Here is a 72,089-nt window from a genome sequence, read left to right as displayed (position 1 = left end):
TGCTCAGCAGAGACAGTGCAGCCCTGAGGTAGCGTATCCCTGGCTGAGCTGGAGTGTGATAGTGTAACAGCTCTGCTTCACTTCTCTTCTTCAGCATTACAGCTTCAAGGGGGTTATCCCCAGCTGAGCTAAGGAGCTCAGAAGCCTTGGACCTGCTCCAATCCTTTGTTTTCTGGCTTCTTCCAATGAGAGAATCATGACAGTACCCGTATCTAATAAAAGAGTTTTATTGGGAGAGATGAATCAAGTATGTGGAGGGATGAATCTAGGGGTGGCTGCCTCTGCACCTGGGAAATAGCATTAAGGAACTGAACTCTAGGGTAAAATTTACATAGAATTTCTTATGGGTAGAGATTTCTATGGTGAGGATTGGTGAGATTTTAAATCCTGAACTTAAGAGAGCTCAAGGATTGGTAGTTTTGTTGTTATTGTTGTGTGTTATGCCTAGATCTTGAGACCCCACCCCCAAAACACCAGGAATTGAATCCACTGTAAACTACACAGGGTCACTTTATTTAACAAGCTCAGACCTGGAACCATCAGTCCTTCAGAAACTAGAGAAAATGACAGCTAGGTGTTAAGGGTTTTTAAAGGGAAAAGACATGGGGAGGGTAATTTCCAAGCCTTGGAGCTACATGGTTGGTTAAGGGGTACATGGGAATGTTGACCTTTAAGCTGACTGGAGGGAGCCTTTGGGCTAAACCACAAGGGAGAATTTTTGTCTAAACTAAGCATCCTAACCTAATGACCTGCATTCTGATTGTTTTGCAGCTGCAACTAGTGTAAGCTTGTGGTTTTTCTAGGGATCTAAAGGAACAAAAGTCACTAAGGGGAAAAATTCTCAAGAGCATGTGGGCTAAATATAAAATAGCACTGGTTTGGTCCTCTCATTCCCCCCTCTGATTGGAGACTAGAGGAGCCAATTTTGGCTCCTTAGGCTTTAGTTTCTAACTGTGAGTACTGGTGCCTAAGTACCATTAGCTGAATAGTTCCTAACCTTTGTTTAAAGTATTGGATAAACTTGTTTAAGAGGCAGGGGCCGAAAGTGAGTATCAGAAATAGGATCACTACAGGGCCCAGTAAGGTAGAGATGATTCAAAGATAAATTGATACCAACTTTTTGAGTTTTCTCGGTCCTGTCTACATTTCTCTAGCTTTCTCTGACCTTAGCCAAAGACTCTAATATCACTCCCTGAATGATTGACATAAAAGCAGTATTGTTCCTCAGGGCAGCACAAAGACCTCCTTGTTGAATGAAGAGTAAGTCTAATCCTTGCCTATTTTGGAGGATGGCTTCTGCTACAGAATCTACATTATGTTCTAGGTGAGAGATGTACCTTTCTAGATGCTTTATATCCTCATCTGTATCTGCCCTCAAACTATTCTATCTTTGTTCTTGGAGGACTAAGGCTGCTATAACTGAGCCAGCTCCAGCCAGTCTGGCTCCGAGAATCAGAGCAAGGGTAAAGGAAATGGCTCCCTTTTTTCTCTCATGAGTCCTAATTCTTCTCTACCTATGAGGACTTTTAGGATTGTTTGCTTAGAGTAGTGAGAGATCGTAGGGACCAGCTGGACTAGTATGTAAACCCCATTGAGGCTGCTTGTTGAGCAGGCAAAACAAGCTTGCTGAAGGGGATAACCAATTTGTCCTCAGCAGTTGTTACAGTTTCCATATAATTACAAAGGTGTTGGTGGGTATGAGATACAGTTCCTATACATAATCCTTGACTAGTAACTTCTTTGAGGGTAAGGGAGAGAGCCTCATGGGTCCATCTACATGCCCTGGACTGATGAATAAGGTTCAAAATGTCTACCAGTCCAATGGCTTCATAAAATGGAGGTTTGGCATTGTAACATAACCAACAAGACTCAGTCATCTCCAGACAGGAGGAATTCAGTACCTGGAAGGAACTTATGATCATAGACCATAGGGGGTCTGGAGGTGGTTGTGGATGAGTAGCCTCACTTGGGACAGTAAACAAGTTGGGAGTTGTGATTGTGGGTGTTTGGGGGCTCCAGGTGACCTTCGGAGGTGGTGTGGGTTGGGAGCTAGGATCTGGGCTTTTTTTCTCTTACCCCAGAGTTAATGTGTAAACAGAATAGAAGGAGCACAGGGATTAGGATACCCTAGACAGTTTGAGCTTCAAGGGGTCCTTTTTGTGGAGCGAGGTGGTCCATTGTTCCTGGGCCACTGAGATGATGTAATCTGCTGGTGTTTCAAAAGGGCTATCTGGTTTCATGTGTGTGTAGTGGATCCAGGTTCCAATTCTGTCAACTTTGAGAGCTGTTAGGGTGGTCAGGATCACAATGTAGAATCTTTTCCATTGGGGTTCAAGGTTTTCTCAGCAGTGGCATGTCACATACACCCAATCTCCTCTCCAGTAACAATGGGGCTCAGGTGGCAGGCCTGATGTATTAAGGGTGCTTAATTTAGGCCAGACATGGTTGTGGGCCCACCAAGTGGCCTGAAGATTGTCTAACAGATTTTTTATCTTCTGTATCCATCAGGGTAGATGCTTGTAGCCTAGGAACTATGGGGGAGGGTAATCTAAACATAGTCTCAAAGGGTGTCAATCCCAACTGATAGGCCAAATTTCTAACCCTACATAGGACAAAGGGAAGAAGATCCACCCAGTCCGCACCAGTCTTCATTGTCAATTTAGTCAAATGACAGAAATAATTATACATCACATAGCAATAACATTATATGTAAGAGCTATCAGATGGAAGCAAAGCTCTGATGAGCAATAGAAAGAATTGCCACAGTGCAATATATATATATATATATATATATATATATATATATATATATATATATATATATATATATATATATAAAGCCTAGAATGCACATCTCTTTAAATGTTCTTACTGATACATAAATCATACAATTGTATTAACATAATAGAGTGTAATGAATACCATATGTGATATATAGATTAACTGTGTCAGAGTGAAAATGTTTTAAGGAGAAGAGTAGGAGAAGAGGACAGTAGAGATTAACTGAAAAACTGAAAAAGAAATGGAAGCCAAGCCAGATGTGATGGATTATGACTGTGATCCCAGCACTCATGGAGTTTAGGCAGAAGCATCAATGTAAGTGTGAATTCAGCCTGGGCTACAGAGTGAGATCCTGTGAGGTCAGCCCCACTGAGCAGTGAGACCCTCCGGAACAAATGAAACCCCCAAACTTCACTATTGGGCCAGGAAAATATTTCAACTGTTCTATTAAAAAGATTAGTTGACACTTCCTCAAATTTTGAACATAGAGTTACAACTTACCTAAAAAATTGTACACCTCGGCACATAGCTAAAACAGTTGTGGGTTTCAAGACAATGATTTTGCTTTATTATGCATTCAAGTACAATTGACAATGGTCACAAAGTAGAATGATTAATCAAATAATGATCAGATAAATAAAATGTATTATATTCATACAATGAAACGTTATTCAACAATACAAATCAGAGAATTATTGGTGAATGCCACTCTGGAGGTTTTATAAAAACAAAGAAGACAAATATAAACACTAGATATTGCATAACGGAAACTTCAATTAGATGTTTTTAAAAGCCATATGCTTTTTTTACGTTGTGAAACTGACTTCTGAATATTAATGGTTTTATGCATAGATTTGTGTTGCTTTCCACCTTGGGCAGAGAAGCTTCTTTTCAAAGCCAGTATTGGTGAATCAACTGTTCAGTTGCTAAGAATAAATGACTATGAGTATGCAACTGTAGGTGGAATCTTATCTGGATCATCCCTCCCACTAAGGTTCAGGAAATATCATGGAAGAAGAGGTAGAAAGACTGGAAGATGCAGAAAATGGGGAGAAGGAATGTGAGATTCTCACCTCTGGTGATGACATAGCTGTTGCAAACATGAACTTAAAGAAGTGTTTGTGATCTGAACAAAACCTGTACAAGATAAAACCAACCAAAAGTTCCAGCCTGAACAATTCCAACAGCAATTGATATTTCATGCCTAAAGGAAGAGCTATGGGAAATGAAGAGTTGCAGAGAGACAATGCATTCTTCTTCCCCAGTGATGAGCCCCTGAGGGACTTTCAAATACCAGATGGTCTGTACTAGAAGCAAATACATGCAGGCAGTGCTGAATGGACTCACTGGATGGTATTTGTATGTGCATTTGTTTATGTGTATGTGTGACAACAAAGGTTAAAGAGAAAAATCAGTGAATTTTGACCGAGATGTCACTCAAATATAAAAGTAGCAGGAGGGAGGAGAGGGAGAAAGAAGTGATGCAATTATGTTTTAATTTTTTTTAATCAGTATGGAGGTGAGAGGGCATCCTAATGTCCTGCTCCTATCTGAAGAGCTCTTGGCAGTTGATGGCAGCTAGAGAACGGAGAATGACTTTTCTTTCAGGGGTGGTGGCCATTGGCAGGTTGCACACACTCTAGTAGATAACCCCACAGCCGTGTGTGTATGGGCAACACTAATTGGACACTGGGCTGTATATAAAAAAGAACCTGAATTTGTAAAAGTGATGTATACATGAGTGTCGGGTCCCGGCCCGCTGGAAAAATCAAATCAGGGTTCACCTGAAAGAGGGAGTGGGATTGAAACTAAGATACAGAGACGTGAGAAATAATGAATCCAGTCAGGAAATTTCTGATCAAAATTCACTTTAATGCCGGACTAGTAAGAATATATAGAGATCAAGTTCAATAGGATCTGTTCTAATCTCACTCACTCTCGCCCCCAGGCAAGAATACAACAGCCTGGGGGCTACGGTGACTGAGATTAGCCCTGTAAGAACTTCCTTGATCCTCTGAGTGGTTCCAAGCTGAGACTTCCCTACTTCTTTCAAAGGTAAATAGTCGAAGGATAGCCTAGAATACAAGACCTCATGAGGCAAAGGTCAGCAACTCAAAGGTCACAGAATGCAGCCTAAGCACAGGATTTCTGACATGGCAGAATTTGGCATGGCTCCCCACACATGAGGAATGCCAAAGAAGATTGGAGGGAGTTGAGAGAGGTATGATTAAGCTGTACTGAATACATCTAAGAAATTAGAAATTATTAAGAATAAATATTTTAAAACAAGGGAGCATTTACTCTTACTCAGAAGCTATAAAGTTTTAATGATTTACAATTGAATATTTGAATGCATCTGTACACATGCATAGAAAGCATTGAATATATTCTTCTTTAATTTATTTTTTTATTAATTTATTCTTGTTACATCTCAATGGTTATCTCGTCCCTTGTATCCTCCAATTCTTCCCTCCCTCCCATTTTCCTATTATTCCCCTCCCCTATGACTGTTCCTGAGGGGGATTACCTCCCCCTGTATATGCTCCTAAGGTATCAAGTCTCTTCTTGGCAACCTGCTGTCCTTCCTCTGAGTGCCACCAGGTCTCCCCCTCCAGGGGACATGGTCAAATGGGAGGCACCAGAGTACGTGAAAAAGTCATATCCCACTCTCCACTCAACTGTGGAGAATGTTCTGACCATTGGCTAGATCTGGGTAGGGGCTTAAAGTTTACCACTTGTATTGTCCTTGGCTGGTGCCTTAGTTTGAGCGGGACCCCTGGGCCCAAATCTGCCTATCATAATGTTCTACTTGTAGGTTTCTAGGACCCTCTCATACACATATACCAAAACATTGGTTACACTCACTCAAAAAAGGCTTAGGAAGTTGACTAAATTAAAACAAAATTAAATCATGTGCAAGTAGTCAATTGGTTCCATTATCATATTTTATGCACAGGAGATGTTTTAATCATATTTAATCTACTATTTCATATGATCCACTCCTTTCTGGGTGTATCATTTCTTTCCTATTCACTAACAATTGCTCTTCAGTGTCACATATTGTTCTTGTCCCACACACAAGAGGAGACAGATGATGCTCATCTTTCTCTTTCTGTCATACTTGGTATAGCATGTCATTCTTCACTCACTCCATCTCTTGGGCAAAGGCATGGCTTTATTTTTTAATTACACAATATATTCCATGAAGTGTAGGTATAAGACAATCTTTCTTTACTCATTGTCAGTGAGCACTTAGATGCTCTTATGCCAAGGGCCAGCTTCAACATCGCAGAGTAAAGTGATGTGAGACATAGAGTCAGAAACTGATCACTCAGACTTTTCTTTGAGGGAATAAAGCTTGATTCAGTGGGCAGGTACTCCCTATGACCAGCAAGAGACTCTGACCTCTCTGATCTCCTAGGGGGCAAGAGAAGGATTTTTAAAAAGGGAAAAAAGAATCATTCTCTCTCTCTCTCTCTCTCTCTCTCTCTCTCTCTCTCTCTCTCTCTCTCTCTCTCTCTCTCTCTCTCAGTGGATGAAGCAAGACAAGCTCCGGTAAGCAAGCTACAACAGTTTCACACATACATACATACATACATACATACATTATTATAGATAGAGCAAAATTCCAAACAACTACACTTATATCCATATATACACTTTTTATGGATGGAGCAAAATGCCAACAACTTTATTCTTTCTCCCAGAGATTATATATCCAAGCAAAAATCTTTTAAGCAATACAAAAATCACAATGTATTTATATTCTATTTTAAGTGAATTATTACAGTGAGTAAAAAAAAATTTTAAAAAACAGGTTTGCCAATACCCTCACATAATCAAATGTTTTACATATTGTGGATGAAAATAAATCGTTCAGCAAAACCCACATATATTTGTAACTAAGCTACTTGTTATAGATGAACAAAGTGTAAGAAGCAAGGAAATTTTCACAGCCAGTTTCTCTTTGTGGTTACAAAGAAAGAATCACTTATCATAGTATTAAGAAGTGATCTTGTAAAAATATCTAGTTAATCAAAGATCTCAGCTTTTATATAAAAACAGTTATTTTTACTTTAACTCCTCAAGGTGCACACCTACTCATTAAAACTTTTTATTAAATAATATCAGGAAGCTGAAGGCAAAAATGTGTACAGGAAATTAATTACTTTGGTCATCAGCCCAGCTTCAGCCAGAGAGTCATGTCAGCCAGGACCAGTCATTGTTCTTGTCCCCTGACCTCAAAACATCCCCAGCTGAACTATTAAGAGGGTGCCTTAATAAGCTTCAAATTGTTCCCTAAGATTTTATAAATCAGGGTTGCTAACAAAAACATCTTAACGTAACTTTTCTAACATATATGTCTCCAAATATATTCTCCAAACATTTACTAACAATATATTTCTCCTATTTCTTTCTAATATTGGTGATCATTCTTAACAATCTACATCTCCACATTCTTTCTGAGGATGATGGATGAATAATTAATCTGCTCCAGCAGCAATTCCTGAAAAAGATGAAGCACTATTAGTGTAAGTGCCAATGATACTGCCCAGTGAGGAGCTGGAAGCCCCCTTAAAGTTTTCATGCAATTCATAACTTGGAAAATATGTGAATATCACAAGAGCAGCAAGCAGAACAATGCTCCATCATGGCATGAATTCCTCAGAACATGCAGTCCTCGGGGATCTGCCTCACCATGGCACACCACTGTGGTTGTGCCAATTGGTGGGCTGCATTCCATGAGCTCTAAGGCTGTTTGTTGGTCCTCTTGCACAGGCCTTGGCAATCCCAGGAACAAGGAACTACTAGTAGGGCAACAAGAAGCACAGGTGTGTGTTTTTCTACATTATAGGCTGCTTTGCATTCCATGTACCCAGGCATGGAATACGTGGATCATTTTAGTTCATCTATGTTTTAGATTTTTTTAAACTATGTTTTGGCCTGCAAAGCTCATTTGTCAACATAAGTCATCATATCACAGATTATTTGAAAAAAAAACTTGAGATAAAATCTGTATAACGGGCTGGAGAGATGGCTCAGTGGTTAAGAGCACCACCTGTTCTTCCAGAGGTTCTGAGTTCAATTCCCAGCAACCACGTGGTGGCTCACAACCACCTATAATGTGATCTGGTACCCTCTTCTGCAGATAAAGCACTCATATGCAATAAATAAAATAAATCTTAATAAAAAAATCTGTATATCACTATTTTAAACACTGAGCTGTTAGATTTGATTCCAAGGAATATGAAAAAAGACCAAGAGAGCATCTTGAGGATAAGGATAAGTTGATAATATAGTTACCATGCAACTATGAAGTTCTGAATCCAGTCTATAAAAACCAAATACAAAACAAAACAAACAAAAATTGTATGATAGCACACATATGTGATGACAGTGTTAGGAAAATAAAGAAAGAGAATACTGGGTTCACAGCTATGCTAACCTACACGATTTGCTGAGCTCCGCTCCACTGAGAGGTCCTATCTCAGTATAAAAAAATATTGTACAGAAACTGAGGAATTAACCACAGATTCTCCTCTGACCTCCATAGAAAGACACATGCAAGTCTGCCCACATATTCTGAAGTTCACCCACACACACATGCATACACACAGACACACAGACACACACACCCACAAACACACACACAATTACAAGAAAATGAAAGTGCTGTACAAACTCTGAGATTCCATCTTACACCCATCAGAATGGCTAAGATCAAAAATTCAAGTGACACCACATGCTGGCAAGGATGTGGGGAGAGAAGAACACTCCTTCATTGCTGGTGGGAATGCAAACTAGTACAGCCACTTTGGAAATCTATCTGGTGCTATCTCAGAAAAATGGGAATAGGGCTTCCTCAAGACCCAGCTATTCCACACCTTGGAATATACCCAGAAGATGCTCCAGCACACAACAAGAAAATTTGCTCAACCATGTTCATAGCAGCCTTATTCATAATACCCAGAACATGGAAACAGCCTAAATGTCCATCAGTAGAAGAATGGATAACGAAACTATGGTACATTTACACTATGGAATACTACTCAGCTATTAAAAACAAGGAATTCCCGAAATTCATGGATAAATGGATTGAACTAGAAATGATCATAATGAGTGAGTTAACCCAGAAGCAGAAAGAATCAAATGGTATATACTCACTTATATCTGCATATTAGCCCAAAGGGGCATGTCCCACGAAAGCCTTCACTTACCAGGAAACTGGGACAGAGGGGAGGACATCTTATTGGGACTCTAAATGAGAGAAGCATGGGAGAATAGCAAAGTAGAAGGATCCAGAGGGTCCTAGAAACCTACAAGTAGAACATTATGATAGGCAGATTTGGGCCCAGGGGTCCCGCTCAAACTAAGGCACCAGCCAAGGACAGTACAGGCGGTAAAGTTTAAACCCCTACCCAGATCTAGCCAATGGTCAGAACATTCTCCACACTTGAGTGGAGAGTGGGATATGACTTTCTCACGTACTCTGGTGCCTCCCATTTGACCATGTCCCCTGGAGGGGGAGACCTGGTGGCACTCAGAGGAAGGACAGCAGGTTACCAAGAAGAGACTTGATACCCTATGAGAATATACAGGGGGAGATAATCCCCCTCAGGAACAGTCATAGGGGAGGGGAATAATGGGAAAATAGGGGGAGAGGGAAGAATGGGAGGATACAAGGGATGGGATAACCATTGAGATTAACAAGAGTAAATTAATAAAAAATATATAGAAATAAAAAAACAGCAATAAATAAATAAATGTTGACATCATCTACATCAACCCAGTCCAGGCCAATGAAGATCCAAGTTCTCTAGGAATGAAAATGTGCTTGCTATTACTATGCACAGAACCTCATTCAGCTGATGACTGTCAAATACAAGGGACAGATAGAGAAGGCAGGATTATAGCTGTCAACAATGGCCGTGGACACAATGGAGGCATGTACAATACGGCACTAGGATGTACTCATGCAGATAAAGTGGTTGGGGTAATGATGATGGAAGAAATTAAGAATTTTCCCATAAAGATGAGGAGCCAAAAACAACTAATTGGAAGTAGGTATCTAGGCTTCTTCTACCCTGGCCTTAAGAATGATAAACATGATCTTAAGGAATTCATCAAATGTTGTTTTTATTCCTATCCTTAACATACATTGACAGGTATAGGAAGTTGAGACATAAATTCTGATTCCTGTTAGTGTGTTTTTATATCTTGTGGGCTGTTTATACAGACTTATGTTTTACTCAGAAAAAGCTACATGGGACCCTTTCCAAAGTACATGTTTTTCCTGGCGATGTTCTATCTAAGAGCAACTAACAGCTTCTGTTCATTTTCATATTCACAGGATCCTTTAACTTACTAAGTTTAGTCCCCAATTATTCCTCAAAAGACAGGCTCCAGCAACATGGATATGCAGCTCATCCCCTGAACAAGTTATGAATAAGCATCTACCTACGTTTCTCTCTTCTTCTTTGCCTTCCCTCAAAGTGCAGTAGCACATGGTCAATGGTTGTAATTGGTCCTAGAAAGGCCCTGGATAATTACACTAATGAGTACTTCAGGATCTGCAGTCCTCTGGGATACAGAGCCTCTTAAGCACAGAGATGTCTAAAGGACAGATAGGAAAGGGGTGATGCAGATCTAGTTGTTGACTAGAAACTATTATTTACTGTGACCATAATGAGAAAAGGGAAGCCTGATGTTATCCCAGGGACTGTGTGTCACCTTCAAAAATTCTGCATTTGTTGGCAGGTGGGTAAATAGCCTACTGTCTTAGTGTCCTTCCAATCCATGAGTTTCAATGTCCTGCAGTGTATCATCTTCTATACCAAGATTTTCTGGTATAATAGTAACTTTCCTTGTCATAGCTCTCTCATCACCGAATTTGCCTCATGCTGGGTGTATTTGAATTAATGGCTATCATTTAAATTATTTATTCATGGCATCCTTCCTTTTATTAATTTCTGTGGAATTATTCTTCTAAGATTATACCCTACCAATACGGCATCCCTATGACAATAATGACTTCCTTTGACTTTGTATAGTGCATTAATAAACTTTAAGCAGGCCTACCATCAAAAACATCAAGTTCATCTGATGGACTCTCCAGTCTCTATTCTTAGTGATAATGTAAGTACTGCCTATTCCAGCACCCAGGTGTCACTGCTGTTTCATTCATAGTCTAGAATCTGTACTACAGAGCAAGAATCCAATTTTCACAGAATTCCAGGTGGTTTCTATTTAATGCAAAACACACTGTCTTGTAAGGCATATCTATGTGCTGTCCTGGTTGAGAATTACTGGTTTAATGGTTGAAGAAGATACAAAGGGTCAATGGGTCACTGGGAGCAGCACCTGCAAGTGAGGTTTGTGACCTCCATGTATATTTCTAGACTACATGGGTCTTTTTCATTTACAAGGGAAGTAGAAATTTGAGAAACTATTTATAGTCTACTGTTCTAAATGCTACTGACATAAAAAACTAATTTCAGAGCACCATTAGAATTACTATTTCACAAAATCAGTACCATAGCCTAGTCCATTCATGCTAATCACAACATGAAATCTTATGTTACAGTGCATGATTTTCCATGCTATGATGCCAACATGCAATGTCCACACGTACCATCTGTGAACTCAGCTTCATTAAATACTATTTGTGGGGTGAAGATCTCAACAATGAGCTCAGTGAAAAAGCTTCAAGGAACACCTTCCAATGCTCCCTAAGGCTCTTTCTCCACTGTGTGTGTGTGTGTGTGTGTGTGTGTGTGTGTGTGTGTGTGTGTATGTGTGTTGGTCTGGGTAAGTTGTTTCAGGCCCACATAATATTGAGAACTGATAAATGTCTGCAAGACCAATCAGCAGATGAGTCCTTAGGCTGAGTAGAGGCTGTATACCTGAAAACATTTTTTTCATTTACTTTCAACTGACTCCATGAGGCTCATCACATTAAGGGGGTATTTTTTCTTTAAGTCTGCTGTTCTAAAAACCAATGACATTGAAAACTACATTCTTAAAGTTAGAATTAGTATTTCACCAAAATCTGTGCCAGAGCCTAACTCAATTCACAATTAAGTTAGTCATGACATGAATTCTTGTAGAATGAAGCATGAAAAATTCATTTTGAGTTATTAGCATTATTGGACATAGGACATTAGATATATCCCTTTGTTTTTATCAATAGCATTATTCACCTTGACAAATGTCGAAATTAGATCATTAGCTAAATGAGCAAATCTAGTAATTATGAATTTGGGAAAGTACGTTTTGACACATGGTCATGCTATTATCATGGTTGTCTTGGAACTCTATATAGGCCAAACTGGCCTCAAGATCACAATAATCTACCTGCCTCTGTTTCCAGAGCACTGGTAATAAAGGCATGTGCACCACACCCATCCTTGGGAAAGATTTGGTTTGGGTATTGGTTCTAATTTAGTGCTGGTCTGAAACCGTTAATACTTAAGGACTCTGTCTCAGACTGAAGCACAGCCACGGACATTTATGACCATGCTCACACACAAGCTCCAGGCATGTGTTGCCCTGCAGCAAGATGAAGGACAAAATGGTCTCTCCTGTAATGCACAGGCTGTCAGGAAGTCCACATGAATCCTAATCAGGAGCATTGAACCACATGTGAGGAACATAGGCTTCCATGAGAGCATGGTAACAGATCTCAATCTAGTGTGGAAATTTTGGAATAGCAAGCAATTTGTAATATGTGCTAAAGATAAATGGGGATAAGTAAGTGGCATGTAATATGTATGAAATATAAATGGGGATAATGTAGCTGATGGGCTAAAAAAGAGAGGAGAGTAGAGGTAAGTGAGAAAGCAAGTGTGAGCAGGAAGTAAGAAATTGTGATTTTAAAGCTAACATCAGAGGAGCACACAGATCAGGTAATACCTAATTTGCCAACACAGTAAGAGCATCGAAAACTATTGGAAATTGGCTTGAATAAGAGAAATGTTAATAATGTTAAGTTATTTAACTGATTTCCTGAAGCTCATCATATTAATTTACTCAAAATCTAATGATCTAAACTTTAGCAATCTTGTAATTACATTCCTGGCAGCATCTAGTTGCCATCCTACTCTGGGAATGTGGTGTTGAGGCAATGGCTGGATGATGCAGAAGGTTGGAAAGCACCTCCAGGCTTTGCTAGATTGGCAATGCTAAGAAGAAAAATTGACAGATTTCTGATGGGACCAAGGACTTGCAGACATTGAATTTTTCAGTACCTAAATGTCATCTGACAAAACTGGGAGTAGGATGACGTCAAGCTGGGAAAGAGCAAGGTGGAATCATGGGTATCTCTTGGATCTGCTGCACTTGACATGCCTATGATATATCCAAGAGATGATAATTGCTAAGCAACGAGATAAAGTTCTGAAGGTTACATTCTCTTTCACAGCCGAAGTATAGATGGCAATTTAAGCTACCGATATAGTCAAATACATACATATGGAATTATTTGAAACAAATAAAGTCTCAGAATCATGAGGATGATCAATATGCAAGAGACACTAAGAGAAAGGAGCATATTGCAGCTGCCTAGGGTATTCAGACAGGTAAGACAAAAGGTAACATATGTTGTGTCTCAGAAGCAAATAGCTAAATGTGTTTATGAAACAGTAATGTACTAAAACATATAAGAAGGTTTTTAAACTGTCATCAGTGATTACAGAGATTATAGGTTTATCATTACTGTTATGAGATTAATTGCTTTAAAAGGAATAATAGACAAAGATCATAGAAATTGTTCATTTTTATTTGTATTTCTAAGGATCTATGTTATTTTTCTCTGAAAGGTGCAGGAGAAAGAACATGACAGAAGGGAACCAAACTGCAATCTCCCAGTTCCTCCTCCTGGGCCTGCCCATCCCCCCAGAGCACCAGCTCCTGTTCTATGTCCTGTTCCTGGCCATGTACCTCACCACCGTCCTGGGGAACCTCATCATCATCATCCTCATTCACCTGGACTCCCATCTCCACGTGCCCATGTACTTCTTTCTCAGCAACTTGTCCTTCTCTGACCTCTGCTTTTCCTCTGTCACAATGCCCAAGTTGCTGCAGAACATGCAGAGCCAGGACACATCCATCCCCTATGCAGGCTGCCTGGCACAACTGTACTTTTACCTGTATTTTGCAGACCTTGAGAGCTTCCTCCTCGTGGTCATGGCCTATGACCGCTATGTGGCCATCTGTTTCCCCCTGCATTACACCAGCATCATGAGCCCCAAGCTCTGTGTGAGTTTGGTGGTGCTGTCCTGGGTGCTGACCACATTCCATGCCATGCTGCACACTCTGCTCCTGGCCAGATTATCCTTTTGTGAGGACAATGTGATTCGGCATTTTTTCTGTGACATATCTCCTTTGCTGAAGCTGGCCTGTTCTGACACACACGTTAACGAGTTGGTGATATTTATCATGGGAGGTCTTGTCATTGTCATCCCCTTTGTGCTCATCATTGTGTCCTATGCACGAATCGTCTCCTCCATCCTCAAGGTCCCTTCTGCTCGAGGCATCCAAAAGGTCTTCTCCACCTGTGGCTCCCACCTGTCTGTGGTGTCCCTGTTCTATGGGACAATTATTGGTCTGTACTTGTGTCCATCAGCTAATAACTCTACTGTGAAGGAAACTGTCATGGCCATGATGTACACGGTGGTGACTCCCATGCTGAACCCTTTCATCTACAGCCTGAGGAACAGGGAGATGAAAGAAGCCCTCACAAGAGTCCTTTGTAAGAGGAAAATTCCCTTCTGTATGTGATAGCTGGCACTTGGTAATTTTTCGTTCATTAAACAGACTATACCAATGTGGTGATATCATTTCAGATTTTCTCATTACCATCAAGATTCTATTAAAAGCATAAAACAGTAACTGTCCAGCATGTAAAGAGAAGTCTCAGTACACAGCTGAAGGCATCGATTATGTGTGTGAACCTGACTGTTCTTCTATTTTGCCTTTCTTGGGTGATTCTGGAAAAGTATATATTAGAGCTGCTGTTTTAGTGACCCTAGTTCTTACAGCTTAAGTCTCCCCAGAATTTTATCAGTTTATCCTGAGTTCTGCTTTAACTGTGGCTCAAATTGTCCCCCCAAAATCCTAAGTCAATGTTAACATCCCAGTATCTCAGCTTTCCATCTCCTAATGCCTTCTGTGTGCTTTTCCTGAACAAATCTTAGATTTTATTCAGTTTTATTTTTTAATCTTTACTTTTAGTTTGTGTGTATAGCTGTTTTGCTTGCATATATATCTGTGCATTCTGTGTGCAGTGCCAGTGGAGGACAGAAGACAGAATCTGATCTCCTGGCACTGTAGTTACAAATTGTTGTGAGCCATCATGTGAGTGCTGGAAAAAGAACCTGGGTTATCTAGAAAAGCAAATAGTGTTCTTACCTCTGAGCCATTTCTACAGCCCCTTATTCATCGTGTTTAATTACTCCATACCCTTTTTGTTTTAATACATATTTCAGTTTTTTTTACATCTTTTGATCATAATCAAAATTTTGTGATTTTTATACATCATATTATATTTCCTCTCCTAATTTCTCTCAGATCCAACTCACCTTGCTAACAACCCCACCACACAAATTCATGTCCCCCACCCTCAGAGAGAGAGAGAGAGAGAGAGAGAGAGAGAGAGAGAGAGAGAGAGGGAGAGAGAAACAGCACAAAAAAAGCCAAATTCAAAACGAACAAGAAAAAAAACTAAGAAAATCAACAAAATAAAAAATACCAAAACATGCCTCACATTTGACCATGCCCCCTGGAGGGGGAGACCTGGTGGCACTCAGAGGAAGGACAGCAGGTAGCCAAGAAGAGACTTGATACCCTATGAGAATATACAGGGGGAGGTAATCCCCCTCAGTCACAGTCATAGGGGAGGGGAATAAGGGGAAAATGGGGGGGGGGGAGGAATGGGAGGATACAAGGGATGGGATAAACATTGAGATGTAACAAGAATAAATTAATAAAAAGAAAAAAAGGTTGAAAAAAAATACCAAAACAAAGCCAAAAGCACAAGCACACAACAACACGAAACAAAATAAAAAATATGGGGTTTGTTTGTGTTTTAAACTAGGCCTGGGCATGGGGCTTGGTTGCCAGCTGTGTTTGAAATTCCCAGGGACACTCCACTAAAGGAAACTGTTTTCCCTTTCCCAGCAGGGATCAGTTGCAAGTAGCTTCTTGGTTACGGATGGGACTTTGTGTCCACTGCCCCTTCTCAGCACTGGGATTTTTCCGGGTTTGAACCTGTGGGGGTGTCACAATCTCTGTGAGTTCATATGGATGTCAGTCCTGTTGTGTCTGGAAGATGCTGTTTCCTGGGATTCATGCACATCCTATAGCTCTTCCAATCTCCCCACCTCCTCTTCAAAGTAGATCAGTGAATGTTTCTGACATTTTTTGTGTAATGATGTCATTTACAGTTCCATGCCTTTGCATGAAATCAATAGTCAGAGATTGTAGGTTTTATTTTCCTAGGACCATGAAAGTAAGCTATCAGCTAATGCACATTATGTTTTTAACGATAATACTTGCCTGTTTCGTATTTTGTTCTTACATTTAGGTCCTTGATCTATTTTGAATAGAGTTTTTGCAGATTGAGAGGTAAGGATCTTGTTCCAGTCTTCTACATGTAGTTGTCCAGTGTGACCAGCAGCATTAGCTGAAGATGCTGTCTTCTCCGATATTTCTTATTTGCCTCTTCATTTTAAAAAAATCAGATGTCTGTACAGTGCATTCCTCAATTCTATTTCATTAATCAATGTGTGTTTGTATGTAAATGCTAAGCTGTTTTTACAACTATAGCTTTGTAGCATAACTTGAAATTCAGGATGGTAATATTTTCAGTCATTCTTTGACTCTTTTGGATCATCTTGAATTTGTGTTTCTATGTGAATTTTTTTCAGTTTCTGTAGATAATTGCATTATAATTATGCAACTGCTATGCCCAAGTGCACAAATAATGCATTCTTTGGATAATTAGAATTAGTGTTTCATTGAATCTATAAGTTGCTTTTCATGAGATGGCCATGCTCATATTAATCCTACCAATCCATAAGCATTCCAAAAGATGATCTCTCCATCTTCTGCTATCCTCAATTTCTCTTTTTCAGTGTCTTACTTATCATTTTCATTGTACAAGTCTTTCTGAGACTTATTATTCAATTGACCTGTGTCTTCTACATCAAATACTCCCACCATTCACACTTTTCTAAATGTAGTAGCATATCAGTTTTGTCTCATAACCTTTCCTTACTCTAAAGGAATCTCTCTTAAATAGCCACAGAATAAATTCACAGTGTTGAGGCAGAGTATGAGATTTCAGTACAAGCATATACTGTGTGATGATCAAGTCAGCCTAGCTGATGTACCCTTTACCTTAGGTGTTTAGTATCTTTGTATAAGTAACATTCAAATTCCTCTCTCGCAGTTATTTTTAAATAAACAATGAATTTATGCCAACAGTAGTCCTCCAACTGTACTATACAGCACTTGAAAGGCCTTCTCTTACCCAGCTGCACACCTGGACCTATTATTTATCATCCCAGCTCATCCTCCCTTCCCTACATCCTTTCTGACGTCTGGCAACTATTACATCTTGCTAATCTACTTCTATGAGGCCACCATTTGTCTCCTTTCTTATAATACATATTGGGAGTTTTCGCTGTATTCCTTAAAATGAACTTTGGGTTTCTTGATAAAGCATCATGCTTGCATTTATTATTTATTTTCAGTTGTCAGGATAACATTTTATATTGACGTTTCTTACATCAAAAATAAGTGTTTCCACAATTCTTATAACATGACTTTCTAGTATTTGGAGTCTTATTTTTGGTTACCTCATTAGTTGGCTGTATTGCACCAAGTTATTGTTTTTAAAAAGTGTTTAAGTGTAAATGTTATTTTCTAATATACCTGTGGAAAATATCAGGCTCCTGTAATGTCTCTTTCATCAACTCTCATATGTACATCTTCCCACTTGTAAGATTAGTTCTCCAAATTTGAAGATCTATAATTGCAAAATTTTGATATTTGCTTTCACTTCAATGTTTATATAACACAATAATTATTTTCTTCTTGGCTTCACTGAAATACAGTTTTCTCTTATTATATCTTGGACTATTTATTGTCATTGTTTCAATTTACACACAGCAATTGATATGAACAACAATGATAACTTTCTTTTTGCTTTTTTATTTTTATTAAAATAATGTTTAATGAAAGAAGAAAAGTGGGGAAGAGCCTTAAGCTCATTGGCACAGGAGCCAACTTCCTGAACAGAACACCAACAGCTTGGTGGCTCTAAGATCAACAATTAATAAATTGGACCTCATGAAACTGAAAGGCCTCTGTAAGGAAAAGGATACTGTCAACGGAACAAACCTACAGCCTGGGAAAAGATAGTCACCAGCTTTACATCTGACAGAGGGCTAATATCCAAAATATATAAATAATTCAAGAAATTAGACACCACTGAGCCAAATAATTCAATTAAAAATGGGGTACAGAACGAAACAGAGAATTCTCAACAAAGGAATATCAAATGCCCAAGGGACACTTAAAGAAATGTTCAACATCAAGGAAGTGTGAAACAAAATTACTCTGAGACTCCATCTTATACTTATCAGAATGGTTAATATCAAAAACTTAAGTGACAGCACATGCTAGTGAGGATGTGGAGAAAGGAGAACACTCCTCCATTGCTGGTGGGAATGCAAACTTGTACAACTTTGGAAATCTATCTGGGACTTTCTCAGAAATTCAGAAATAGTTCTACCTCAAAACCCAGCTTTACTACTTCTAGGCATATACCTGAAAGATGCTCCACCACACAAGGACATTTGCTCAACTGTGTTTATAGCAGCTTAATTTGTTTGTAATAGCTAGAATCTGGAAGCAACCTAGGTGTCCCTCAACCGAAGAATGGATTTTATTTTTTTAACACATTTTTATTGAAAAATAAAATAATTCATATTACATCTCATTTTCTATCCCATACCATGCATCCTCCCATTCCTCCCTCCCTCCCACTTTCACCCCAATACCCCTTCCCTATGACTGTGACCAAGGGGGACCTCCTCCCCATGAATATGGTGCTAGGGTATCAAGTCTCTTCTTGGTAATCTGCTATCCTTCCTCTGAGTGCCATTGGGCCTCCCCAACAAGGGGACATGGGCAAATATGGGGCACCAGAGATTGTGTGAAAGTCAGTCCTCAGTCTCCACTTAACTATAGAGAATGTTCTGTCCCTTGGCTAGATCTAGGTATGGGTTTTATGATGACTGCACATGTTGTCCTTGGTTGGTGCCTTAGATCAAGCAGAACCCCTGGGCTCAGATACACCCATCATAATGTTCCTCTTGTAGGTTTCTAGAACCCTCTGAATCCATCTATTTCCCTATCCCCTATATTTTTCTCACCTAGAGTCTCAATAGGATGTCCTCCCCTCTGTCCCACTTTCCTGGTAAGTGAAGACTTTCATGGGACCTGCCCCTTGGGCTAGTGTCCAGTTATAAATGAGTATATACCATTTGAGTCTCTCTGCTTCTGGGTTAGCTCACTCATTATGATCATTTCTAGCTCAATCCATTTATCCACAAATTTTGGGAATTCCTTGTTTTTAATAGCTGAATAGTATTCCATAGTGTAAATGTACCACAGTTTCTTTATCCATTCTTCTACTGAGGGACACTTGGGCTGTTTCCATGATCTGGCTATTATGAATAAGGCTGCTATGAACATGGTTGAGCAAATTTTCTTGTTGTGTGCTGGAGCATCTTCTGGGTATATTCCAAGGAGTGCAATAGCTGGGTCTTGAGGAAGCCCTATTCCCAGTTTGAAGAATGGATTTTTTTTTTTTTTTTTAAACTGTGGTGCATCTACACAATGGAATACTACTCGGCTATTAGAAACAAGGAAATCTTGAAATTTTCAGGCAAATGGATGGAACTAGAAGAGATCATACTAACTGAGGAAATCCAGACCCAGAAAAACATGCATGGTATATATTCGTGTATAAGCAGATATTAAACAAATAATACAGAATAACCACAGTACAATACACAGACCTAAAGAGTCTAAATAACAAGGAGGACCCTAGGGAGGATGTTTAATTCTCATTCAAAAGGGCAAATAGAATAGTCACTGGAAGCAGTTGAAGAGAAGGAACAGGACAGAGCCTACCATAGAGATGCTCTGAAAGACTCCACCCAGCAGGGGATCTAAGCAGATGCTGAGACCCACAGCCAAACTTCAAGGTGTAGTACAGAGAGTGTTATGGAAGATTTGAGCGATAAAAAGGTCCTGGAGGAGACAGGACCTCTACAAAGAGACCAATGGAGCCAACTAATTGAGGTCGGGGAAAGGGTGCTCCAAAGATTGACGCACCAACCAAGGACCATGCGTGGTGAGGACCTAGACCAACCAAGGAGCATGTGTGGTGAGGACCTAGACCAACCAAGGACCATGCGTGGTGAGGACCTTGACCAACCAAGGAGCATGCGTGGTGAGGACCTAGACCAACCAAGGAGCATGCGTGGTGAGGACCTAGACCAACCAAGGACCATGCGTGGTGAGGACCTAGACCAACCAAGGACCATGCGTGGTGGGGACCTAGACCAACCAAGGACCATGCGTGGTGGGGACCTAGACCAACCAAGGACCATGCGTGGTGAGGACCTAGACCAACCAAGGACCATGCGTGGTGAGGACCTAGACCAACCAAGGGCCATGCGTGGTGAGGACCTAGACCAACCAAGGACCATGCGTGGTGAGGACCTAGACCAACCAAGGACCATGCGTGGTGAGGACCTAGACCAACCAAGGACCATGCGTGGTGAGGACCTAGACCATCAGCTCAGATCTAGTAGAGAGGCAGCACAGTCTCCTTGTGGGTCCCACAATATGTGGAGTAAGGGCTACTTCTGACATGCACTCTGGTGCCCACTAGTTTATCACTTCCCCCTGGTGAGGTGATCTTGCCAGGCCACAGAGGAAGAGGATACAGGCAGTCCAGATGAGACTTGACAGGCTGAGTTCAAATGATAGAAGAGGAGGGCTCCTCCTTTCTGAGGACTAGGGGAAGGGGCGAGGGGGGATGACGGAGGCAGGGTGGGCCTGGAAGACAATGAGACAGAGGACTACAATCAGGATGCAAAGTGAACAAATTAAAATAATGAATAATTTTATTTAGTTATTCACTTTACATCTCAATTGTAGTAGCCCCTCCTCCCAACCCCTCCTCTCCTCCCAGTCCCTCCTCTCTACCCCTCCCTCATCCCCTTATCTCCAAGATAAGGTACCCACATGGAAGCTAAGCTGACCACTGGGTATATATGTGTGGAAGATCTAGGTCTAGTCCTTGATTGATTCATTGGTCTCCGCAAGCCCCTCTGGACTCCAGTTAATTGGGACAGTTGGTCTTCTGTGGCACGCTCCTGTTCCATCCAGGTTATTCTCTCTCCCACCCCCATGCTCCAACCAATGTTTGGCTGTGAGTCTCGGGTTCTGTTTTTATCTGTTGCTAAGCTGTCCTGTCCTCTGGAACACATCAAACCAGGGTTCCACCTGAAGAAGAGGATGTGAATGGAGAGAGATAGGACAGAGACAGAGGTGAGGCCAAGACAAGTGTCCAATCAAGGCCCCCCTTTAAACTGAGAAAGTGCAGTACATATACAAGTTACAGCAAGTCTCTTGTTACAGGTCCCCTCCCCTAGTTTCTCAAGCAGGCTGAAAAGAAGTCATTCTCTCAGTGGGAGGTAATCCAAACATCACAAAGGATTCTTCCAGCAGGTTCTGGTGACTCAAAGGTTAGCAGAAGGTTGCCTTTACACTCACTGAGTCACAGTGCAGAAATATGGCGCCCGACATCTGCCCCTTCAAAAAATAAATTTATGAAGAGCCTGTCTTAGGTTGAATAAGTTGAATACTTATCTTACCCGTTATTTGTACATGAACCCCATCCTTCATGTCCTGTCTTAGGTTAACCTTACCCGTCTCAGGCTTGCCTTCATATCACACAGGGTGAAGGTGCTTGCCTTTTGAGCTCAATTCAAGCACCTGTGCTCAAATCGGCTTTGAATGCCAAGGCAGGCATTAGTTGTGCCAGGCTAGATTCAAGCCCTGCCAAATCTGCCAAGGGAGATCCAGATAGAAGAGTGCTGTTGAGTCCACAAGGATGGATGTTCAAATGTAAGTTCAAGTAAGTCTAGCTGCAAAATGTTCACAAGCAGCAACATAAGTCCAGGGGAATCTTGACATGACATAGCAGCCTCCTGAGGCTGAGAAGCTTCTGTAAGCCTGGAGACACTGTCAAGAGAACAAAACAACAGCCTACAGACTGGGAAAAAATCTGCACCAACCCTACATCTGACAAAGGTCTAATATCCAAAATATATAAAGAACTCAAGAAATTAAACACCACCAAACCAAATAACCCAATTGAGAAATGGGGCTTGGAACTAAACAGAGAATTCTCAACAGAGGAATATCAAATGGCTGAGAAACACTTAAAGAAATGCTCAACCTCCTTAGTCATCAGGGAAATGCAAGTCAAAACAACTCTGAGATTCCATCTTACACCCATCAGAATGGCTAAGATAAAAAACTCAAGCGACACCACATGCCGGTGAGGATGTGTGGAGAGAAGAACACTCCTTCATTGCTGGTGAAAATGCAAACTAGTACAGCCACTTTGGAAATCTATCTGGTGCTATCTCAGAAAACTGAGACTAGGGCTTCCTCAAGACCCAGCTATTCCACTCCTTGGAATATACCCAGAAGATGCTCCAGCACACAACAAGAAAATTTGCTCAAACATGCTCATAGCAGCCTTATTCATAATAGCCAGAACATGGAAACAGCCTAAGTGTCCATCAGTAGAAGAATGGATAAAGAAACTGTGGTACATATACACTATGGAATACTACTCAGCTATTAAAAACAAGGAATTCCAGAAATTTGTGGATAAATGGATTGAGCTAGAAATGATCATAATGAGTGAGTTAACCCAGAAGCAGAAAGACTCAAATGGTATATACTCACTTATATCTGCATACTAGCCCAAGGGGCATGTCCCACGAAAGCCTTCACTTACCAGGAAACTGGGACAGAGGGGAGGATATCCTATTGGGACTCTAGATGAGAGAAGTATGGGAGAATAGCAAAGTAGAAGGATCCAGAGGGTCCTAGAAACCTACAAGTAGAACATTATGATAGGCAGATTTGGGCCCAGGGGTCCCGCTCAAACTAAGGCACCAGCCAAGGACAATACAGGCGGTAAAGTTTAAACCCCTACCCAGATCTAGCCAATGGTCAGAACAGTCTCCACAGTTGAGTGGAGAGTGGGATATGTCTTTCTCACGTACTCTGGTGCCTCCCATTTGACCATGTCCCCTGGAGGGGGAGACCTGGTGGCACTCAGAGGAAGGACAGCAGGTTGCCAAGAAGAGACTTGATACCCTATGAGCATATACGGGGGGGAGGTAATCCCCCTCAGGAACAGTCATGGGGAGGGGAATAAGGGGAAAATGGGAGGGAGGGAAGAATAGGAGGATACAAGGGATGGGATAACCATTGAGATGTAACAAGAATAAATTAATAAAAACATTTTTTAAAAGTAAATATTTATCCATAAAAAAAAAACTTTGGTCTCTAAAAAGCAAACAATACCAGTGTTTTGTTTAACAACTAAGAAAAAGAGACAATAAAATTATAAACAAGTTGTAGTTAAGGAGTTTGGGATAAACTCTATTTTTTTATAAACAAGTTGTAGTTAAGGAGTTTGGGATAAACTCTATTTTTTAGGCCAAATTAGAAAATTGTTAGCCTTAAATGCTAGGTCTCAGAAGTGACCTTGAGGCCGTGATCTGAGGTCCTTTTATCCTCTCGATGTCCTTCAAGCAGAAAAGGGTGCCAAGACCAACCATGGCTTAACAATTTCTTTTGTTCTCCCCAGAGAGGATGGTTGGGTTGCTAGGTAATGCTATCTCTGGTGGGCAGGAAGGAATATGGCCATAAAACTCTTATCAACTCTTTTCATCTCCGATGGGACCCTTCAGGTCAGTCACTATCTCTAGTGGGGCTGCTCTTTGCAGCTGACCAGAATATCTCCTGTAGGCCTATTTCTTAACCTTTGCCCCAGTTACCCTGAAATCCAATTTTAGTTCTTCTGGTATCTCATTCCCCACTCTAACGGGTTCATTGAAGGCCCGATCATGGGTCTTCTTGAAACATTTCTCTGAGTCAGCCTGTTGTAGGGCCAAGTACTGCACCTTCATGACTATTGGCTGGATGGCACCCAATCTTTGCTTGATAACGGGGCACAAAGCATGACTGGTTTAAACAGAACTAAGAGTCTATTTTCCTGTAGACATTTGTCCCTCGTGCCAGAGAGGTGCCCTTGACTTAGCATTTGAGCTCATAAAATGGGGGAAAAAGTCATTCTTTTCTCCTGTAAGTTCTTCCTGCTGACATTAGGGGCGCTGTTATCAGAGCCAGGAAAGGCTCAAAAGCTAGTCAAAGGCCACTGGGGCACTTATCAAAAGCATCTTTTTAGCTGATCCAGTTGAAGAGACAGGGAGCAGTCATCTCTGCGGGACTGGTTTACATCAGCTTCCTGCAGGTCCGTATTTCAACAGCTCTCGATGGACTCTGTTAGCAAGGTGAAAATCTGCTGACACAAATACAGACTAGGGACAGAAGTTAAAACTGTATTCATAAGACAGCTAGAGTAGCTTATGCCTTTCAAACCCAGTAAAAGCATGAACATAGTTTTCCTCAGTCCAGAAGATTTGATATAGAGATTGGACAGACTCATTTTTAGCATGATGAGAAGCACCCTTAAGTGTATATTCAGAATACAATAAAGGAATATTAAACTCTTGAGCTTGGGATTAATTAATAAGCAGCCAGTATTCTACCACCTTATTATAACCATTGATCTCATTTTAAATCTGCAATTTGTACTTATGTACCTTAAAACTTCTCTTAAGATCTTTTAACTTTTATAACTTGCACTAACCAACATTTAAACACTTTCTTAGACCCTCAAATATTAAACACTTTCTTAGACTTTTAAACATTTGTTCTTATCAACTTGAAACATTTTTTATAGACAACCTTAAAGAACCTTTTTGGAACAGTTTCTTAGACTTTTTAACATTCTTACATTGCATGTATCAACTTTTAAATGCTTTCTCAAACCCTTAAATACTTTATACTCATCTAACTTAAACTTTTAGATTTTCAGACCTTATATAAATCATATTTATTTGTCTAGTTACTTACTAAGAGAGACAGGCAGTTGAGTTACACTTAAAAACTGTTTAACATGAAGCCTGTGAGCAAGGCAAGACTGTTGTCTGTTTGCCTTTTTAAATAAGAGAAGAGACCTAGTACCTAGGAGTTTTAACTAGCTAATGAATTGACTAGTGTACTTACAGTAGATCTAATTGTCCTCTAGCTGTCAAGCTAACATTAGCTCAGCCATCAATGTAAACAGAGACCTGAGAAGGATAAATTGTAACCTCGGCAATATTATATACCTATCAAAATGACAGAAATGACTAGCATATCCTAGTACCTAGACAGTTGTCTCTTGTGATAACATGGCACCATGGGCAGAGACAGTCTGGCCGTCAGGCATGGAGGCACAGGAGATGAGAGGCTGTTTCTGTGACGTGAGAACACAGAGTATATTGACCTCACCTCATATTCAGCAACGTGAGACAATGGCTTTCTGGGGGTGTCCAGTTTGTCCACAGTTACTGGTTGATCCACGATTCAGTGGACTGAACCACAATCCAGACTTGAGTCATCTGCATGCCAAATCTTCTCAGAGACCATGGGAGTTACTGCTAGGATGTAGGATTCTCTGTCATAATTAGTTTAAATATACTTAATGTCATATTCAACAGACCTCTGATAAGCTTGAGGACCAGCATGTCTGTGCTCAGTCTTCTCTGTCTTTAGCTATCTGCTCTAACCTATATCATATAAACATAAAACAGAATGTTATAACAATCTATAATGTGCAGATAAGTGCTAGAGGACCGCATCTGTCTAATTTTAGTATATCTGAATTGCTTGTTCCTAGCTACATATTAGCTGATTATTTTATAAAACACCCGTGATTAACTGAACTAGTACCTAACAAAACCATCCTAATCAGTTTGTGATCGTAGCTCTTAACTTTACATACCAGTTGCAGTTAAAGTACCAGTATGGCTTAAGAATGTTTAATATTAGGCCTATAATTATTATTACAGAAGTAATTTATAACCACCTAGCAATCCATCAAGACACGGATACCTGTTATATTTCAAAAATAGCCTTAGTTAACCTGGGGCAGGGCAGATGATAATCTCCTAAATTACTTCCCATAGTGGGGCAGGTATGGGATCCCTGTCCCAATCCCATGTCATCTGCTTTTAATGTTTTTTATCAAGCTATCTCCAATCCATAATCCCAAATACTTGCTAACATTCTTCATCTGGGCCAAATCTCCATCAGCCATGTGCTTCTCTTCTATCTTTTAACCTTTCCATACAACTCACAGCTCTTTGCCCAGGGTCTGGCAATGATTCCCAGTGTCCCAATCCCCCACTGGGTGGAGTCTCTCTGAGGACATCTATGTTAGGTTAATATCCACTTGTAAGTGAATATGTACCATTGTTTGTGAAACCACAGATTTTCCTGTGCTCCCAAATGCACCCATTCTTTCTACTAGAGCGGCTTTGACCTTAATGTAAGGAAACAGTAACAGCTGAACAGTTCTATCCCTGCATTAATTTGCATCTTCTGCTTTACACACGCCATGATTTTCATTTCCTCCTTACAATCTCCATCTATAACACCAGGATGCACAATAAGACCCTGAGAAGTCACATACCATTTTTAAAAATTACATACAACACCTTAAAAGAGTTGATACATAGTATGCTACAATCAAAGTATAACCTTCCTGACAATCATTCATGACCATAAGTACAGCCAAAGATATTTTAGGAATATAGTCATTCATGAAAGAACAGACAATCTGCCCTTCTCAATTATTTTTAACAGTAAATAATAAAATGACAACCATTAAATTGGAGCTCCTTTACTTCAGAATCAAAATTTCTAAATATAGGGGCTGGAAACTTTCCTGACTCCCATATGGCACCATAGAATATAATCTTAATTTTATATCAATATATAAAGATTCAAAAAACCAAAAACCATCTATCCCACCTAGGGAATGAGGCATCATTTTCTTGGAATTGTTTAACTATCAGGCAACTGATCCATTGATATAGCTGACCATAAACTCCATCAGTTATTAGAACAACTTTAAGTATATTTCTAAACTAATATCAAAGCAAAACTTTTAATCATTGATACAGTTTGTTGCTAGACTGGCAATCTTGTTGATTTTTCCACACTCTGTTATTAAGACTGAACAGTAAAAGCTAGCTTCAAAGACAGGAGTTGCCCTGGGTGCTAAGCAAGGCAACTGAATGCGGTTGGCAGCCTTCAATAGAGAAGCTTGAGTCTCACACCACCAAATTGGCTGCCAGCCTTGTGACTGCCCTTAGCCAAGATGGTGGAGAGGCTATGGCGCTACACTTTTTATCATTGAATGAACATGGAGCCAGCCACATGGTGTTAGAGGCCCTGGCAGGCAATTTCAAAACATGGCCATGTTCAGAAAATAAGGCCAAACGTATTCCTAAGTCAGCGATTTTTACCTCTTTGAGAATGAATGTAGAACATAATTACCACAAATTTAGAAGACGAAGCCCAAATTTTAACAGTGTAAACAATTGGATAGCTCTAAAATTAATATTTGTTAACTTAAAAGTATCTCTTAGTATTACCCATTTCCAAAGTCTGCAAATACAGCTGTCTGTTAATCTGTACTAACCTTCACAACAAGCAGAGAGCTCATTAGGACCAAGAGGCTCCAAAATTATTGCCGTATACTATGTGGCCGTCTCAAGATGATGGAGTCACACAGCATGTTACAGATCATATTGTCCACGTGGTTGCTATTTAAAAATATCTGTGTTACGAACACATATGCACACACATACATGTTCTAAATAAGCATTTCAACTTAAATTTCAAACATTATACCCAACTCTTTAGATAATTACAGTATAATCTTAAGCTATATAGCCTGCATATGCAGCTTTAATACCTTATTAAAGAAACATTATTTTAAATCTGATCTTTTGTAAGTTTAGTTTGAAATACAGGACAATAATTACATGAAAGCCTTAGTTTAAAAGTACCTTTAGAGACCTGTTGGCTTCTGTCACTTGTTTAGAACGGCTCTAACTATAACTTATGAATTTAAGTTAACCTTGTTGTTACAGATGTCAAAGGTCTTTTTACACACAGCCTCTTATACAAACTCCATCATGCCCTGTCCCTCTGGTCAGGCAATAAAGAAAGCATTCTCTTGATAAGCCCTCTGTCTGCAGGATTCCTCTGAGTCTCCCAGTGGTAGGTAATTTACACATTTAAGAGTAGTAGCTTCTGCCAGAGCATAGAGAACTTTTTTAATATTTTATTAATTTATTCATATTACATCTCAATTGTTATCTCATCCCTTCTATCCTCCCATTCCTCCCTCCCGCTTTCCCCTTACTCCCTTCCTCTATGACTGTGACTGAGGGGGACCTCTTCCCCCTGTATATGCTCATAGGGTATCAAGTCTCTCCTTGGTAGCCTGCTATCCTTCCTCTGAGTGCCACCAGGCCTCTCCATCCAGGGGACATGGTCAAATATGGGGCACCAGAGTTCGTGTGAAAGTCATACCCCACTCTCCACTCAACTGTCGAGAATGTCCTGTCCATTGGCTAGATCTGGGTAGGGGTTCGAAGTTTACTGCACTATTGTCCTTGGCTGGTGCCATAGTTTGAGCAGGACCCCTGGGCCCAGATCCGCCCATCATAATGTTCTTCTTGTAGGTTTCTATCAGTCTTATTCCTGTAAGGCCTGGTCACAGTAGGACGATAAATATCGGCATTTTCAAAGGCCAGTTGTTTTACAAAAGGAATTCCAACTGTAGGATTGCCAAACGTTTTTTCTGCCACTTTAAGAAGTCTGTTCATAAACTCTTGGAAGGGCTCATTTGGAGCTTGTTTGGTGTTAGATAAGCTGGCATTAGTTTCTCCTTTATCAGGCAATCTGTTCCAAGCACCTCTTGCAGCAATAGTGATTTGTGCATATGCTTCAGGAGGATAATTAATTTGATTGCCATTGCCTTCAAATGGCCCTTTTCCTGTGAACATGTCAAAATTCCATTGAGGATTCCCTGTTTAAGCATTTATCATAGCAGTTCTTTTTTGCAGCATCTAAAAATTTTGCTTTCTATAACAAGTAATCACCTCCATTTAAACAAGCCTTACTTAGAATATTCCAATCATCAGGGATAGGATTGATTTCCATAAATGCATCCATCAACTATGATAAATGGAGTTGTGGGCCCACACTGAGCACAATCATTCTTTAATTCTTTTATATGTTTCCTTTCCATAGTGGCATATTGTCTAAATCTGTTGCCCTGAGGATTAAACAACTCCACAACCTGAAAAGAAAATGTATCACTTTTCTCTTGAGACATAAAATCTCTTATCATGTCACTATCAAGTTGGAGGTCAAGGATCATCCTAATTAAATCCCATAGCGAAAAAGAAACAAGACAGGCACCTAGAAGACCTAGAGAGCTAGGTCCCTTAGTAATATAGTATTTTTATAATTTCTTACCAACTCTATCCCACATCTTTAAATCAACCACTTCTTTCTCTAGAAACCATGGACATACTTAATGAACAAAATCTAGAAACTTAAGTAATGCTTTAGTATCAATCCTGACTCCCCATATTTCATCATTTCTCCAAATAACTTCTTTGATTTACTCTGTCCTGTGATTATTTCTGTCACTACCTTAACGTCTTTCCAACCAAGTGCTCTTAAAGTGACGGTTCATCACCTTTTCTCTTGTGTTCAAGTCCCTGACCTGTGTTCCGGGGGCCATTTATGTCCCACCCCGCGGAACACATCAAACCAGGGTCCCACTCAAAAGAGAGGGTGTGAATGGAGATAGGACAGACACACATGGAGGTGAGGCCAAGACAAATGTCTGATCAAGGCCCCCCTTTAATCTGAGGGAGTGCAGTACATATATAAGTTATAGCAAGTCTCTTGTTACAGGTCCCCTCCCCTAGTTTCTCAAGCAGGCTGAAAAGAAGTCATTCTCTCAGTGAGAGGTAATCCAAACATCACAAAGGATTCTCCCAGCAGGTATGTGCTAGGGCTGAACCATACCATAGCTAGAAACAGGTTTTTTCCAGTATAAAATCTCAGAGTTCACCTTTTCACATTGAAATTTGGGGAATAGAGTACATTGTTATCCCTGGCATGGCTGCCTTGCCAGGCCACAGGGGAAGAGGACACACTCAATCCTGACATGCCTTGATGAGCTGGGGTTGATGGGAAGGGGTCTCCTTTCTTCTGAAGAATGGGGAAAGGAGAGGAAGGGAGGGTAGGACTGGGAGTTTAGGGATGATGGGGCTACGGTCAGGATGTAAAGTAAATAAATACATAAATTTTTAAAATTCAGTGTTATAAAATAGATTCTGGAGTTTATGGCCCTTTGCCCTCAGGGACAGTAAAAAATGATATTGGAAAGAAATGGATTGAATTTCCAAGGATTCATTGTGTATCCAGAATTTATAGATGAAGATTTCAAAGGAGAAATTAAAATTATGGCCTATGCAAAAAGAGAGATGCAAGTTAATGCAGGTGATAGTATGGTTCAGCTACTATTGTATCCCAACAGTCAAAGACAAAGCTGTTTCAGTAGAAAAACAGGAAGATTTGGAAGTATTGGAAAATTTGGGCTCTGGCAATCAGTAGTTACTGATCAGAGGCCAAAATTAAAATTACAAGTAGATGGTTTTGAAATAGGTTTGAATGATACAAAAGGTAGTGTAATGATCATTTCACAAAAATCTTGAGATTCAGAATGGCCATTTCAAAAGGTATATACAGAGTTTCCAGGAATTAAAAGTTATCTCAGAACAAAGTATGCAATGAATTAAATGTGTAGGACTGGAAGGCCAAATAGGTAAGTTAAAACATTATGTGGCTGACATAGGAATACGTTTATGGAGAAGGAGTCTTTTACAACAGTAGAGTACTCAGGTTAATATTTCTGCAATCCAAGAGGGGCTTGGTGGCATATGCCTTTAATCACAGCACTCGGGAGGCAGAGGCAGTAGGATCATTGTGAGTTCTACAGAATGAGTTCCAGGATAGCCAAGGCTACACAGAGAAACCCTCTCTCAAAAATAAAAGCTATATTATATATATATTTCTGCAATCTAGAGCTAGCCCATGATGAAATTAGGGTGAAATGGTATATGCTCCTGGGGAACTCATTGATGTATGTCATCAAAACCAACCCCAGGCTGTGCCAATTGTCCACACACAGGACATCACAAGAATTGAGTTTCAAAATTTATAAAGGGGGGACCACTGCTGAAATACCAACAGCCCTATCTTTAAAATGGTTTATTTACAAACCTGTATGGGTAGATTAATGGCCCTTGACTAAGAAAAATTACAGGCACTTGAGCAACTGGTACAAGAGCAGCTGGAGGGTCAACATATAGCAGAGCCTACAAGACCACAAAATTCCTTAAATTTTTAATAAAAAAAGAAATCATTAAGATGGAGAATATTAACAGATTTAAGAGTGGTGAATAGTGAAATTCAACCACTGGGTTCACTATAGCCTGGAATTCTTTTTTTTTTTTTTTTTTTTTTAAATTAGTTGTTTGGTTTTATTTTAATTTAAATAATTTATTCAGATTGCACCCCAATTGCTATCCCCTCACTTATATATCTTCCCATTGCCCCCTCCCTCCCTCTTTTACCCTCTTACCCTCCCCTAGGCCTGTGAGAGAAGGGGACCTCCTCCCCAACCAAATGATCACAGCCTATCAGGGTCATCCCAGTAGCCTGCTTCCAGTTCCTCTGAATGACACCATGCCTCCCCACCAAGGGGAAGTGGTCAAATAGGGGGCACCAGAGCTCATGTCAGAGTCAGTCCCTGCTCTCCAGACAACTGTAGAGAATGCACTGTCCATTGGATAGATCTGAATGGGGGTCTAGGTTTACTGCATGCATTGCCCTTGGTTGGTACAACAGTTTGTGCAGGTCCCTCTGGGTCCAGATCCACCAGCCTTGATGGTCTTCTTGTAGGTTTCTAGGACCCTCTGGGTCCTTCTATTTCCCCATTCTCCCATACCTCTCTCACATGGAGTCCCAATAGCAAGTCCTAGCATCTGTCCCAAGCCCCCACTGAGTGGAGACTCTCAGAGGACATTCATGCTGGCTAGTCTCCAATTATAAGTGAATGTATGCCATGTGTATCTTTCTGATTCTGGGTTAACTCACTCAGCATAATCATTTCTAGTTGCAACCACTTGCCTGCAAATTTCAAGATTTCCTAAGTAGCACTCCATAGTGTAAATGTACCATAAATTCCTTGTACATTCTTTGACTGAGGACATGTAGGTTGTTTCCAGGTTCTGGCTGTTATTAACAAGGCTGCTATACTGAGCAAATGTCTTTGTTGTGTGGCAGAGCATCTTTCGGGTATATTCCAAGGAATGGAATAGCTGGGTCTTGAGGTGGCTTTATTCCCAATTTTCTGAGAAAGTGCCATATTGATTTCCAAAGTGATTTTACAAGTTTGTATTCCCACCAGCAATGGAGGACTGTTCCCTTTCTCCACATCCTTGCCAGCATGTGCTGTCACTTGAGTTTTTTGTTTTGTTTTGTTTTGTTATCTTAGCCATTCTGATGGGTGTAAGATGGAATCTCAGAGTCATTTTGATTTGCATTTCTCTGATGACTAAGGACATTGAGCATTTCTTTAAGTGTTCCCTCCATTGAGAATTCTATGTTTAGATCTGAGCCCCATTTCTTAATTGGGTTATTTGGTTTGGTGGTGTTTGATTTTTTTAGTTCTTCATATATTTTGGATATTAGCCCTTTGTCAGATGTAGGGTCGGTGAAGATCTTTTCCCAGTGTAGGCTGTCACTTTGGTCTGTTGACAGTGTCTTCTGCCTTACAGAAGCTTCTCAGCCTCATAAGGTACCATTTATTAATTGTTGACCTTAGAGCCTGGGCTATTGGTGTTCTGTTCGGGAAATTGTCTCCTGTGCCAATGACTTCCAGGCTCTTTATATTCTTTACTTTATCTTCTAACAGATTTAGTGTCTCTGGTTTTATGTTGAAGTCTTTCATCCATTTGGACTTGAGTTTTCTGCGTGGTGATAAATATGGATCTACTTGCACTTTTCTACATGTAGACAGCCTGTTAGATCAGCACTGTTTGTTGAAGATGCTATCCTTTTTCCACTGAATAGATTTGGCTTCTTTGTCAAAAAACAAGTGTCCTTGGGTGTGTTAATTTATTTCTGGGTCTTTAATTCAATTCCATTGATCAACCAGACTATTGCTATGCCAGTACCATGCTATTTTAATTACTGTTGCTCTATAGTACAGCTTGAGATCAGGCATGGAGATTCCTCTAGAGGATATTTTATTATACAGGATTGTTTTAGCCATTTTGAGTTTTTGTTTTGTTTTGTTTTGTTTTTCCATATGAAGTTGAGAATTTATCTTTCAATGTCTTTAAAAATTGTGTAGGTATTTTGATAGGGATTGTATTGAATCTATAAATTGCTTTTGGTAAAATGGCAATTTTTACTATGTTAATTCTCCCTACCCATGAACATGGGAGATCGTTCCATGTTCTGATATCATTTTCAATTTTCTTCTTCAGAAACTTGAAGGTTTTTTATACAAGTCTTTCACTTGTTTGGTTAGTGTTAAATCTAGATGCTTTATATTGCTTGTGGCTATTGTGATGGGTGTAGTTTTCTTTATTTCTTTCTCAGCACAATTGTCATTTGTATACAGAAGGGATGCTGACTTTCTTGAGTTGATTGTGTATCCAACTATTTTGATGAAGCTGTTTATCAGCTGTAAGACTTTTGGAGGGGGTCACAATAGGGATAGTTTAACTTCTTCCTTTCCAATGTGGATCCCCTTGATCTCCTTTTGTTGTCTTATTGCTCTAGCTAGAACTTCAAGTACTATATTGAAGAGATATGGAGAGACTGGGCATCCTTGTCTAGTCCCTGATTTTAGTGGAATTTCCTTGAGTTTCTATCTATTTAATTTGATGTTGGCTATTGCTTGCTATATATAGCCTTTATTATGTTTAGGTATGTGCCATGAATCCATGATCTCTCCAAGACTTTAAACACGAATGGCTGTTGGATTTTGTCAAATGCATTTTCAGCATCTAAGGAGATGATCATGTGGGGTTTTTTTTTCTTTCAGTTTGTTTATATGGAGGATTACATTGATGAATTTCAGTATTTGAACCATCCTTGCATGCCTGGGATGAAGCTTACTTGGTCATGGTGAATGATAACTTTGGTGTTTTCTTGGATTCGGTTTGAGAGTATTTTATTGAGTATTTTAGCATCAATATTCATAAGAGAAATTGGTCTGAAAGTCTCTTTCTTTGTTAGTTCTTTGTGAGGTTTAGGCATCAAGGTGACTGTGGCCTCATAGAATGAGTTTGGAAGTGTTCCATTTATTTCTATTTTGTGGAGTAATTTGAAGAGTATAAGTATTAGCTCTTTTTTGAAGGTCTGGTACAATTCTGTGCTGAGACTATCTGGCCCTGGGCTTTTTTGGTTGGGAGACTTTTGATGACTGCTTCTATTTCTATGGGAAATGGCCTATGATAGTAATTGATTCAAAAGATTGCTTTTTATTATCCTTTTGCATTATCAGGATAGAAAAAGGTTTGTTTTCACAGTACCTACTTATAATAATGTTTGACCTCTAAAAAGATATCAGTGGCACGAAAATTTGTCAACATGGAATGTTAAATAGTTGAAGTTTATGTCAGTGGTTTGTGCAACAACTGCTACAAGTAATTTGTAGCCAGTTTCTTCAATCCATTAGTTACTATTACATTGATAATATTTTGTTGGCTGATTCTGAGGCAGATACATTAGAGAAAATGTTTAAGGAAACACAGAGAATTATACCATGATGGGGGTTTCAGATTGCTCTTGAGAAACTACAGAGAGAAGATTCTAATAACTATTTAAGTTTTAAAACAAGTCAATAAAATATACAACCAAAAAGGTACAGACTAGAAGAGATCAATTGTGAATTCTTAGTGATTTCAAAAGTTATTGGGAAATATTAACTGGCTGTGGCCTGCCATTGGATTAACTATTCGTGAGTTAAGTAATTTGTTTCAAGCATTACAGGGAGATTCTGATTTAAACAGTCCAAGATGTCTAACAGCTGAAGCAGAATAAGAGGTAACTCTGGTGGAACAGAGACTGCAAGCTGCATATGTGGATCGCATAGATCACAAACTTGATTGTATTTTTGGTTATTTTGTCTTCAACTCACCCTCCTGCTGGACTCATTATGCAAAGGGAAGATAGTATTATGGAACGATTTCATGAGCATACAAACAAAGTAAAAAATTTAATGACTTACATAGAAAAGTTTCTGATTTAATTCTAAAAGGTAGAAAAAACTGGCAGAAATCATTGTTCCTTATATTAATGCTGAGATTATGTCATATGGGTAATCAATGACAATTGGCAAAGAATTTGAAGCAACTATTTGGGAGAAATTAACAGCAAATATCTTAAATGTGTCTTCAGTTTATTAAAAGAACAAATTGAACTCTCCCACATATTGTGAAAGGAATGCCAATTCTTGAAAAACCTAGATTCTACACTGATGCAAATAAGTTGGGAATGGCAGCTATATAAGTGAGACCAAAAAAGCAAAGTACGTCAAAGTCCATATACTTTAGTTAAAATAACAGAGTTGAATGCAATTCTTACGGTATTAGATTTTTCTGAATCTCTAATATAAGAACTGACTCTCAATATGCAGAAAGAGTTGTTTTACATATAGAAACTTCTGAATTTATTTCTGATCATTCAGAATTAACCTTGTTATTTATGCAACTGCAACAGGCAATCATAAATATAAACTATCCATTACATATCATACATACATACAGATGATACAGTCTCATGCAGGCTTGCCAGGACCATTAGCATAAGGAAATGAAGAAATTGACCAACTATTAATAGAAAACATGTTAGGAGCCTCAAGTTTTCATGAAAAGCATGTTAACAATAAATCTTTAAAAATAATTTTTTTCAGCCTGGCATGGTGGTGAACACTTTTAATCCCAGCGCTGAGAGGCACAGGCAGGCAGATCTCTGTGATTTTGAGACTAGTCTGGTCTACAAAATGAGTCAAGGACAGGCAGGGCTACACAGAGAAACCCTGTCTCAAAAAAACAAAACAAAATGAAAAGAACTGCAACACTGAAGGAGCAGGACTGAAACTCCTGAGGTCCTCCGCTCAGCTGGGAATACCTCCCCTGGGAGCTGCAATGCCTCTGCTGAGGAAGCTTCCTCTCATAGCTGCATGGTTCCTGGGCTCCCATGTCTCAAGATGCCCTTCTATTGTAATACCTTTTCCCCTCAGAGCTGTGTGGTTCCTGGGTTCCTGAATCTCAGACAGCCTTCCACCTGAGCAGAAATCCAACAGTCACCATTTGTGTGACTCCTCTAGAGAAATGTTTGCTTAATTCCTTTTTCCTTTTTATAATGTGTTGTCTTTCTTTCATAGAATTGTAAATTTACTTTTTACTTTCTGCATACCAGACTCTACCAACTGTTATGCAAGTGGCAGATGTCTTATACAATTTGTGAGTCATTTATAAGCATTCTTGAGTGTCCATTGTTTCACAAATATCATTCATTGATAGAGTCTTCTTTCTGTTCCTTGTGAGGTTTTGTGTTGTTTGTGTCATGTCCTAAGGCAATATCAATAACTATTAGAAAAGATAACAAAAATGAGTGAGCTGTGATCAGAAAATTAGGAAATGATATACATGCAGTTAAGGTTTGAAATGGTCTTTATTTAATCATTAAGTAGCCAATGGTTATGAAAATTTACCCCTTTAATGTATTCAAGAGTTCTATTATTGTCTTAGCTTTTTGACTGTGTATATACTATTGCAAAACTAGCATGAGATTGAAAATATATGTCATGAATCCATTACATTCAAAGAAAATATTTTCTATTCTCAAATTCAATTCCTTTTTTATATCCCATCAGTTTCTCAAATCAAGCCACATTTCAGCTATTCATATGTGCAGCAAATGTCAAACACGTAGTCTTTGACTCATTCAAGAAATATGTTAATTTATGTTAGAAAGTACCAGTCGAAAGTTGATCTTTTCATGTGCCTGTAAATCTTAATCCATTTTATATATATATGCATATTCACACATCACACATATGTACACAGAAGTGTACAGTTTCTAGGGCAACTGCACAGTACACCATGAAAACTGAGAAGTGAAATGTAGAACAAAGAGCAAACATAGGTAGATAATGCAGAGTTCTATTTCTTCCTTGTCATAAAGCATCAGTAAAGGCAGAGTAAATCTGGGAACAGGAAGAAGTCTGGAATGCAGCAGTGTGACCTATTACAGAAGAATGAAGTGATGATTTGGATGCCATCACAGGCAACAATGAAGAGATAAATGGATCAAGGCTGGAGACTTAGACAACGGCATTCATGCAACGAAGACGAAATAACAAGTGGCTGCTCACTCTATTCCTGAGGCTGTGGGGACTTTGAGGAGAATCTCCAGAGTCAAACAATTTGAGCCTTTAAACTGATGCAATTCTAACCCAAAACAGAATGCTGATAATCTCCAATTCCACTTGTTTTGATCCTCTACAAGATTTCTTTCCTCCACACAATCAACGTCAGACTACTACAAGTCATGTCTGAAAAAGTTTGAATAGCAAGGAGGGAAAGAAAGTCTCCCGGGAGCGTAAGTCAACTCCAACTTCCTTCTTCATAATCAGAAAGAAGCTTGTAGGGCTCTGATATGAATCAGCTGCTGAACAAACATAAATCAAACTGTTACCACAAAGCAAAAAGTTCATTCTTAGCACAGATCAGGTGAAAGAAAAAAGACAAATCAGACATGGAAACAAAAGACAATTAATGAAATGTAAGGAAGGGCACTTCCTCAGAAGCAGTAAGTAAAAAATTTTTATCTAACAATGAAAAGTTCTGTTTGGCAGAAAGAGCATATATTGTTATATATGCCCATACATATGAGTCAGTGCATTGCAGATATGAGCTTTTGTGGGCTGCTTCTCTGAGTCATTGGCTCAAATGTTATTTATGCTTCTTCATATGATAGGTTAATTTTCAATATTTTAAGAAGGATGAGAACAAGAAGTCAGTAAAGTCAGCTTGGCATGATAAGATATCATTCATTCCTGAATTATGGTAATCTAAGAACAATTTAATTAAATGATTTTATATTATGCTGACCATGGTCAGGAAAACTATCCTAGGAAGCTACTGAATGCACATCAATCACACAAAACTACTTGGAGTACAGTTTGTGAAGAGATGTAAATTAACAAGTGACCCTACCTGGAATTTGCACTAACAGTCAAAAGAATAACTCGTTCCTTTTTGGTACATCACTTATGGAGCAGTTGATAACTATAAAGAATTGTGTTTACCTAAAGTTGTCAGAATCTAGCTTTGCATGGTCCTGCTTTCTGAGGCTGTACGTCTGTGGCTCATTGCAAACCTTTATTCAGAGCACTATCTGGGAACAAGGCAGTAGTAGTGAGTACAGTCTCAAACAATATGAGTTATGTACACAACCAGACTCTAAGAAAGTCTTATATGTCTGTAATAATAGAGTATATTGATAAGTATACTCTAACCTAATCATAGATTCTTCTGAGCTCTGCAAACACGGTCCAGGTGTGACAGGGATGGCCAGATATGCTGCATCTGGCACACACAACATCTAAATGGCAACTTGTGAGATATAAAGTTACTCTGTACACTAGTGCCATTTCTATAAACACTTCATATACTGAACATTCCTGAAATGTTGCATTCAAGCAGAATGTTTTATGATGGGAAGAAAGTGTGTACAATAACCCTCAAATGTCCATGTGAACATATGTGCTGAATAAATTACTTTTTAAATACCCAATAGCTACAATCATAGGCAGAAAAGAATTTTCCTCTTACAAACAACTCTTCCTAGTGCTCCCTTCATGTCTCTGTTCCTCAGGCTGTAGATGAAAGGGTTCAGCATGGGAGTCACCACTGTGTACATCATGGCCATGACAGTCTCCTTCACAGTAGAGTTATTAGCTGATGGACACAAGTACAAACCAATGACTGTCCCGTAGAACAGGGACACCACAGACAGGTGGGAGCCACAGGTGGAGAAGGCTTTACGGATGCCTTGAGCAGAAGGGACCTTGAGGATGGAGGAGACGATTCGTGCGTAGGACACAATGATGAGCACAAAGGGAATGACAAGAATGATGCCTCCCGTGATAAATATCACCAACTCGTTAACGTGTGTGTCAGAGCAGGACAGCTTCAGCAGAGCAGACATGTCACAGAAAAAGTGAGGGATCACATTGTCCTCACAGAAAGATAGTCTGGCCATGAGCAGGGTGTGCAGCATGGCATGGAACGTGGTCAGCACCCAGGACAGCAGCACCAGACTCACACAGAGCTTGGGGCTCATGATGCTGGTGTAATGCAGGGGGAAACAGATGGCCACATAGCGGTCATAGGCCATGGCCACAAGGAGGAAGCTCTCAAGGTCTGCAAAAAACAGGAAAAAGTACATTTGTGCCAGGCAGCCTGCATAGGGGATGGATGTGTCCTGGCTCTGCATGTTCTGCAGCAACTTGGGCATTGTGACAGAGGAAAAGCAGAAGTCAGAGAAGGACAAGTTGCTGAGAAAGAAGTACATGGGCGTGTGGAGATGGGAGTCCAGCTGAATGAGGATGATGATGAGGAGGTTCCCCAGGATGGTGGTGAGATACATGGCCAGGAAAAGGGAATAGAACAGGAACTGGTGCTCTTGTGGGATAGGCAGGCCCAGGAGGAGGAACTGGGAGATGGCAGTTTGATTCCTTTCTGTGATGCCCTGCATCTAGAATCTTTTAAAGAAAATAAAAGGTTAAAATACAAATAAAAGAAAATATATGCCTATGACATCTTTATACCTGAAAGTTGAATCTGTAATCAGAAGTGCACCATGACTAAATCCCAGCCATGGAGCACACTTTTTTTCATTAGCATTAAAAGCAACAGAATTGATGGTTCTCTCCCATCTGAAACATACTCATGGCTTAGCTCTGTGGTCTCCAGCTCTCCTGTTGAAGCTATAGCCGTCCATTCCCAGTAACTACAATTAGCTGTTTTCTTTTTTTAATTATATTTTTAAGATTTACTTATCATCCTCCACATCCTCGCCAACATGTGGTGTCATTTGACTTTTTGATCTTAGCCATTCTGATGGGTGTAAGATGGAATCTCAGTGTCGTTTTGATTTGCATTTCTCTGATGACTAACGAGGACAAGCATTTCTTTAAGTGTTTCTCGGCCATTTGATATTCCTCTGTTGAGAATTCTCTGTTAAGTTCCAAGCCCCATTTTGCAATTGGGTTGTTTGGTTTTGTGGTGTTTAATTTCTTGAGTTCTTTATATATTTTGGATATTAAACCTTTGTCAGATGAAGGGTTGGTGAAGATTTTTTCCCATTCTGTAGGCTGTCGCTTTGTTCTCTTGACAGTGTCTCCTGCCTTATAGAAGCTTCTCAGCCTCATGAGGTCCCATTTATTAATTGTTGACATTAAGGCCTGGGCTGTTGGTGTACTGTTCAGGAAGTTGTTTCCTGTGCCTATGTGTTCCAGGCTCTTCCCCACTTTTTCCTCTAACTGAATTAATGTCTCTGGTTTTAAGTTGAGGTCTTTAATCCACTTGGACTTGAGTTTTGTGCATGGTGACAAATAAAGGTCTAATTGCATTTTTCTACATGTAGACATCCAGTTAGACCAGCACCATTTGTTGAAGATGCTATCATTTTTTCATTGAATAGATTTGGCTTCTTTGTCAAAAATCAAGTGAGCAAATGTGTGTGGATTCATCTCTGGGTCTTCAATTCTATTCCATTGATCCACCAGCCTATTGCTTTGCCAGTACCGTGCTGTTTTAATTACTGTTGCTCTGTAGTACAGCTTGAGATCAGGTATGTAGATTCCTCCGGAGGATCTTTTATTGTATAGGAACACTCCTTCATTGCTGGTGGGAATGCAAACTAGTACAACCACTTTGGAAAGCTATCTGGCGCTTTCTCAGAAAAAATGGTAATAGGACTTCCTCAAGACCCAGCTATCCCACTTCTTGGAATATACCCAGAAAATGCTCTAACACACAACAGGGACATATGCTCAACCATGTTCATAGCTGCTTTATACATAATAGCCAGAACATGGAAACAGCCTAAGTGTCCCTCAGTAGAAGAATGGACTAAGAAACTGTGGTACATTTACACTATGGAATACTACTCAGCTATTAAAAACAAGGAATTCCCGAAATTTGTGGACAAATGGATTGATCTAGAAATTATCATAATGAGTGAGTTCACCCAGAAGCAAAAAGAGACAAACGGTATATACTCACTTATATCAAAACACTAGTCCAAGGGATATGTACCATGAAAAACTTTACTTACCAGGAAAGTGGGTCAGAGGAGAGGACATCCTCTTGAGACTTTAGGCAAGAGTAGCATGGAAGAAAGAGGAAATAGTAGGACCCACAGGGTCCTGGAAACCTACAAGAATAACTTTATGACAGGCAGATCTGGGCCCTGGTGTCCTCCTAAAACTAAGGCACAAGCCAAGGAGAATATAGGCAGTAAGCTTTGAACCCCTACCAAGACCTAGCCGACAAACATGATATTCTCCACCATTGAGTGGAGAGTGAGATCTGACTCTCACACAAACTCTGGTGCCCCTTTTCTGACCATGTCCCCTGGATGGGGAGGCCTGGCAGCACTCAGAGGAAGGATAGTAAGTTACCAAGAAGAGACTCGATATTCTAAGAGCATATATAGGGGGAGGAGGTCTCCCTCAATCACAGACATAGGGGAGGGGAGAAGGGGGGAAGTGGGAGGGAGGGAAGAATGGGAGGACACAGGGGAAGGGCTAACAATCGAGATGTAATAGGAATAAATTAATAAAAAATGTAAAAAAATAAAAAAATAAAATGTATGTGCAATATATTTAATTATGCATATACAGTAAAAATTGAAAAAAACATGTATAGTGATAAGATAAATAAACTTTAATTCTGAGTGTAAAAAAAAAAAAGATTTATTTATCTTATGTATGTGAGTACTCTGTTTTCATGCACACCAGAAGAGAAAATCAGATTCCACTACAGATGAGCCATCATGTTGTTTCTGGGAATTGAACTCAGGACCTCTGGTAGAACAGCCAGTGCTCTTAACCACCGAGCCATCTCTCCAGACCCCAGTTGGCTGTTTTTCTAACAGTGTATTCCATATCACTATTTCCTGGAGCATCTTCTGGACACTTTTCCCTTGTGATGATTCAGCTCCACCCTTCAGGTCCCTCTCACAGCATCCGTTGCCACCTTAGGTCCATGTGCACACAAACCACCTTCACTACCCTACCATCAAGTGCTTAGTAATTAGCGCCTCCTGGACTTATTGGAGCCATCTTCAGATCACCAGACATTATTTCCTCCTGGCCTTTTCCCAAGCCACCCCTCCATCTTTCCTATCCCAGAATTTTAAAAATCTAGTCTCAAGACAGAATCCTAAGAGTTTTCTTTTTTATATTTATTTCTCTAGCTATCTAGGAAGTCCTTTAGATTCTGTGTTTTTCCATGTATCTTTTTTATCCCTGCTTCATTGTTTCCTCCCCCACTTCTTTTCTTTTCTTTTTATGTCATTTTTGTTCTTTTTATTAATTTAGTTAATTCTTTGACAACTTGATTCATGTACATAATGTATTCATGTTACTTTCTTCCCGACCCCCACTTTCTCTTTTCTGCCTCCCCCCACTGTCAAACATCTATTTTGCTCCTACCTGTCCCTCTCACATGTTCATGACTTTTTGTTTTGTTTTATAAATTATTTAGTTTATCCAGGGTCATCTGTCTGACCACTGGATTAGAAGTATACGTTAGATTCTAGTCATCAGTATGTACACAAGCAAAGGCAATGATGGCTCTTTCCTTGAATCTATCAGCACAATATAGTTCAGGGATGAGGAGTAGAGCCCCACCCATGTCTGGCTGTTGACAGGCCTTTTCTTGTGTAGACACCCAGTGTTGTCATTCATAATTGTTGTGGCTCATGACTGCAATGGCTATGCATTGCACAGAAGATAAATAACTGAATTCAAATGCTAGCATTTTTGTCCTGCTCTTTTGTCTAGCCATGTTGATAGTGCTTGCTTTCTTGATTGCTTCTATGTATTTCGACATAATGTGATATAACTACAATAAGGAAAAGCATCAATAAAGTTTTGTATATGTGGCTTGTCTAAATACTGCGTTTCTGAGAAGTGAGGACAGTCTCAATTTGGCATCCAGCTGTCATAATGAATCACAATCAAGAGGTATCACCTGAAAGACGATGCCACTCACTAGGAACATAAGTTTGAGCCATTCCCGTGGTGGGGCTTCTCATCTCCCTCACCCAGTACGTATTCAGTTCTCAGTTAAGGCTGCACATAAGAATCATAAAGCATCCCTTCAAGCTGGAGATACAGCCCAATGGTAGAGTGCCTGTCTAGCATCCCTAAGGTATTAAGTTCGATCCCCAGCACTGAAAAGTAAAGCATGAAAGTTTCTTTAAAATACTTATTTTACATATGAAATCCAATTGCTTTGCTCAATGCCAATCCTGACATTGTAGGCTTGATGTAGAACCTAATTCTACATGTTAGAAGTTCAGATTATACATTTAGTGATAACTCTGCTGGTCTGTGGACCACACTTAAAATAGAAAGATTGTGTGTGTGTGTGTGTGTGTGTGTGTGTGTGTGTGTGTGTGTGTGTGTGTACAAGCTTCTGAGCTGTTTCCCAATAAATGGGATGATCATAACCTTTGGAGGGAGATTGCCCAAAGTATTCTGAAGTATTCTGAAGAAATTAGCATTTCAGTAATAGAGCCAAAGGCTAAAAACCTGTGTATCCTATGTCTATCTCAGAGAGATGCCATCATGCTAAATATCTCAATTTTTAAGATTACATTGTATATTAATGTTAATAAATGTTTTCATTAGTAAACAACATAAAACCCCCATAGAATGTCACAAAACCAGTAAAATCAAGAACCTCAGGTTGCAAGGATATCAATACACCAGTTCATTCGCCCTCTGCCTCACAAACTTACCCAGAAATATCTCAGGGTGACTACAGGGCTCTAAGATCCTGTTCCCATTTATTCACCAAAGGCAGAGGAAGCAATGGTCTCCACAGCTGTCACCTGTGAGAGCACCATCCTTGCTCATTTTTCTCATTCTGCTTATCCCTGGGCCTAAGGAGCTCTGCATCCCGGAGGAGTCTATGTCCTAGAGGAACTCATTTAAAACAAAGTCATTATCCAAGTTCTAGCTAGAATAATTCTCTCAGAGGCCTGTGTTTCTAATTATAGCCCCTGATCACACATGAACATACTTTGAAAAATGGTAGGAATAGGGAAAAAAATAAGCTGAAAGCTTGGTGCTTATTCATCACCATGGTCCTGTGTCAATGGAGCTTGCATTTGGGTAGGTGATGAAGAATGGTGGAAAGAGTCAAAGAAGGTGTTAAATCCATGAATACTTTACCTACAGTTTTCCTCACAAGGCCATTAGACGTTTTGAAGCAAAGTACCATCATTAAAAACACATGCTTGAGAAAGTGTCCCCTGGTGTGTAATCAGACTGTAAGCCAACTCCCTGTAAACAGAATCCTAGAATATACAAGCATGCAGCTAATGAGAATCTGACTTCTATGGCCCAACAGTGTGCAAATGGCCATGTAAGATGAATTCCCCTAGACCATGCTCAATTCATCCTCAAATCAACACTCAAAAGTACAGACTCTCGCTTCACTCCTTTGTTTTCACCTCCTCGCCTCCATAGGAAAGCACTAACAGCATCCACCACCACCATCCCAACAGTCTCCATATATACCTGGATATCCCAATGCCATGTTCCTCCAGTTCCTCTAAGTAACTACTTAACCATAGGTGGCATTTATAACTCCTTTCCCCACTGCTTCCCCCTTGCACTCGGCAGTCGTCGGCTGGGTGTGATGCTTTCACTACTTGGGAATCTGCGTCCTTGTTGTTTTATCTGGTTGTTATTGCTTAAGTTAACAATTTATTTGGGACCATGTAAACATTAAATGGTGCCCAGAGAATTTCCTAAGATTTCAGACACTGCATTCCCTGCTCTGTTACATACAGAGCGTCCAAGTTTCCTATGGTCATCAGCGTCACGCACCTCAAGCAGAATGGCACCGCGGCTCTCAGTACATTAATTTATACAAGAATCGAAAGCATCTATGTGGCAGCTCCACACTGAATTCAGTGAAACCACTGTTACATTTCCCAGCAGACTAATCCACCTTTTGAGAACTAATATTTTAGGCATACGATTTTCCACCTGCCATTCTAGTTTAATCCATAGCTGCAAGAATCAGCTCTTCGCTGGCCTCAGCTAGCTGTAGTAGATGCAGCGTGACAGTAGTTCACTTCAGTCCTTCTGCACAAGCTGCTTGAATTTTGCTCAAGAAGTTCTCTGGCTGCACAGAGAAAAGCACTGTGGGAGTCCCCTTACCACTCAGAGAACTGCTAAGAGCTGTGGTTCCTTTCATGTTACTTTATAGAATCTGAGAAAGGTGGATTGCAGTGCATTTTTTTTACTTTGCTTTGCTCTGTGGAAATCTTAATTTTGAACATCACAGTAGAGCCTGTTGAACTGTCTTTCCATTTTCCTCAAATGGCCATAGACGGTAGAAGAGTGGACCTATCTATCCCAGTGCTGTAGTTCACATCTGTGATCCCAGCACCCATGAGGTGAGGGTAGAAGGATTGTGAGTTTGAATCCCATCTAGGCTACATAGTAAGACCTATCTCAATAAATCCAAGTCCTGAGGCTACAGCTCAGTGGTAGAATACAGGTCTAATGGGGGTAATGCTGCTCGACCCCCAGGCCCCCAAGAGTGGATGTTGTCTGTGATAAAATAGTCCATAGTCTCACACACACTTTTTGTTCTCTGTTATCATTCGTTCCTTAATCACAAGACTAAAAACCGGAGGCTCTTGGTTCTCCTGCTTTATTCTTTCCCAAAACTGACTTTGGTTTTTACTTCCTTTGCTTTCACAAATAGATTTTATTATCAGTTTTTACTTAATAATTTCTGCTAAGTTATGAATGCAAGTTGTTAACTCTCAAAATAAGTTTACAAATAGTCATATGAACATGAGTTTTCTAGTCCAGAAAATGGTATCTCTATCCTTTATTTAAATCCTAATTTCTTAAATCATTTTATACTTACCAGTCTTAGGCATACAGTAGTACCCCTTGTCCGTGCTTCAATATTTTTCATGGTTTTACTTATTGGCAGTTAATTATGACCCAAAATTATCTTGAAAATTCCATAAATAACTACTGGCTAGGTTCATTGAACACTTTTCAAATATTTATATTTTCTCTTTGAGAGCTGTCTATTAATGTGTTTGCTATTTGTTGGAGAATTTAGACCTGGGGTATTTAATTTTTGGAATTCTAAATATTAATCTCTATCATATGTATAAATGGCAAATGTTTTTTTCCATTACGTTGGCTTTCTCTTGATGGTGATACCATTTCCCTTGCAGTAATGAAACTTCTTGTTTTCATGTAACCCCCCTTGCCAATTTTTTGAGCTATTTTCTGTGGCATTTGGGGTCTTTTCCAGAAAGCCCTTGCCTACACCTATGTCTTGAAGTGCTGGGGTTATGTCCTCCTATGGCTTTTGCAAGGTGCTGAGAGTGACGCTGAGGTCTTTGATTGATTCCCGTGGACTTCTGTACAGGGTGAGCAGAGGTGCTGAGAGTGACGCTGGGGTCTTTGATTGATTCCCGTGGACTTCTGTACAGGGTGAGCAGAGGTGCTGAGAGTGACGCTGGGGTCTTTGATTGATTCCCGTGGACTTCTGTACAGGGTGAGCAGAGGTGCTGAGAGTGACGCTGGGGTCTTTGATTGATTCCCGTGGGCTTCTGTACAGGGTGAGCAGAGGTGCTGAGAATGACGCTGGGGTCTTTGATTGATTCCCGTGGACTTCTGTACAGGGTGAGCAGAGGTGCTGAGAGTGACGCTGGGGTCTTTGATTGATTCCCGTGGACTTCTGTACAGGGTGAGCAGAGGTGCTGAGAGTGACGCTGGGGTCTTTGATTGATTCCCGTGGACTTCTGTACAGGGTGAGCAGAGGTGCTGAGAGTGACGCTGAGGTCTTTGATTGATTCCCGTGGACTTCTGTACAGGGTGAGCAGAGGTGCTGAGAGTGACGCTGAGGTCTTTGATTCCCGTGGACTTCTGTACAGGGTGAGCAGAGGTGCTGAGAGTGACGCTGGGGTCTTTGATTGATTCCCGTGGACTTCTGTACAGGGTGAGCAGTGGGAAGCTAGCTTTATTCTTTTGCGTGTGCATATCCAGTTGTCCCATCAACTGTTTCTAAAACTGGTATGAAAAGACAGATAAATACAGGTCCAAAGTCCAAGGTCATACTAAGCCTCCATGTGGCAGTCTATGAAGAGACCATTCCTCACTGCCTACCTATGCATCTACACTGAACTGTACTGTCTAGCTGGGTTCTGGAACAGGAAACACGAGTGCTGTGCATCACTCACAGAGGCTTGCTCCTCCGTGTTATCCTCTATCTCTATGCTTCTCCAGCTGGATAGCGTATCTGAGGTCACTTTCAGGCTCATGGTCAGTAACATACTCCTTCCTTGTTATGGCTTCAGCTGAATTTTAAAGGGGAAAATTATTGCATAATATCATCAAGATTTGGGAGTTTACCCATGATGGCAACTGGTGTGCTTTAAGCACACCATACACACCTTTTATTGCTGCTGTTAGCAACAATACACACCTAAAACAAGGCATAATTAATACAGATTAAGAGAGTGGGTAATGTGAGCATTTTCTTGGGAGGAGTATAGAATTTTCGTTTATCAATTAAAGGTCCATTTTAGACCAAGAAACAGGAGATGTGAAATGCCAAAGTATCACCAGGAAGGAATAGACCATGATTTAAATGTGTTATAGTTTGGGATTATTTTGATTATTTTGTTTGTTTCTTTGTTTTGTTAATTTTTCGATATTTTGTTTTTTGTAATTGGTGGTGGTGGTGTGGTGATTGTGTGTGTGTGCGTGTGTGTGTGTGTGTGTGTGTGTGTGTGTGTGTGTGTGTGTGTGTGTTCGATACAGAGTTTCTCTGTGTAGCCTTGACTGTCCTGGACTTGCTTTGTAGACCAGACTGGCCTTGAACTCAAAGAGATCCGCCTACCTCTCAGTTACAGTTTTTTTAAATTATGGACAAAAATTAACATTTTAGCCACCACAGATATAGCTGGTTTTTTACTCTTTATTTATCTATTTGCTGCCCACCTGTGTATGCATGGAGGTCAGAAGGCAACTAGCAGAAACAGGTTCTCTCTCTCTCTCTCTCTCTCTCTCTCTCTCTCTCTCTCTCTCTCTCTCTCTCTCTCTCTCTGTCCACCATATGGGTCCTGATCTAATGTCATCACGCTCAGCAGAAAATGTTCTTACCTGCTGAACCATCTTGATGGGCCACAACATGTATTCAAAGATTTTACATATGCCTTCACAGGGTCACCTTGAATTAACAAATAGGAAAACTCTACAAGCAAATCGTGAGAACCCCTTTTTAACCAATTAAACATTTCTACACCCACCATTTTAATTATTGGGAAATTATATATCATTTTAGCAAAACTTTCCCTAGTGAAAAAAAGTGGTCAATAATAATATCCGGATATCAGTTATCTACTAAATAAATAATCTCAACCATTACCATCACAGGTAGAAAAGAATTTTCCTCTTACAAACAACTCTTCCTAGTGCTCCCTTCATGTCTCTGTTCCTCAGGCTGTAGATGAAAGGGTTCAGCATGGGAGTCACCACTGTGTACATCATGGCCATGACAGTCTCCTTCACAGTAGAGTTATTAGCTGATGGACACAAGTACAGACCAATGACTGTCCCGTAGAACAGGGACACCACAGACAGGTGGGAGCCACAGGTGGAGAAGGCTTTACAGATGCCTTGAGCAGAAGGGACCTTGAGGATGGAGGAGACGATTCGCGCATAGGACACAATGATGAGCACAAGGGGAATGACAAGAATGATGCCTCCCGTGATAAATATCACCAACTCGTTAACGTGTGTGTCAGAGCAGGACAGCTTCAGCAGAGCAGACATGTTACAGAAAAAGTGAGGGATCACATTGTCCTCACAGAAAGATAGTCTGGCCATGAGCAGGGTGTGCAGCATGGCATGGAACGTGGTCAGCACCCAGGACAGCAGCACCAGACTCACACAGAGCTTGGGGCTCATGATGCTGGTGTAATGGAGGGGGAAACAGATGGCCACATAGCGGTCATAGGCCATGGCCACAAGGAGGAAGCTCTCAAGGTCTGCAAAAAACAGGAAAAAGTACATTTGCGCCAGGCAGCCTGCATAGGGGATGGATGTGTCCTGGCTCTGCATGTTCTGTAGCAACTTGGGCATTGTGACAGAGGAAAAGCAGAGGCCAGAGAAGGACAAGTTGCTGAGAAAGAAGTACATGGGCGTGTGGAGATGGGAGTCCAGGTGAATGAGGATGATGAGGAGGAGGTTCCCCAGGATGGTGGTGAGGTACATGGCCAGGAACAGGACATAGAACAGGAGCTGGTGCTCTTGTGGGATAGGCAGACCCAGGAGGAGGAACTGGGAGTTGACAGTTTGGTTTCCTTCTGTCATGCTATGTCACAAGAATCTTTAAGAGAAAAAAGTTAAAGTTCTCTTAAATCTAAATAAAAACACATTTCTATGTTATACAATCTGCTAAATGTTTCTTGAGCAATAATATCTATACGATTCATTGATAGTGGAATGAAAACTACTAATTTGATAGGTGATTTGGGGAGAAAGGAATGAATGAAGGTAATTTTGAGACTCATTTCAGTTTGTCTCCATGAACCCATATGTCAGATGCCTCAGAGCTAAAAGGGTAAACTAAAAAGGCTGTTAAGGTACATGAGAAGTTCCTCCCTTGAAGAGGCACACTGAGCCCCGCTGTGGCAATTTTCACCTTAACAGTGTTATTTAATCTATCCATACTAACAGTTTCACATCTAGTCATGCCCTTCCAGTGTTGCAGCTGGAATGTATCAACACAGTTTTACACACCTATCTCAGGACAGAGTCTCCCCGAAGAACGAACAGGACACCCCTCTGATAGCGAGGCTGTTATGAGGAATCACAGTGTACAGGGACACTGCTTGCAGATGGCACCACTGATCAACACCTGAATTCCAGGAACTCTACAATGGTCTCCCTCCTTTTCATATGGTACCTGCTCAGTTCTCAGTCTGAACTGCACATAAGAATGACCAAAAAAGGCTTGGATTTGGCCATGGCACAAATTTTAATTTAGATCTGAAACACCTGGCTGTCCTGATAAATTCTGATTCTGATCAGTAAGTCTTGTGCTGGCTCAAAATTCTACATTTTAAAAGTTCACACTTTACATTTGGTGATGGGAATTCTGCTGGTCTGTGGACCACACTTTGATAGATTAATCATATAGCTCCCTTTTAAAAATACAGATTTTTTTTTACATTGCCCCCCCCAATAATTGTGATTGTAATCTCATCAGGGGAGTTATCTGGGCCTTTTTAAATCCCTTGAATAATCCAATATATAACAAAGCAATCTGTATGAAATGCCTTCCTCAGAGGGATGCTCTTATGTGGAAGTGATACAATCTTGTGATAACATGCTTCATAGTAATAGTGATGAACCCTATACTAAAAATATTGTAGGTGGAAAAGTCTAATCAGAACATTTCTACAATGATGGAAAAGACATGGGAGCACAGAGATGGAAAGTACATCTGGAAAAATTATCTTGCAGAATTTCATGAGCCTGGGATATTAAGACTTTCCAGTTAGGGAACAAAGTCACCTTCCTGCCAACTTACCCAGAATGTCTCAGTGTGACACCAGGGCCCTGGTCCAAGATCTTGTCCCCATTTATTCAGTATAGGCATAGGGAGAAGAGCCTCTGTAGTCATCACCTGTCACACTTCTCTCTCTGTGCATCCCAGAGGGTCTAGCTCCTGAAGGAAGTCATTACATAAGACAAAGTAGTTACTCAAGACGTCCCTAGAACAAATTCTGTTGGAGTCCTGGAGCAGTGACTGATTATTCACTAATCACATGGTTTTGCGCTTTGGGGGCTATGGGGATAGCAAGCAGATCACTGAGAGATATTTTTTCATTGTCTGTCTAGGGAATCAACAGTAATCCTGTATGCTGGAACCTGCATTTGGGGAGAATGGTTGAAAAGGCCTAAAAATAGAACTCTTAATTGTGAAGATTCTGAAATATCTTAGCACTATTAAAGCTTGGGCTTTGTCCTTTAGAAAAAAATCTATTGGTGGTCTTTGACTACCATAGAGAAAAACACATATTTCAGGAATATTTCAAGGGTAGCAAAATCTTTCATTACAACCAAACTCCCCATGAACATATTCCAGTAAGAGAAATGTCAGCTACAAGAACCGGAGTATATGAAGACCCACAGGAAGGAAAGGAATAAGAGAAAAGAGACTCTACCACATTGTGCTCAATTCTTCCTCCAGCCAAAATAAAAAAGGAAATTGGATTTGTATCTTATTCAGTTGTTTTTACCTTCTAACTTCTCTAGGAAAGTCTTAGCAGTGCCCCACCCCCATCATCCTAACCAGTCTCCCTAGATGATTCCTTCCCAGTGCCCGCTTTTCCATTTGATCACAAGATTACAATTGACATTTTTAAGTCCTCTTCTATACTTATCCTATGTTCCCTTTTCATCATTTCAACTAGATTCGGCCTTCATTCCTCAGGAATATGTATCCTCAATGGTATTGCCTTTGTTGGATTGCTAAAATAGCTGCTTTTGATGTGTTGACACAAAAAGATCCTGGGGTTGGCTTCATTCTTAGTAATGTACACTCACATTTGCTTGTCCTTTTAATTGTTAATGATATTCCATTGTCTGTAGTACTATAGTCTATCCATTCACCTGCCAAAGAACATCTTAGTTGTTCACAGTTGGGGAAATTATGAATGATGCTGATATAAATAAAATTCCTAGAAATTAAAGATGGACAGTGGTGGTACACACTCTTAATCCCAGCACTCAGGAGATAGAGGCAGACAAATCATTGTGAGTTCAAGGCCAGCCTGGTCTACAGCATGAGCTCCACAACAGCCAGGACTACACAGAGAAACTGTGTCTTAAAAAAACAAAACAAATCCCTGGAAATTAGACAAAATCTTTTTCCTCATTGTGTAGAGAAAAGAATTTCCCTTGTTATCTATGGCTGAATTACCTCAGGCAGTACAGAAATTCTTTCTTTTCTTTTGGTTCAGCGATATAAAGAGCCCCAACTTGCTCATTAGCCGTCTTAGTACCTACTAGAATACAGCCAATGAGTCATCTGCTCAGAAATTTTTTTTCTCCTTTCTGGACATGGCCCAGCAGGAGGCGCCATCATGGGTATTGACATTTGTCACAACATGGACCAAAAGATTCAATGAAAGGAGCCCAAGAGCCAGGACATCTACTTGTGGCTGCTAGTCAAGCTGTACAGGTTTCTGGCCAGACGAACCAACTCCACCTGCAATCACGTTGTGCTGAAAAGCTTATTCATGAGTAGCACCAACCGGCCACCTCTGTCCCTGTCACGCATAATCTGAAAGATGAAGCTTCCTGGCTGAAAAAAACAAAACTGCTATGGTTGTGGGGACAGCCACAGATGACGTGAGGATCCTGGAAGTGCCCCAGTTGAGGTGTGTGCACTGCGGGTGAACAGCCAGGTGAAGTAGCACCCTCAAGGCTAGGGGTAAGATCCTCATCTTCAACCAGCTGGCCCTGGAGTCTCCCAAAGGCTGAGGCACCATGCTCCTGTCTGGTCTTCAGTAGGGCTGAGAGGTGTACCAGCATTTTGGCAAGGTCCCAGGGACTACACACAGTGACACCAAACCCTATGTCCGCTCCAAGGGCCATTAGTTCGAGCGTGCCAGAGGCCGAAGGACCAGCCGAGGCTACAAAAACTAACCCTGGCCTGGGTCTTACTGTTATTAAAGAAGCTTTGGATGCTGAAAAATGTTCTTTTCTTGTAAATGTTATCACATATTCCTGTGCAGCATCAGGGTCTCTCATCTGTTCTCTCTTAATGCAGACACAGCTATGGCAAGTTTTACAGACTTGAACCGGCTCTATGTAGAGCAGTGTCTCAACCTTCCTAATACTGCGACCCTTTACCACTGTTCCTCATGCTGTAGTGACCCACAAACAAAATTATCTGTGTTGCTACTTCATAGCTGTAATTTTATACTGTTATAAATCATAATATAAATATTTTTGTAGATAGAGGTTTGTCAAAGGGTCGCAACACACAAGGCCAAGAACCACTGATGTAGATAGTCTGATAGGGTTACCTCAGACGTGTTTTCCCTGCTTCTTGTGTTCTAGCATTGGGTTCCTCTGGTTCCACGCACTGAAAGTCACACGTTCAGAATCAGAATTAATGCCTATGGGCCCACCCTTACATGTAAGTGCTAGATGCTAACGTCCAGGTCACTCTTAGTGGTGGTCCAATAAGCTACCCTATACCTTAGTCTCCCTTTTCCCTAAAGAGCATCCTCTCACTTCTCCCTCTTAGGTAGTGTAACTAAAAATAAGACTTTTCTTATTTTTTTGCTTTTAAGCTTCACAGGCAAGAAGAATGAAGCATTTCAAACTGAGAAATATCTCACAAGTTATTACGGCATTAGTGGAGAAAACAAAAATGCTTCCAGTTTGGACATTTTTCTTGTTGTTAAAACATTTTAGGGGGCATTAAAGCACATCAATTTGTCTAACTTCCATCCTGTAAACCAAGAAAAGAGATCAGCTGGAATAAGACGGTAAAAGTCCATCCAAAATTAGCAAGGACAGAAAAGGAAAAGGGAGTGCCATAGCACACAGATGAGAAGAGAGTGGGATGAGCCAGAAGAGAGCAGCCCAGAGAGGCTGAGGCGTCACTGCTGAGTGCTAATTACAACTTAAAACAGTGGCAGGCAGACATCATTTAAATCCTAAATTAGTATTTTCCTCAATTTTAACAGAAGAAAATTAAATGGCACGGAATACGTTTAATTATTTAAATCAGCCAAGAGTACATGAGCAACACAAATTGGAGTCCATGGGTTTTTAAAAGATAAGAACACTAAGTTGGGCGGATATGGAATTAGTGATCTCAGAGGAATTGAGAAATGAAATAAACATGGTTCAAAATGCAATGTATGAAATTCTCAACAAATAAAAATATTTTCTAAATAAAGTAAAGTAACTAAATGACCTGCATAAACTAACAGTTGCAGAATAACACTTAAAGCAATACTCATAGCTGTCTTGCTCCTGATAGTGATGGTTTGGGGGCTGTCCTCACATGTGTTGTCCCATGTTAGAGAAGCACCTACACCCATGATAGACTTTTTCTCAGGCCTTTGGCAAAAAACAAATGGATTAAGTATCTATTTCTGAGCATTTTAACCTGGTTTTTAAACTTTGGCAAATGCAGCATTTAATAAAAAAAAACATTAGTTTTCAAACTTGGGTGCCCACATCTACAACACAGCCCCTACACATTAGGTTCAGCAAACACCACAGGAGGGAAGGAGAGGGCTGTAAGAGGCTGAGGAGCAGGATTCTGCTAGGATAGTGTCTTCTAGATGTGGAAGCGACACTGCACCCATGGAAGCTCAACAGCGTGGTCGCCTACACAGACCCTGAGTTGTGACCACTCCAGCTGACGTGCCAACAGGGATGAGGGAGAGACAAGGCCCCACACCAAGGATGAAACCTCTGCTAACTTATCCAATTCCAAGTGGCCAGCTCTAAATACATGTACATAGAATACTAAATGAACTCAGAAGATTTTATATAATCCAGAAATAAATAAAAAAGATCAGAAATTCAAAATGGAGTGAGGCTGGTAAGAGAAAGGAGGGTGGATGATGTACATATGGTGTATTCATATATAAATTCTCAAGTTATATTAAGAATTGAATTTTTAAAAGTCCATGTTTAATAGAAATTTTATTTAAATTTAAAACTTTAATTCATATGTGGTATAATATGGTTACTAAAGCCTTTCTAGAACTGGGAAGAATTAAGAAGACTAAAAGTTAAAGGAGACTACCAAAACTAATGCTAATCTGTAGGCCTTGCCATTTCCTCCCGCCCTCCTTCCATTTGAACATCTCAGCACCAACTCAGTATATACTCCCTTTAAGTCTTGGAGTAGATCCCAGCAGGGCCTCAATGGCAGGCTCTCACATGCAGAAGGACACATTCTGCTTACGTCACATGGTCCTTTGAGGTCCTGTCTCTACTTAAGGCACCCACACATTTATTTTTATATATATATATATATATATATATATATATATATATATATATATGTATGTATATATATTATTATTAATTTATTCTTGTTACATCTCAATGGTTATCCCATCCCTTGTATCCTCCCATTCTTCCCTCCCCCCCCCCTCATTTTCCCCTTATTCCCCTCCCCTATGACTGTCCCTGAGGGGCATTACCTCCCCCTGTATCTGCTCATATGGTATCAAGTCTCTTCTTGGTAACCTGCTGTCCCTCCTCTGAGTGCCACCAGGTCTCCCCCTCCAGGGGACATGGTCAAATGTGATATGTAGCCTACTCAGCCAAGCACAGTAGTTCTAAAGTAAAGAGTGTGAACAGCAGGTGAAGTGTGAAGTGTGAGTCAGCTTTAGAGATCCTTTCACATGCTAAGCTACTGAAGCATGGAAAGATTCTAATGTGGATTTACAGACATAGTCCAAAAAATAGAACATTAAGAAAACAATTCAGGTAAGATGTGGTACTTACAAAGCAAACCCTGCTAAAAGCACAGAAGCTCTCCCTACATACTGCTGTATGAGAGAACTTTGTGGTCCATCTGCTAAAAGCACAGAAGCTCTCCCTACATACTGCTGTATGAGAGAACTTTGTGGTCCATCTGCTAACCACTACCAGTAAAGTTCACCACTAACCCTACTCAATTTTGACTCCCATTCATACCTCATTCAATATATAATAAACTTGTTTCGGGGAAAAAAACTTATTTCTGTAAAACAGCTTTCTACAAAAAAAAAAAAAAAGTGGACAGAAAGAAAGATACAGCATCAATACAAATTTCTTTAAACACCTTTTATTATCAACTCAAAATTTTTATTTCAAGTAATTTGCCTTCTTAGGAAATTTTAAAATGTCACTTAGCATTTACCAAAACTAGCTCTACTTTGAGATGCACAGAACAGAAAAAATCCATAGCTACACAAAATAAAATAGTGGTCTTGAGAGGCTGAAGAAATGGAGTCACTGTTGATGGGTGTGTGTGTGACTCTAGATAATGGCGACAGTTGCTAACTTTGTGGACATAGTAAAAACAAATTACACAATGTAAATGGGTGATTTATCTGGTATGTAAAGCCTGGCTCAATCAAATTACAAAATTTTTTAAAATCTAGCTATCCTGTTTTGGTAAAATCTATACGAAAAGTTTTATTTTCAGAAAAAGAAGTGAAATAGAGAAAAACAAGAGTGATAAAACCATGCAAGTGGTAAATTATTAACAACAAATGTTTCTGTTTATAACTAGCAAACTACAAGTTATACAGAAGCAACTGTGTAACTCTCTTTGTCACTATTTACAGTTCATTCATTACTTTAGTATGATACTTCATCTCAGCATCCGCAATTGTAACAAATGCTTGGAAAGTCTTTTGTTCAGAAGCAGATGCTGGTCTGACAGAAACACACTTGAAAATGTTCTTGTCTGGGTCATAGTGTCCAACACACCTGTGAACTCGGCCTCTAATCAGTCTCGGAAGTTCACGATCCTGTTTTTCAGAACATAAAAGTCAAAAAGTATTTATTGCTCCATCTAAAGTTTAATGTTTAATTTATAATATGACCAATTAAATATAAAATACCCCCAAATAATAGGATTCTCTGTGTCACTCACAAGATAGCTAGGCCTACAGAAGTAACTTGTCATAGAAGAATGGCCTTAACATGGATAAAGCTTCTAACAAACTATGAACAAGTTGCTTCCTGGAAAAATTAATAATCCCCCCATAATGGTTCATGAATTATGTATTCTTTTTACTAACAGAATTCCTACTTTAATAGGACTATAGCCTGTAGTTTCATGTTTTGTTAGCATAGATACTGAAAATGAACACTTTAAAATACTCACAATTTCATAAAACACACATGGAAGAACATTTTTCCCATCTCTCATTAGAAAAGTCTTTGAATAATGTGGGCCAGGCGTGACAGCTGAATCCAGGACACCTAAGCAACATTGAAGTGGGAAAATTAATATTGTTAAATATAAAAATGTAGAAACAAAAGTTGGTATTTAATTACCATCCCATAACAGGTCTCAGTTCAACTTATACAGTGGTATGTTTATGGAAGAACTGTGTCCTTTCAGTGTGTTCTATAGATGAACTTCAGAGCCATAATAACAATAAAATGCACTATAACAACAAATAAGTATCATAGTTTAATGAAAACAATACTTAATTAGAATTCTAGTGTCAGGCCTTCAGCTTAATACTATTTTATGGCATTGTTCAAACTTGATTTTGTTTTCTAAAATAAAATATTCATGTAGATGTACAAAAATAGAAAGGAGAGCAAATAGGTCACAAATGTTTTCATTACTTTAGGTAATCAAACTGATAAGCATCTCCCCTTCCATAGTTATATTTTGAGGCAGAGTAAAAGCACCTAAGATCTACCTACCTTTTGGGCTAATTTCACATAGGTGGAGGGCGGGGGTTGTGAAACACACACACACACACACACACACACACACACACGTATATGAAACACATTAGATCTCTAGGCTAATTCGTCCTATATAACTGCATGTTTGTATTTTTATCTACATCTCCCCATGTCCTTCCTCTTGAGCTAAGAGTTCATCTCTCAAAGCTGTTTCTTTATTTATAAAATTCAAGTCTTAATTCATGTTTAGCTCCAGAAATTTTTATCAGGTGTTATTCATTCATTTAACAGCCATATGCTGAGTTCTGGTAGTAGACATTCCTATTTTGAAGCCAGCCTACATTTCCCCTAATATACATAATCTCCTTTTCTAATTTGTGAGGTAGGGGTTATGATCTCCTAGGTATTTTAATGACATTCAAAATATCCATATAGTATTACTGAAGCATTCTTGAACTATTAGACCTACCCAATACTTCAAAAAGAAGAACCGTTTTCTGCACTTGGGCACGCCAATACTTCATGCTTTCAATGACTGCAGAAATAATTCTTAAAGAATTATCTTTTTCCTTTAACTGATGCAGGGGGGCTTCCTTTGGAGAAAAAGCACAGCTTTATAAAAGTGTTTCGTTTTATTCATTATAAATTTTGATCTATGTAGTATCTAGGTCCTTATAATAAGAAAATGTGTAGAGTGTGTAAAATGAGCAACTAAAAGTTTTCAATGCAATTAAATCCCCAAAATAAAGCAATCATTACATGACACTACATTATGGAATGAAAACCAGAATGTACTTAAAATAAGAAGAGAACTATGGGATCAGAGAGATAGCACAGTGGGTTAAAAAAAAGCACTTGCCATATAAGCTTGATGACCTGAGTTTGATCCCCAGAACCCATGAAAAAGTAAAAAGAGAAAACCAATTCCACACAGCTGTCCTCTGACCTCCACACAGTTGTCCCCCTACAAGGATCATACACACAATAATAAGCAAAGCATTGCTTATATAATTCACTTACTCAATTAACTTTCTCCTTCATTGAATAAGCCAGCCCCTTTATAAGCAGGTAAGTAAAAGAGTCCCTAGTGAGCTCAGATTGTAGACACATTCAATCATTCACTCACTTAAAAGGAACTTTTTAAAAATTGAAGAAAATAAACATAAAAGTAGAAGTGTAACAAAAGAAGAGGGAAGAAAATGTGGCTAATGGAGTGATGTACATATAATCCAAGTGCCATATATATGAGAATGTCATAATGAAAGCCACTATGTTGTATTAATATACACTGATATAAAATTTAAGTGCTTTTGGGGCATCCACTCTGTGCCAAAACTACTAAAGAAATGGTAATAAGCAAATAAACCAGGCATGGTGGCACATACAGGAAGCAGAGGTAGGTAGAATTCTGTGCATTCAAGGACAGCCTGGTCTATATAGCATGTTCCAGGATAGGTAGTGGGAGCTGCATAGTAAGACTCTGCCTCAAATAAGAACAATGATGTATCTATTCTCACATAATTTCTAATCTAAAATAGGATTCATCAAATAAGTGAATACGTAAATGTATAATAAAACACAGGAACTGTTATCATCTATGCATGAAAAATAACAGAATGAAAGGATAAAGAGAGATGGGATTTATAATTTCAAGTGGGTAGTTAAGTGGGAACAAGAGAATAGCAAGTGTAAACATCCTGAAATAGAAATGTACTTTGCCTTTTTTGTACTTTGTATTTTTAAGATTTATCTTGTTTTATGTGTATAAGTGTTTTGTTTGTATGTGTGTATGTTTACATATGTGTGTGCCTTGTGCCCACAGAAGTCAGAAAAGGGTTCAGATCCCCTGGAACTGGAGTTTCAGAAAGCTATGAGCCATCATGAGAGTGCTGGGAGAACCCAAGTCCATCAGAAGTGTGGCCAGTGCTCTAACCACCAAGCCATACTTTATGAGTTTTTTTTAAAAGATCTTAATAAACACCCTTTAATCCCAGCACTTGTAAGGCAGAGGCAGGCAGGTGGATCATTATGAGTTCAAGGCCAGCCTAATGTATATAGTGAGCTCAGAGCAACACAGTGAGACCCTGTCTCAAAACAGACAAATAAAAAAACTAACTTTCAAGAGTTGGGGCCAATTTCCTTTGCGGGGGGGGTGAAGGTTGTGAAGAGCACCTGATGAAACTTTATTTTAATTTCCCCATCTTCTTCCTCCTAAGCAAGATTTAACTGTGCCCCCTTGCAGATGACTGCCACAGCGAACCACTGTTACTAAGGTGACAACATCATATCATTCTGTGTACATGCTACACTAGTCATATTTTTAGAAAAAAAGAAACAGAATTTATTCAAATTGCTTGCTAAAAACAATGATGTTCATATTATTATCAGAACAAATACAGAGTACTTAAGCACCCAAACACTAACAGCAGCAGTGGAAAGGGCAGTGGGAGAAAAATAAAATTACCAAGTCTATGAAATCTAGGCTAGGGACAGACAGTGAAAGCAGAACATCTCCACCTTTCCTCCCACTGATATCCTCCCAGTGACTCCCATTGGCTGACCTCTAGTAGAAGCCAGCAAACAAGGGATCCCAGGGTGAGGCAGCAGGTCAGACAATGCAGCCTGCCAGATCACAAAGATTCACAGAACAGTACATTGGGCCTCAGAGTGAGGAATGAGAGAAAAAATAACTATCATGTATGTAGGAAATATTTCAAAGAGCAATTAGAAGTGCAGCTGAGGAAAAGGTGACTGTTCTCTAGAAGAATATACATCAAAGCAGGGAAGTACTGTAGTATACATCATATCCATCCCAGTGTGAAGAGTCCTGGATAAACAACACTTTGCAACATGGAGTAGAAGGCAAGAAAGGCAGAAAGGATCAGATTATAATGCAGAATTCATTAAACTGCAGCCTGTACTCCAAATCTAACCCACTGTTTCTGTCAGCTTTTACTAGACAGCAGCCATGCTCATTCAGTCTGTGGCTGCTCCCAAGGTATAATGTCAGAGTTCAGTCATGTAGTAAAACAACTACAACAAAGACAATATGGTTCAAAAAGCCAAAAATGTTATCTGGCACTTTGCAGGAAAATGTTTCTGGTAGTTTTGGCGAGAAATGAAAAAATAAAAAGTATGGATTGTCCACAGACGCAAAGATGCTAAGTAACAAGGAGGGCCCAAGAGAGGACGCTTGACTCTCACTCAAAGTGGAAATAAAATAGACACTTGAAGTAGATGGAGGGAGGGAACTGGGTGGGAAAAGGGGTAGGGAGGGTAACAACGGTGGGGATCAAGGGTGGGCCGGGAGATGGGAGTTGAGAGAGGACAGGGAGGGAGAATGGAAATCTGGGCGGGGGGGCACATATCTAAGACAGGGGAGGCTCCTGGGTGTCTATAAAGGTGACCCTAGCTGAGACTCCTAGCAGCAGGAGATATGGAGCCTGAAGTCACCACCTCCTGAAGCCAGGCAGGACTCCCAGTGGAGGGACACACCAACCCACCCATAAAACCTTCAACCCAAAATCTGTCTTGCCTATAAGAAGTGTAGGAATAAAGACAGAGCAGAGATTAAGGGAATAGCATGTCAGTGTCTGGTCCAACCTGAGACATGCCATGGGAGAGAGCCAACCCCTGTCACTATTAATGATACTCTGCTGTGCTTGCAGACAGAAGCCTAGCATAACCGTGCTCTGAGAGGCTTCATCCAGCAGTGGATGAAAGAGGCTGCAGAGACCAAAACAACAGGCCAAGCTCAGGGTGTCTTGAGGAAAAGTGGGAGGAAGGATAGAGGGAGAGGACACCACACGGCCTACAGAGTCAACTAACCCTGGCCCATGGAGGCTCACAGAGACTGAACCAACAACCAAAGAGCATACATGGGCTTGACCTAGACCCCCTAAACATATGTAGCAGATGTGCAGCTTGCTCTTCATGTGGGTCCCCTAACAAACTGGAGTAGGGGCTGTTTCTGATTCTGTTGCCTGCCTTTGGGTCCCTTTCCCTTAGCTGGGTTGCTTTGTCTGGCCTCAGGGGCAGAGAATGCCCTTGGTCCTGCTGTAACCTGACGTGAAGGATGGATTGGTATCCATAGGAGCCTCCCTTCTCTGAGAAGGGGAGTGGGTAATGAGGGATGAGCCTGGGAAGAGAAGAAGGGGCCTGCAATAAGGCTGTAAAGTAATTAAATAAATTAATTAATGGAGAAAAAAGTATGGATTGTTTCTATAAGCAATGGATAAACTAGTGTTACCTTAATAATTAAAAGAGTAAAAACCATAAATCAGTAAAAAAAAACTATTTTAAAAGGATCTAAGACATTTCAGAAACTAACACTCATCTACTCCAATGGGAAACAATATTTGTGCTAATCTACATATACCATGTATATACCTTTCTAAATATTTGCTGCACATGTTTAAACATGTAAATATGAATATATTTAAATGTTTACCTTCAGAGAGTTTTCTCCTTGAATGTCATCCAACACTGTTTTCTTAAATGGACTTTGTTGAAAACTCTGCTTAAATGCCTGCAGTGCACTGGTTCTGTCCGGGCCTTTCACTGTAGAGCCAGGCAGTTTCAATAAACGTGTTTGTCTGAGTGCTTCAGTTTCTTTGTGTCCAGGTAAGTTAGGAAATTCAGGTGTTCCTAATTGTCTGTGTTGTTGAGCTCCCAAATTCATTGGGCAAGAACTGAATTCACTGTTTGCTGCTGGGCTTGCTGTTTTACGCTGCGGTCGGAAATCATTTTTATCCCAAGTTCTCAAGCTGGCATTTCTGTTGTCACCTCTGTAGCTGTGAAAGTAAAACATACTTCTCTATGTTTTTTTACTTAAGAACAACTAATGAAATGGTTCACTGTTACATGACAATTTGTGGTTTATAGCTACTAAGAAGTAAGAAATTTCAAACACATCATTCACATTCTTACTTCTCTTTCTAGATGAAGAGGCAGAGCCTTGGGGAAGCAGTCACTCATACAAAGTTATACAGCAAGTCACTGCCAAGTTCAGAACTCAGAGAACATCAGTCTCCCAATTCAAATGACAGTGCTACAAATCTCTGTTTATAATATTCAAGCCTCCATATAACAGTAGTTTCCAAATGGAAAAATTTTAAGGACTTTTGCCTAATTCTTTATACATTTATTTTGAAAATTTCTACAAAGCAAAAGAATTAAATAAAAATTTAAAACTACAACTTGCCTGTAAGGTTATTTAATATTCTGTGCTTGGAAAACCCCTACTAACAGCCTGTCATAGCATTTACCACATTAAATTACTTTTCAAAGCTGGTCAGTACAGAATGTTAATAAGACCCAGACAAAAGTATATTTTTCTAAGCAAGTCAATTAAGAATTATATGGGAAGGAAAAATTAGCTCAACTCACAAATTCTGAATTATAAACAATTTCCCCAGAAATAGTACAAGCATTACAAGGCAATCAATACAGCCCATCCTTTCTTTAAAAAAACATCAGGGGGAGAATCTAGTGATCAGAAAAAAGCCTAGATTTTATGAGGCCTAAGGTTTGTACAGTTTCAGAAATATTGTTCACAATTAACTATAAATTTAACACTAAGAAGGACAAAAAATAAACCACAATTATGAATACCATAAATATCATCAATATCAGGGAAAATATAAGAATTATTGCTAGTCATTAAGTGTTGATACACCCCATTGTGCAGCTTGTTCCTCTGAGTTGAAACACTCCTTCCTGAAGGGAAGGAGGAGGCTCAAAAGATTCGGGCAGCTAATGAAATTCACAAGACTGCCAGGCGTGGTGGCCCACCCTTTAGTCCCAGCACGTGGGAGGCAGAGGCAGGCAGATCTCTGTGAGTTCGAGGGCAGCCTGGTCTACAGTTAGTCTAGGAAAGCCAAGGCTACACAAAGAAACCCCGTTTCAAAAAGACAAAAAAACAAAAAAGAAAGAAATTCACAAGACCCAGAAAATCACAAGATTTACCAGGCCCTTCTCACAGTTATATAAACAGGAAAAAAAAGTTTCAGAGAAGAGACTCTTTGGCAGGGAACTCCAGGGATGAGCTTCTGTGGAGTCATCACCCACGCTGGGCTAAGCTTTTCCATGATAGAGATAGTTTTTGAGTCCTCTATGCTTCTACATGTAATCTCTCACACATGCCCTTTTTATTACACAAAAATCATTAAGAATCACTATAAAATCCATATACTTTAAAATTACTGAGAGTATATTTTAAATGTTTTTGTGTCAAATAAAAATATGTGGAGTAATAAAAAAGACTAAAGAATCACTATAAGGCATGCCATATTAGTCAATTTCCAGAAAACAGCTACATTAATGTACTACTTAAGCAAGCATTTGCTACACCCAAATCTACATCTCAGTGACCCTCTATGTAGTTAGAAGGGTCATTCAGAAGCCATGGAGTTTTGCTTTGAATCGATATACTTTTGCTATCAAGTAGATTTTATACACTTATCAACCACCATGGAACTAGGTCTTTCTCTCTCATGGGGTGGTGGGGAGACACACAACACTAAATGGATGAATGATCTCAACATAAAACCTGAAAGTATTAGAAGGAAAAATAAGGAAAGCTCTACAAAATAAAGGAGGCACTTTCTACAAGATAAAGGTAAGGACTTTCTAAATAGAGCTATAGTTGCACAGGAATTAGGCCAACAACTGACAAACGGCTTCTATACAGCAAAGGGCATGGTTAATCAAGTGAAAAGGCGGTCTGCATTGTGGGAGAAAATATTTGCCAGATATATTAATGTCAGTGACTTGATATCTAAAATACACAAAGAATTCAAAAGCCTGAACTAGAGACAACCCAATCAAAAGAAAGCAGGCTATAGATTGGAACAAAGAGCTCTCAAAGAAGGGAAATGGTTAATGAACATTTTTTAAAAGTGTTCATTAGGCACCAGGGAAATGCAAATTAAAACTACTTTGAGATTCTACCTCACCACAGGCAGAAGGATTACTATAAAGAAACAAATCCTGACAAGGATGTGGGAAAGAGGAACTTTTATTCACTGTTGATAAGAGTAAAAACTGGCACCTCCACTATGGAAATTAAATGTAGAGGATTCTCACATTTAGAACATGTGGAAGGTAGGAATGCTATGAATTGCTGTGTTCTAGACATGATATGGCAATTGCACTTATGAGCTCACAGGAGCTGGGTTATTACCTGCACAAGATAAAACCAGCCAAAGCTGCAGCATAGATGTGGGAGATAATCTCTAGCCTCACCCTCTACTAAGGAAACATTGACAGTTGACAGTTTCTGGATGAGAATCGTTTTTTGATGATGCCACTGACAAGATCCCCATGCTTCAGGCTAGGCTCAGGGACAACATTAACTAAACTTAATGGGTGACTTAAAAGGAGGGGTGGGGTGGCAGACATCTTTCATCCCAGCACTGAGAAGGCAGAGGCAGGAGGCATCCTCATTTATATAGTGAGCTCCGAGGCAGCTAAGACTACATAGAGATACCATGTCTTAAAAAAAAAAGACATGAGGTTAAAAGGGGACATGCTGACAGGAGAGAGTTGGAGTAGGACACACTCATATTTTGTTGTATGTGTGTATCACTTCTCAAATCTAGCAACAGAACTACCATATGACCAAACTATACCACTCTTGGGGCACAGACTCTTTTTCATCTACATTCATTGCAGGTCTAATCACAATAGCTAGAAAAGGGAATTGGCCCAGATGCCCATTGGCAGTAAACAGATAATAAAAACTTGATTCGTGTAAACAATGGAATTTTGTTCAGTTGCAAAATAATAAAATAAAATTGTAAATTTTTCCAGTAAATTGATGGAACTAGAAATTATTATACTAAGTGAAGAAATCCAAGCTCATAAAGATAAATGACATGCTCTCGAATATGTGGATCTTAGCTTCAATTTTTTTAGATAGATATATTTAATTCAGAGTACCTGTAGAGACCAAGAAGTTAGAAAGGAGATGTTGAGGAAGTACCTTAAAGGGAACAGAGCAGAACATAGGTGACATGAGGGTAAAGATGGGGACGACTGGAGGTGGGAGAGCTTATATAGGAATGGGGATGGGGATATGAGGAAAATAAGGGGCATAATCAATACAAAAAATATGAAACTTACTCTTTTTAAGTCAGTTTAAGCCTTCCATACGTATTGACAAATTCTACATCCACAAATCAAAACAAACAACAGATCAAAAATATTTGGAAAAAATTACATCTGTACCCAACATATACTTTGCCATTTCTTAAGTACACAATGACAACTGTATAATGTTTACATTGTACTACATTGTGTAATTTAAAGTATACATGAAAATGTACATAGATTATATTTAAATACCAGTTTGTTGTTAATGTAGAAATTTCCAAAATGTGTTTCTAAGAAAGGAAAAGGACTTTTTTTAAATGAAAGAAGAGAAAACACATGCAGACTCACCCCCAAGCACTTTGGCTTCTTTCAGGATTTGGCTGAATAGATTTGGACGCAGAATCTTGACACCTCAGAGGATAAGAAGCAGAAGCTGGCATTTGCCTTTCAAAAAAACAATCTTGTTAAACATAGTTTGTTTTCAAATTGGGAATATAAATTGTATACAGAAATTAACATCAGTCAGAAACAGACACACATTTATTGGATCACAATTTTTGTCACATACCCTGTATTCACTGTTTTCTTTAAAGGAGTCGCATCTGGATTCACCGCTTCCCATGCCCAATCTCAGAAGTATAAGAACATAGATAAAAGTAAGGTGATTTCTTTCAGAGTAATTCTTTACTTTTATCTAATTTGGGATCTCTAAAAAGTTGAAGATATAGCCACAGTCTTTAGTAGCACTTGGTTGCAGAATTTATCATCGCCTGCCTAATATAGACATCTTTCTTCCCCACTGCACTTAAGCAAAGACAGTAATTTAATCTCTTTTCCACAACTGATCCTTTTAGTGCCTTGTAACTGACAATATAACTTTAGTTGAATCTAATGTTTCTTAAACTTTATTTCACCCCATATCAAAAAATACATCAAAACTGGTAATTAGATAGCTAGTAGCTAGTATGAGAAACAAATAGAGACACAGAATCAGGGGCTAAGATAACAAAATGTTAACATCAAATCTAATCCTTACTATGTATGATACACACTGTTTTCTACTCTATTCTAGCTACTCATATTTTAAAGATTTCTATTTATGTTTTAATTATGTGTATGTAGGAGGTGCAGTGCACCTGAGTGTAGGTGCTCATGGAGGCCTAAGGATCCCCTGGAGTCAGAATTATAAAGTATCTGTAGGACATCTGACATGGGTGTTGGGAACCAAACTCACGTCCTCTGAAAGATCAGTAAGCCCTCTTAACCACTAAGCCATCTCTCTATGCCCACACTCTCTTCTTGTGAATGTTGATTGTATTCCAGACTAATAGGCCAAGATAAAAAAAAAATCACATTTCCTCATGGAACACTCACACTTGTAATTTCTCAAGATCAGTGTTCATACTACTTATAAAACATTTTAAATAGTGAAGAAGATTTCAAGTGGTAGTGAATCATCACATAAATGTTGACATATTCACAGTGGAAGGAGAGAATTGACTCCAATCTCTCTCTCTCTCTCTCTCTCTCTCTCTCTCTCTCTCTCTCTCTCTCTCACACACACACACACACACACACACACACACACACACACACACACACACTATCATGATAGGAATAGACCTGCACTCAAACACATACCAATAATAAAATTCAAATTTTAAAAATGGTAATGTCATATGTTAACTTTTTACTTTAAATCCCTGGTGTGGAAGAAAAACAACTTACGGCTGCACCTAAGTCTATGAAAGCACACTGAAAGAAATTTAAAGTACGAGTATTGCTACACATAAATGTTTTAATATTTTATTCATTAATAACTTTAAAGTTTGCTTCCAACATTTAAATATACATGCCCAGAATGTACCAAATGTATTTCAGAATGTCTACCTATCAGTGCTTTCTTCCAGGCAGAAATAAAAAATCAGTGAACACTGGGCCAGTGAGCAAGATGGCTTGGTGGGAAGCCTTGACATCAAGCCTAATGGCCTCATCTCTATTACACACGTGTGCACGCAGTCAATCTCGCAGAAGTAGAGTTAGAATATGTAATAAACTCCCAGCAATGGCAACCTACATAATGTGCTGGTTGAAGCTATAAGGAAGCATACTAGATGAGAGTATCTTAGACCACTTGGGCTATCACCTAATATCTTAAGTTGGGTAATTTACAAATAGAAATTTCTGACAGTGCTGGAGACTAAAACATCTTAGATCAAGGTGACAACAAACTAGATGTTTAGTGTCCTCACATGACAGAAGCAGCAAACATGTTTCTCCTTCGTCCTTTTTTTTTAATTTTTTATTAATTTATTCTTGTTACATCTCAATGGTTATCCCATCCCTTGTATCCTCCCATTCTTCCGTCCCTCCCATTTTCCCCTTATTCCCCTCCCCTATAACTGCTCCTGAGGGGGACCTCCTCCCCCTGTATATGCTCATAGGGTATCAAATCTCTTCTTGGTAACTTGCTATCCTTCCTCTGAGTGCCACCAGGAAACTGGGACAGAGGGGAGGACATCCTATTGGGACTCTAGATGAGAGAAGCATGGGAGAATAGCAAAGTAGAAGGATCCAGAGGGTCCTAGAAACGTACAAGTAGAACATTATGATAGGCAGATTTAGGCACAGGGGTCCCGCTCAAACTAAGGCACCAGCCAAGGACAATACAGGCAGTAAACTTTAAACCCCTACCCAGATCTAGCCAATGGACAGAACATTCTCCACAGTTGAGTAGAGAGTGGGGTATGACTTTCACATGAACTCTGGTGCCTCATATTTGACCATGTCCCCTGGAGGGGGAGACCTGGTGGCTCTCCTTCGTCCTTTTATAAGGCCACTAGGCCTCTAGTCCTTTCGTGGGGTAGTCTTCAACATTAAGTACCTCCTAAGGCCTATCCCCTTCTCAGTGGTTAAGTTTCAACTTAAGAATTTTTAGACTCCAGAAAAGAGTAGGGGAGACAACAGAGAAAGACAGACAAAATGTCCTCAGAAAACAATGACTAGAACCGAGCACCAGAAATTCATGGGTTTATGCCTTTTCTACAGCCTATTTTTGTATTTCTTGCTTATAGTCCATACACACTTTTCCTTGCTTCTGAGGTAACTCAAGTCCTGCCATCCTTTCCTATCAAATATGTAAGTCACAGTTATCTATGTTTTGAGGGAAAAAATAGTCTTTGCAATGTAGGTTCCTACTTTAGTACAACAAAGGCTCTAGACATAAAGACTCCATTTAAATGCTAAACCACCCTCGTAGGCAAGGCAACTCAAAACTCCTGTGCTGGAATGCTTAGAAGGAGCCAAGTAGTCTCTATAACTGGACAGTGAAAAGCAGCAGGGACTTTCTGCAATGAGGGGCCCAGTAATTTTCTACAAATCCTAGTCTTTTGCTCTTGAAATTTTTATTTTACTTGTTTTCTTACCTGTTGGTAGAGGAGGAGAACTGTAAATGTCTGAAACAGTACTGATACCTGGATCATTCTGAAGTGGATTAGAAGTTAAAGGTTGTCTGTTCCTCTTTTTCTGATTGAACAACGGCACAGGCAAACAGCCTTCATTGAACATAAAAAAAAAAAATAGTATGAAACAGGTAAAAAGCATATCTGCTTCTAGAATAATTTCCATTAATAATATGTAATGATGCACAGTTTAAGGTCTACTTCTGTATGTTAATACACCACAGATATATTTCTATGCTCTTGAAATGATCTTTTACAAGTCCTAAATAGCTCATCAGTGTCTCTAAGGTCTTTTCCTCCATTTTATCACTTTAATTCTTACTTGTAAGCAATTCCTGGCTCTGTTTTTATCCCCAAATCTATCTTTCTTTTCCTTGTTTCCCTCTTCTGCTTGTCTATTTCCTTATCAGCTGCAGAGTACTTATAGAATATATCAAAGCTAATAAAGAAGAAACTTTGAATCATGCTTTCTAAAACTCTAACCATACTTTACAGTGTGACCACAAGCCTCTCAAATCATAGTAATCAGACTTAAGTTTGACAAAGATTTACTCTGGGATTCTGATTAACACGTAGGTTCCAAGGACACAATCCCCAATGTTGACATTTTTATCTCAATATATTTAGTCTGGAACCCAAAATTAGAATTTTAACAAGCACCCCAGGTATCTATAATGATATTTTTCTATGGATCATTCTGGAAATGTCTTCAGAGAGTGGTTCTCCACCTTTCTAATGCTGTGACCCTTTAATACAGTTCCTCAGGCTGTAGTGACCGGCCCCCAGCCATAAAATTATTTTGTTGCTCCTTCATAACTGTAATTTTGCTACTGTTATGAATTATAATTTAAATACCTGACATTTAGGATGTCTGATATGCAAACCCCAAAGGGTTCTCGACACACAAGTTGAGAACCACTCTTTTAGGAGATTGACAGTACCCACTCCAAGTAAAAATATATGCTACTGTCATTTCCTTCAGATAGCAAAAGCAGGTTCTCCAGTCAAAAGAATAAAACTTTAAAAGCTACAGAGGAATTCAGAGTCAAAAGAGGTCTTCAAAGCAAGAACTAGAGAAACCTAGATAAGACTCAAGTTCCTAAATCTCAGTTCAGAGACTCTTGACACTTTACAACTGTCTACCTTTCACTATACTGCAAAAGAATACTAACTCTGAAAGGTCTCTAATTTTAAAAAAACTAGAATCATATAGGTTCTTGCGTCAGGCTTCCTAGACTTTAACTATGCCTTCAAAGAGGATTTGAAATATAACTTCAAAATTAAATGTGAGCAATTTCCTTAACTTTGGGGGCGGGGGGCGGGTTTGAGACACCTAGCATTAAGAGTATGGACTCTAAAGCCAGAGTTCTAGTTTCAAGTCCTGTTTCTACCACTCAACAGATTACTTATTTAAGATCTTTGTGCCTTGGCGCCTTATCTAGGAAACATGTGATGATAAACATTAATAAATAATACTTGTGACTAAAGGTCTAGGATACGGTATACCACCATAAATTATTATCACAATCTTTATTGTGCATCATAATCATTTCCCTGGTTCTCATCATTTTATACTTCTATTTTTATGTTACCTAATAACTGGGAAAATAGAAACAGTACAAAATATTAGAAAACAGCACCAGGCTGTGGTAGTGCTAAATACTTTGCCTTGATGAGTTTACATCTTTTGGCTATAAAAAGAGGCTAGACTAAATGTTTAATCTCTTTGAATATTCTTTCCAAAATGTTCCTATAAACTATGCATATTTTATGTGGTATGTGAAAAATACCGAAAAAAATTAAAATCGCTTAATACCTGCTGTACTTCGAGCTGAATTTTCATTTAGGTTTCTCTTCATTTTCTTCAGTATCAAAGCTCTTTCTTCTTAGCATTTGACATTTACAAAATGAAGTTGACTAAACCTTCAAAGGAAGAAACTTGTAACTCATATCCATCAACAATATCAACCTTTTAGCCTGTTAAACTTTCAAATGTGATCATTTTAGGAATTGCTTTATGAAAAAGAATTTAAAACATGCCCCATTTTTCAAGCTATGTTCAAACAAGTTATGACAGGGGTGGATATAATCTTGTTTTCTACATAAATACAGATTTGTTCATACAGTCTAGGTAATCTTTTTCAGAATTCAGGACCCATCATGGGAATTTTGAACCAAAGCTATAAAGGAAAGAGATTACAGCATTGGCAAACTTACAGAAACAAATGAAACATTTTTCCATTTTATTTTCATCTTCCTAATATATTTATATCTTAATTTAATTCAATAAATACTTGCTCATGAAAAGGCCAGACCCAAACCCAAATAATTTCTGCTGCAAATTCACTGCCCAATGAAATAAAACTGATATAAACACAACTAACAATGCAAATCAAACAGGTAAACATTGATGTCCAAATATTTGCAAAAAGTAAAACTCAAAAACATGAGGCCCAGGACTGCTTCTTTGTGTGCCCTGAACGTGAAAGCAGAATACAGAAAACTCAATTTTTTTTTTTTTTTTTTTTTTTACTACTCTAGGAATCACAACAGAGATGGGGTCATTTTTTTTTTCCTCAAACACAAAACCAACTCTGAAGCCT

At 39.5% G+C, this 72,089-nt stretch overlaps 4 protein-coding genes and 1 pseudogene across 6 annotated transcripts; 2 read left to right on the top strand and 3 right to left on the bottom strand.

Annotated features, from left to right (window-relative positions):
- Positions 1 to 13,614: 13,614 nt before the first annotated feature.
- LOC127199795 (olfactory receptor 1468) lies at positions 13,615 to 14,559 on the top strand. Its single transcript, XM_051157785.1, has one exon. The coding sequence runs from the start codon at positions 13,615 to 13,617 to the stop codon at positions 14,557 to 14,559; it is 945 nt and encodes a 314-aa protein (XP_051013742.1).
- A 24,423-nt stretch (positions 14,560 to 38,982) lies between these two features.
- On the bottom strand, positions 38,983 to 42,812 carry LOC127199794 (olfactory receptor 1468-like). Its single transcript, XM_051157784.1, has 2 exons — positions 42,804 to 42,812; positions 38,983 to 39,936 (listed from the first exon to the last, which is right to left on the bottom strand). The coding sequence occupies exons 1-2, from the start codon at positions 42,810 to 42,812 to the stop codon at positions 38,983 to 38,985; spliced, it is 963 nt and encodes a 320-aa protein (XP_051013741.1).
- A 6,080-nt stretch (positions 42,813 to 48,892) lies between these two features.
- On the bottom strand, positions 48,893 to 49,837 carry LOC127199793 (olfactory receptor 1468-like). The gene has a single exon (XM_051157782.1). It carries the CDS (start codon positions 49,835 to 49,837, stop codon positions 48,893 to 48,895), a length of 945 nt encoding a protein of 314 aa, XP_051013739.1.
- A 2,780-nt stretch (positions 49,838 to 52,617) lies between these two features.
- Positions 52,618 to 53,182, top strand: LOC127199792 (60S ribosomal protein L18-like; annotated as a pseudogene).
- A 3,437-nt stretch (positions 53,183 to 56,619) lies between these two features.
- On the bottom strand, positions 56,620 to 71,345 carry Spata22 (spermatogenesis associated 22). Of its 3 annotated transcripts, none has more exons than XM_051157779.1 (8): positions 71,303 to 71,345; positions 69,451 to 69,579; positions 66,594 to 66,654; positions 66,374 to 66,469; positions 62,382 to 62,724; positions 58,401 to 58,524; positions 57,393 to 57,490; positions 56,620 to 57,033 (listed from the first exon to the last, which is right to left on the bottom strand). In XM_051157779.1, the coding sequence occupies exons 1-8, from the start codon at positions 71,343 to 71,345 to the stop codon at positions 56,842 to 56,844; spliced, it is 1,086 nt and encodes a 361-aa protein (XP_051013736.1). In that variant the 3' UTR covers positions 56,620 to 56,841. The 3 variants fall into 3 exon arrangements, with proteins under 3 accessions (XP_051013736.1, XP_051013737.1, XP_051013738.1); XM_051157780.1 differs by having other exon boundaries at positions 69,499 to 69,579; XM_051157781.1 differs by lacking the exon at positions 69,451 to 69,579.
- Between the last annotated feature and the right edge of the window lie 744 nt (positions 71,346 to 72,089).

Source organism: Acomys russatus, chromosome 16 (assembly GCF_903995435.1).
Source record: "Acomys russatus chromosome 16, mAcoRus1.1, whole genome shotgun sequence".
Classification (NCBI taxonomy): Eukaryota; Metazoa; Chordata; class Mammalia; order Rodentia; family Muridae; genus Acomys; species Acomys russatus.
The sequence above is the reverse complement of the archived record's forward strand: the minus strand, read 5'-3'. Positions and strand labels throughout refer to the sequence as shown.

Excerpts from the sequence above, each read along its gene's own strand:
- LOC127199795 (XM_051157785.1), top strand. The coding sequence starts at position 13,615 with ATGACAGAAGGGAACCAAACTGCAATCTCCCAGTTCCTCCTCCTGGGC.
- LOC127199793 (XM_051157782.1), bottom strand. The coding sequence starts at position 49,837 with ATGACAGAAGGAAACCAAACTGTCAACTCCCAGTTCCTCCTCCTGGGT.
- Spata22 (XM_051157779.1), bottom strand. The coding sequence starts at position 71,345 with ATGAAGAGAAACCTAAATGAAAATTCAGCTCGAAGTACAGCAG. Across the intron at positions 66,470-66,593 it reads AAGAAAACAGTGAATACAGG|GCAAATGCCAGCTTCTGCTT; the intron begins GTATGTGACAAA and ends TTTTTTTGAAAG. Across the intron at positions 62,725-66,373 it reads AGAAGCCAAAGTGCTTGGGG|CTACAGAGGTGACAACAGAA; the intron begins GTGAGTCTGCAT and ends TTACTTTCACAG.